Source organism: Cajanus cajan, chromosome 4 (assembly GCF_000230855.2).
Source record: "Cajanus cajan strain Asha chromosome 4, NIPB_CcT2T_4, whole genome shotgun sequence".
In the NCBI taxonomy this organism is placed as follows: Eukaryota; Viridiplantae; Streptophyta; class Magnoliopsida; order Fabales; family Fabaceae; genus Cajanus; species Cajanus cajan.
The window spans coordinates 10,344,256-10,416,344 of NC_138520.1; the positions used below are offsets into that span (position 1 = coordinate 10,344,256).

Below are 72,089 nucleotides of genomic sequence, written 5' to 3' on the forward strand. Positions count from 1 at the left end.
TTTATCTGTTGTATCATTTCATGTAATGCTCTTTATCTTGTGAAAAAATGCATAGAATTAACTTATTTTATATAAAAATAGGTGGTTTTGTAATTTATTAATTAACTTAACTTTTATATCAAGGGTGTTTAATTCAGTTGTTTGAGAATATATATATATATATATATAGGAGAGTTCAAACGATATCAGTGTAACTTTAACTAAGTGTTACACCGCTCAATAACTTTATATTAATTGTAAATTTTGTAAATTCAATTGTTAGATTGAAAGTTGATATCATTTTATATGTGTATATCAAATTTTGTTAAAATAGAACAACAACTTGAAGGTAATCAAAGTATTCATATTTTAGTATATTTTGATATGAATATATTACGTCAATTTTGTTTTATAAAAATGAAGTATCAAATTATCTTGGATTAATATAAAATTTTATATATATAATCTAAGAGTAAAGAACTTTCAATCTAACAATTAGATTTACAAAATTCACAATTAATATAAAATTATTGAGCGGTTGGATTAATATATAATTTCTCTCAATGCATCACATGATATTTTCCACTTGAAGCGTATCACTTCTTCTTTCTTTCTGTTTTTTTTTTCATTTAGCAATTTTAAAACTTAGTAAATCTTAATATTTTTTATTAGTATTAAAAACAATATTAATTTATAAGTTTGATATATGACATATCAAATTAATAACTATTATATAATTTATTTTTAAAATTAAATTTATTATTCTATAGTTTATTCTTATATAATTAAATGAAAATTTTAACTTACTATTTAACTTTGAATCACTAGAATGCAGCTGGATTAAAATTAGATAGGATAAAACTTTGTGTTCCTCAATGGTTCTGCCCACTAAACCAAAAAAATTGGGCGGATCAAATCCAAATTTATAATAAAAATTTTTTAATTAGGAATAAAAATTGACACACCCATAAAATTATAAGATAAAAAATGAAAAATAAACGAAATTATCATTTTTTAATAGAAAAAAAATAATACTCCCCCTCTAAAATCATCTTTCTATCATTATTTATTAAGAATGACATTTCTTAAAATAAATTCTCTAAATAGTTATATATATTTATTTATTTTAGGCTTAAATATGTTTTGAGTTTATGTAAAATGAACAAGTTTTGATTTTGGTATATGTAATTTTTTTTCTTTGTTTTCATCAATTTAAAATTTGTAAATATTATTTTTAATCTTGATAAAATGAGGAAAAATTGGTTGGTCCTTCTATTATATTTTTCTTTAATATTTACTTCTTTAAAATCTAAAATCACTATTTTGGTCTCTATTAATCATTTTAAGGTATATAAATAATATTATTTTAAAAAATTTCAAATACAAATTAAACGACTTACATGCTGACAAATTATCACAAATAGTTGTAAATATCATTTAGAATGGTTACTACTAAATAATACTAATAAACAAATAAGTAGTTAAAAAGATCACATAATATTTTAAATGAAAAACATAGTTTAAAATTTTAGAAAAATAAAAAATAAAAAATTAGAAAAAAAGAACAAAATCAAGACTTGATTATTTTAAATTATAAACATATGTAAGTCTTTGTTTTATGTTGGATCTTTCCTTAACTTTCTGGTCCCCCTCTGGCTTCCAAGTGATTGTAACTGTTTTGTTCACTCCTTGGCCAACATTGGCTTATGTTTCTGGTCTGCCCTAATCCTCATTCTTGACTCGAGCTCTTATGTGGCAATTCAGCCCAAAACTTTTCTACTATTGCTTTTCTTTTGTTTATTTCATTTCTCCAAAGCTATAAAAAAAAACGTGCGTTTTGTAAACACGTACGTGTAATAAAAGTCATGGAAGTTACATAAGGTTGACATGTCATGATAATCTTTCCATGTATTCAATTTAAACAAGGTTCCCATGTACAAAATTGTATATCATGATAATCTTTCCATGTGTCTTCAGATTACTTCTCTGACTATCTTATTTATGTGCAGTATAATGGTTTCTATCTGAATTCAACTTCAATTAAAAGGTCAAAATTCGTTGAGGAACTAATTATAGGATTCAAAAATGTTGTAATGTTAAGGTCAAACTTGAGAAATTTTACCATTTACAAAATTAGAGCTATAAAAGTGGGCTAGTTCAAGGTGACAAGTTTTAATCAAAACTGTTGAAAGACTCAACACGGTTGGCCCATCTATTTTGTACATGCCTGAAGGCACAGTAATACTGTCGTCGAAGTAATATATATAATGCTCAATAAAAACACTATAATATTTTATATTTTAAATCATTAATTGCGAAATATTTATTAGTTTTTATTGATTGTTAATATTTGTCAACAATTTAACTGATCATTTTTAATAATATTTTTTTCTTTTGACTATATTTTTTTCATCCACAAAATTTAATTTAAGATCTTACTTCAGAATCTTGACTCAAATTTTACTCAAACTAATATAAAGTCGATAATAAATTGAATATTTCATAAATATATTTCAGATTAATGTTTTACTGGTCAACTAACTCTCAAATTATATGATTGCAATGAAGAGTATAGTTAGGTGTTATGAAATGGTGTTGGGATTGAAAGTTAATTATTTTAAGAACAGTTTTGATGCAATTGGTGTGGACAAAAATTTGATGGAAGGTTACACATCTTTATTGAATTGTAGATTAATTCAACTACCTTTCACATATTTGGGCATCCCAATTGGAGCTGTGAGACTCTCTTCCGCCTCTTTTCTTCATTCCCTCTCAACCTTCCCTTCACTCTCTTCTTCTTTCCCATTCTCTACTCACCTTGCTTGGGTCTTTCTTCTCTCTTTTGGTGATCTCAGGTGCTGACTAGAGCTAGCTAGGTGTACCGAGCGGATTCCTTTCTTCTCAGTTGAGCTCTTTCTTTTCTTCTCCTACACTTCCTGGAAGCTTGGAACTTCTCCTCCGAGGTAAGGGAAGCTAGATTGTTGCTGGTTGTTTGGAATTGAGTTTAGAAACTCACGTGCTGGTTGCTTTTAGAAGATTGATGGTTTGATTGATGAAAAATGTGTTTTCGGGTATTCGGGGTTTTGATGAAAAAATTGGGATTTTGATGTTTTCATGGTTGCATGTTGTTAAAGCTGTGATTTTTGAGCTGTTTGATAAAAATGTGGAGTTTTGGACAGATTGCATGTGGCTTAGCTGGTTGTTTTTGCAGGTTTTGGTGAAAATTTTTGAAGTTGGAGAGTTGTTGCTTGGAAGGGCGCTGGGCGCAGTTCTTGACGCCGAGCGTGTGACCATCAGAGGGCTCTATTGGGCAAGCCCGCCGGGCATGACTATGTTGTGTCGGGCGTGGAGACTCCTTGGGAGTCTCTGCCAAGGGGGCGCCAGGCGCAATTGGTATTGCGCCAGGCGTTAGACCTTGGGGAGGTCTCTGCTTTCCTTGTGCCGAGCACAGGTTTGGTACGCCAGGCGCGTGAGACTCCTGAGAGTCTCTGCCTTCGTTTGTGCTGGGCGCAATTGGTATTGCACCGGACACGTTTGAGCCTTGGAGCTCTCTAGTTGATCCACGCCGGGCACGAGTACTCTTGCACCGAGCGCGGATGTGTTCTTTCTTTAATATGCTGATATATGCTGATATATGTTGATATATGATGATTTAAGTTGTTAATGATGAATGTTGTTGAGTTGAGTGACGATTGTGTTGTACTGTGGGATGTTCATGCTGAATTATGATGTTTAAGCTGCATTGTTGTAAAAGTTAAGTTGTATCGTATGCTGTATGCTATTAATGCTGCTATGTTGTGCTATGCTAAATGTTGAATATAAACTATTGTAGGCCGTAAGACTGAGCTGTTGTAGGCCGTAAGGCTGAGCTGTTGTAGGAGATCTCCGAGCTGATATACGTGACGACGCATTGTTTGTTTAATGCTATTTTTGCTTAATGATGTGAGCTGTATATGTGAGGTGTTGTATGCTGATCTTGCTGAACTTAATGATGTGTTGATAAGCTGTAGTTGTTTATAATTTATGTAATTATATATATATGCTGATTCTTTTCACTAGCTTACCCTTGTTATTTCCATGTGGTTTGGACTGCAATGATCATACTGTGTATGGGAGCAGAACAGGGATAGGTTGGTGTATTGAGGCAGGTCTGCAGCTGGCAGATGAAGAGGATGTGTTTTGTCGTTTTGACTATCTAGTGTAGTTAGGCTGATGGTTTTTGTATATTGATTTTGAGCCCCAAGCTAGACTTATGTGTATATATTTTATTTTTATATATGCATACTCTATTCTGCGTGGTGTTGTTTGTTCTGGAACGGCTAGGCAAGTCGTTACAGGAGCAGACCCTAGAATTAAAAAAGACTTGAAGCCTATCATTAACAAATTCAAGAAAAATCTGTTTATAGAAGCACAAAACTTAATTCATGACAGGGAGAGTTTACCTGATTAACTCTATCCTAACTTCGATGTCTCTATTCTTTCTATCTTTTTTTAAAATGTCAAGTTGTGTGGAAGTCTTATTGTGTCAATACAGAGGTGGTTCCTATGGGGCAAGTCAAAGGAATAAAATAAGATATTTTCAATAAGTCAAAATCAAAGAGAGGAGTTGGGATAAAAAATATTGTAATGTTTAATGCAGCTCTACTTGCAAAATGGAGATGAAATATTTTTCACCAAACACATCATAGGTGTGGGAAAAAGTGATAAAATCAAGATATGGTGGTTGACATAATTTATGCTCTAGTTCTATATAAAATAAAGTGATATTTCTAATTGTGAGTAATTACTTTTTGTTTGTTTGATAAGGAGGTATAGATCCTTCTCCCCAAATTAACCTCTCTAGTTATGAGTAATCAGTTTTTTGTTTATCTGATAAGGAGGTATAACTCTTTTTTACCATATTGACTCTTGTAAGGATAAAGTAGTGTCTTTAGTTGTGAATTCATGTTGAAATTGAAAGTCGCACTTGAGCCCTTGATTAAGGAGTATAAATATTAAACTACTTAAGCTAATGACTATTTATATAGTAATTATATTTTGTTAAAACAACATGCCATCAATTTAAATAAGTAAGTATAAATATAAGTAATTTAGATTTTTATTAGTAGAAAATATAATAACGCAAACAAGACATGAACATAGAATAATGTGCAAATTACTTCAACTCCTGCCACTAACAGGAGTTCAAATATAACTAATTTAGATAAAAATAAATAATAAATTAAGGGAGTAATAAATAATAGAGTTTTGAGAAGAAAATAATTAATAAAAAATTATAAAAGATAATTAATTTAAAATATGATATTTACATAAATATAAAGAAATTTAATGTAATTGGAATTAAAAATAATTTATGATTTGAGAATTTTTGAAAAATGTATAAAAATAATTTTAAATAATAGTAAAGTTACATTTATTTTTTTATGCAAGTGAGGGGGCAAACAGCTTCTACAAAACTAAATGAATCCATGGAGGAAAATAGTTGACATTTCATTAGCCAAAATGGCATTTGAAATTAAAGAAAATACTGAAATAAAAAATAATAATAAATAAAAATGTCTTTATATTGAAAACATAAAGACTTAAATTTATAATTTATTTTTTATTTGCCACTACTAACATTTGAATATTAGATTCTAAAAAAAATATAAAAAAAATTATTTGTTGGTCTAACTTAGTATTGCTATTGGTCCTCAAGTCTCAAAGTCTTGAGTTTGAATCTTGCAGTTAAGGATCCGAGGAAAACTAGTTTCTGGCCAATAGCATAGTGCAGACAAACATTTGGATATTATATTTTTTTTAACAAAAGGTTTAGAAAAGATCACAAAACTTCAAAGAAAATTTATAGTAGAATTTACATATTACTTATCAATAGAAAAAAGCTAAAACTTAAACTAAGGTCACATTTATTGTGTAACGTTATGTGTTTTTGGTGTTTTTAATTTATATATATGATTTAAAGGTTGTTGTATTTATATGGATGTAGTTACAAAACTCTAAGGGTTTAAGGGTCCTGAGGGTTAAGTTGTCTCTAAAATAGTCTCAGATAGGATTAAGTTGGTTCAACCTAAAAAAGGGTAGATAAAGTTTTCTTAAGACATGAAAATCATAAGTTCATGTTTTAGGAAAATCTAGGGAGAAGATAAAGAGAAGCTTTGTGGAACCTGAGTCTTTCTCTTTACTCTTTTCCACTAAAAACCCTTTTTCACTCTTTCCTATAGCTAAATCAAGGTGGCAAAGTTGGTGATTTGAAGCTTGTAAAGCCAAGAATCTCAAGTCAAAGTCGGGTAGTTTTATTCCTTCTTCTTCTTCTTTTATTCTCAATTGATTGACTAGAGGTAAGGAAAGTTTGTAATTGTTGATTTTGGTGTTGTAGTTGATGTTTTCTATTGAATTCTTCTCTTGATGGCTGTTTTAGATAGAAATTTGAAAGGAGATGATTATTTTGTTGAGTTGTGGTTTTGGTTGTGTTTTGAATGGAATTTGATGATCATTGGTTTATAATGGTTGCATATTGTGCATGAAGTAATTTTCAATTTGTTCATAGTGCCTAGATGTTGTATTATATATTGCATGATAATGGGTTGTTGGATTTTAGGTGGATTTGGGCAACTCAGGTTTTTCCCAAGTGCAAAAACTATCATCACGTTGGGTGACTTCATGTTGTCGGACATGGCTCGAAGTCAAGGGTTCTTAGTCTCTTGATGCCAAGCACAAGATTTCTGACAATGGACGTGAGGAGAGAGAGTTGTCTTTGACTTGGTCACGTCGAATGTTAAGCTGAATGGTGTCGGACCTTAGAAAAAAGAATTCTCTCTACCTAAATTGATGTCAACCATGAGTTAAGCAAAGATCCTTTGTCTAATTGGGTCGAATGTGGGTTTTGTCACATCAAGCATGAGAGAGTGGGAGATTGTTTACCTAATCCACATTGGGCGTGGGAAAGACAAGAAGCCCCTATCTCAATAGCCTTGGGTGCCTAGGGGATGACACCTAGTGTGAGTTGTGTGATTTCTATGTGATATTCTAAGTTGTCTAATAATTAAAGAATGATGATTAAGTTGTATGATAAAGATTATATGATGCAAATTATATGATGATAATTCAATATGTTTTAAATTGATGTACTATATAATGATGTTTATATTGCTAAGTTGTAAGTTGATAGTTTATAAAGTTGTAAACTTGAATGATGTTATAATTGATCAAGTTGTTAAGCTATTAGGCATATGGTGTAGATACATATCTTTGTTGAGATGCATAAAATCTAGAGGAGAGTAAAAGTTATTTTACAAATTAAAATATCTCATTGTGTGGATATAAGCTATGGTGCTCTGAGAGCCCGTGTTTAGAACCCTTTAGTATATAAGTTGGCTTCTAAATGGGTAGTTGTTTTAAGTTGTCACTTCTAGGTTTTATATAGAATTCATATGTAGGTAAGGTCGAGACATACGTGTATAAAATGATCAGCTAAGTAAGGTATAAGGTTGGGGACTTAGTCCCTAATTGAGTACTAGAAGGGTGTAATATTTGGAGGGTAATTGATGGACTAATCCAATATGAGGCTTAGTGTTGCAAGCTAATGTTGTGATAAACTCAAACCTAAGTTATTCTACTATGAAAGGAATAATAGACTTCATAGTTAAATGATGAAACTTGAGAGATCAATTTAAGTTGTATACTTGTCACTTTATGAGGTCCAACGTTGTTTATACATGACTTGGTTGTGATAGGTCAAACGTTATGGGTCGGTAGGGTATAGCCAATTAAACTACTCACCTTTGTTGTGGGAGATCTCCGTTGTTGATTTATTGCATGACAATGCATTAGTTGTTTAAAGTAGTTATGATGATATATGTTTTGGTGTTTTAAGTTTGTTGAGATGTTGGTATGATGATGTTGTTTATAAGTTAAAAGATGATATGTAGAGTTGCATGAAATGTTGATTAAGTTGTATCATTGTAAACTGATGTTGTAAATGTATGTTGGTTTCTTTTCACAAGCTTACATTTTTATCTTTCTTGTGATTATAACTGCAATGATCATACTTTGTATGAGTATGAGACAAGGTTAACATGATGGCTTGGCTAGTCGATGGAGGGTCATGTTGGTGATGGTTTGATTTTGATAATATTACTCTAATATGGTATTTTGTTGTATAGACGTTTGATCGATGATTAGTGTCATTTTGTGTACAGTTGTGTAAGTGATGTAGATTATATATATGTTTCATAATAAAGGGACTTATGATTTCAATTATTTTATTTACTACCTTATAAATGTATGGATTGCATAAATGACCAAATAGTTGTGGCATGATAACCTTAGGTTAGTTGATTGTTGTTTATTAATTCCGTTGCATATTATATGAACTATATTAATTGTGTTTTTGGTGTTTTTAATTTAAATATATGATTTAAATGTTGTTGTGTTGATATGGGTGTTATTCTAGAGCTTTGAGGTTTTAAAGGCCCTGAAGGTTGAGTTGTCTTTAAGATAGGGTCAAACAAAGTTAAGTTGGTTTAACTTAAGAAAGGTACATAAGATTTTCTTAAGACATAAATCTCATAAGTTCATATTTTAAGAAAATCTAGAGAAAATTTAGAGAAAAACTCTTTGGAACTTGAGATTCTTTTCTTTCCTATTTTCTAATAAAACTTTTTTTTTTGTTTTTCCCTACAGTTGAATCAAGGTGACATAGTTGGTGATTCGAAGCTTGTGGAGCCAAGAGTCTCAAGTTCGAGTCAGGCAATTTTCTTCCTTCTTTTTATTCTCTTTTCGATTGATTGATTAGAGGTAAGAAAAGTTTGTGATTTTTGATTTTGGTTTTGTAGTTGATGTTCTCTATTGAATTTTTCTCTTGATGGTTGTTTTAGATTGAAATTTGAAAGGAGACGATGATTTTGTTGAGTTGTGGTTTCGGTTGTGTTTTGAATGAAATTTGATGATCATTGGTTTATAATGGTTGCATATCGTGTATTAAGTAGTTTTTGAGGTTTTCATGGTGCCTAGATGTTGTATTATACATTGCATGTTGATGGATTGTTGGATTTCAGGTGGATTTGGGCAACTCATGTTTCTGCCAAGTGCAAAAACTATCGTCGTGTGCGTCTTTATGATGTTGGGTGTGACTTGAAATCAGGGATTCTTAGTTTCTTGACGTTGGACATAAGATTAATGGTGTTAAGCGTGAGGAGAAAGAATCATCTTTGAGTTTGTCATGCCAGGAGTTAAGTTGAATGGCATGGGCGTGAGGAGAGAAAATGTGACACTCTCTACCCCACATATATATATATATATATATATATATATATTTATATAATAATAAAAAGAAATATCTTATTGGATAAAAAAAAATATTTAAAATTGAAGCGACAATTCCAATAATCATGTGAGTAGAGAATTCACATTCATGTACTTAATCCAAATAACAAATAGAATTACAAAGAATAAAAATTGAATTTTTCAAAATATATACTATAATAAAACATAAACAACATCATATTCTAATTCTATCTATGTCCCGATGTCACATGTCCTATCAGAGCAAAATCCCACATAGAAGCCTAAGCTCCATCGCCCACATCCTCAGCCTCATGCTGATAATAACATGTATGGCAGTTAGAGAAAACAACACAAGAGAAAAGGGAGTGAGAAACATCTCACTCTAGCTCACAATGTAGAAATACACACCGGATAGCCAAACACAAACAAGACAGATATAACATAGATATATTAACAACAACATTACATCTCACTCATCCCAGACATAAAGGTATCAATTTATCATATAACATTAAAAATGCACATGTATGGACACAGACTACATATTATCATGCATGTGGCGCCAGTAAAACATCACATGGCATATTGCCGCTAGCAATACACGAAGAGTAGTCTAGGAGTACATGCCGGGTCACACCCTCTGCGCACTCTCACTAGAAGGATATACTACCAGAGTCTCGTCGGGATAGCTAAGCCGCGCAAGATACATCCCATGCACACAATGGGCGAGACTGGGACTTCCAAACCGAGCTATCCCCAAGGACTAATCCCCAAAGCTTTTACACTAGGGGGCCTTCTCTGGCGGTGTATTCCATATCGTACCCTTAAAACATTTATGCAAATGATGCATGTCAATCAAGACTCTATGCATTCTCATATCACATTATCATTTTCCATGGTCATTTCACATCATCACATTTCGTCATCACATTTCATCATCATATTTCATTATCACATTTCATATCTCATATCTCAATCACATTTCACATTATCTCATCATATTCACAAAGCCTCCACAGAGCACTTTAATTTATATCAAAACTCGTTTATTTATAAAATTAAATACATATTTTTACATCTCATCAAACAAGGAATATAACAGAACAATCAGAAATCAAAACAGAAAATATTCATATTTTTCCTATTTCTCGTAGGATTTCCCGCATGAACCCATAGAGCACTCTAAATCATATCAAAACATATTTATTCTCAAAATTAATCACATACTTACACATTACATTCAACAAGGAATACAATAGAGCAATCAGAAATCAAAACAGAAAATATTCATATTTTGCCTATTTTTCATAGGGTTTCCCATAGGAACCCACAGAGCACTCTAAATCATACCATTAGTTGCATATACGAAAAATAATAAGCAAAACAGATACAATTGGGAGAAATTCCTCATACATGAGCATACAAAAAATATAGCAAACACAGAATTGGGAGTCAATCCCACTACCCAACATATATTCCCACACCCAGAGCAAGATTTCTCACTCCCCCCTTACCTCGATAAGTAGGAGCCGAATCTTATTGGTCGCCCCCTCTAGGTTCCCCTTCGTCTTTAGAGAGAAAGGAGGAAAAAGATTAGAAAATGAAAAGATGAGTTTTAGAAAGTGCAAAACGCTCTATTTATAGGCATCAGGCCGCGGCCAGAACGGCCTGTTCCGAATCCGGAACGGCCCGTTCTAAGCCCGTAGAACACGTACAAAAGTCTCTCCAAGAACGGTTCGTTCCAAAACCAGAACGGCCAGTTCTGGGGTTTTCGGAACAGCCCGTTTCAAGGTGGAACGGCCTGTTCTGAGTCAATATTTTGTTTTATAAAACCACATCCAGAACGGCCTGTTCCCAAAGTGGAACAGCCCGTTCTAGGTTGAAATTTTACCCAGGCATGCACGAGTTGGAACGACTCGTTCCCAAAGTGGAACGGCCCGTTCCAAGGCTATGAAAATCCTGAATTATTAATAAATAAATAAATAAATAATATATATATATATATATATATATATATATATATATATATATATATATATATATATATATCAAATGAAAATAAAATATCAATACAATTTAAATATGATTTTCTTCAAATAGTAATTATAACAAAATATCATAATTAATAATATTTTCATAAATGATTATTATTAAAAACCTTTAAAAATTCAATCAAACCCATTTAATTAATCAAAATAATTATAAGGAAATAATCTTCATAAATACAAAAGTAAATAATAATTATTCGTAGTATTAGTAGAAAAATTCAGGGTGTTACAGAAAATCTTATCTACTTGAATGGACGTTGGGTGCCAATGTAGTCACACTGAGCGTGAATCAAGTAGAGGCCCTTTGCTTGATTGGGTTCAAGCATGGCAAATTCTTATTAATCGATACATCTTAAGATAAAATCATTATAAAATTGTCTAATCATATGTTAACACATGAACCATAGTCATTAAGAGATCAACATCACTAAGCATTTAAATCAATAACTTAACTAGTTTTGCAGCCCTATCAATATCACACATTAAGTCCTTAAACATCATTATCACTAAAACACCTCAAGTAGTTAACAATTAACTCACATCATAAATTATTAACAATTATTTTCTTTCATGATTTATATTTCTAAACCTTAATATAGTTACCTTAAACCATTTGTAAGATCAAACACTTCAAGGCTATTCACAAATTACATTTCCACAACTTATTTTCTAACACCTTGTGTAGTCCAAACACCATATCTAAAGCTATACATATCAAATTGATATAATTTTCTTAGAAAGCTAAGATAATAATCCATAACTTCTATGCTGACCTCAAGCGCTAATTGTGTCACCTATTATTTTTACAAATTATAAAATTATAACATTTTAGTCTAAATCTGACAACCTAACCTCTTTTCACTAATTTGATCATATATCTTGAGTACCATCCCCATCGGAGTCTCTTTTGGCATCGAAGTCTCTTTTGCAGGTACCACTCCCATCTTGGAGCACCAGCGTACCCGCGAAGGAGGCTCACCAATCTTGCTCGGAAGACCGTCTCTACGACAAATTTCCGGTAAGAACACTTATTATAATAAAATAGTATAAAAATATAAATTTCTCTAATGAATATTATACCAAACATATTTTGTAAATATTTATTATTAATTAAAATTACTCATAATTATTAAAAATCTCTAAAATACTTTATAAAACTCTCTTTAATTAATCAAAATATTATTTTAATAATTTTAGAAAATTTGGAATATTACATATTTCACCAACTTAGAATCCTCATCTCCAAGGTTCTAATTGGTTATAAGGGAGGAAGAAAAAGGGTTCCTCGCCCAAAGAAAAAGAAGGAGAAGACTTACTCTCCCACAACACTTCTCACTAATTCTTCTTTTTAAACCTTTTAAAACTTGAATTATGAATCCAAAATTTTAGAGGACTTATCCTATACCTTCTTTTAGTTGATCCAACCAAACATATAATACGACTCTTATAAAATAAATACATCAAAACATGAGTGTTTTAGTAATATATCTTAGAGTTGTATATGAATATATAATAAAAATATTTATATTAAAGTTAATATTTAAAATTTTTAATAAAACTAAATTATCTACTAACTTTCTTTATAATCTAATAAAAATTATGCAATTATATCTTTTATGAAATTTGTTGAAGACGTTAGTAATCCATCACAATCAAGGTGTCAATGACATCTTGTTTGGATCCCAAAGCTTGTATGCTTTCCTTATCCCGAATAAATTAGCTTTTTTTGTGCTTTACATAAATAAAGTAGCTTCTAATTTGGCCGAATGCTCAAAAGAGTTTTAATAAACAAAATAATTGCGACATTGTTATATGTTTAGAATACACCGAAAACGACATTGTATTTCTAACCGTTGCAAGATCATTTTCAAAGAGTTATTTAAAAGAAATTAGTTAACCATTAGGGTTAGATTAGTAATTGGAGTAGTTAGAAATATGAGGATCTAGGTTTAATTTTTATTGTGACTATCTTTATAATCTTTTTTATTTAAAAAAAATTAAATATTAATGCAAGATCATTTTCTAAACTCATCTTTAGTCTTTATTATATAAAAAAAAAATCGAATTTCAAAGAGTTTGACTTGATTTTCGAAGGATAAACACGCCTACGTCTATATATATACCTTCAAGATAAAAAATTATTATTATTATTTATTTTATTTTATTTTCTTGAGATTACATGTATTTTTTAAGAAATATAACTATATACACGACTCGCATAGAATTATTATGAGTGATATTTTTTTCTCTAAATATTTAAAATAGTTTATATTGAGACTTAAATTCAAGGTTACTAATTAAAATAAAGACTTAAATATATTTTTCTTTTTAAAATGTTAAGTAAATTTAATTTTAGTCTCTTAAATTAAAAGTTAATATTTTTTACTCATGTAATTTGAAAATTATTATCTTAGTCTCTTTTTTAAATGTCTTCAATGAATTTGTCGAATGAAACTTGGCTATTATTAAACGAGTCACGTAAAACTTATTTATTAGTTGTTATTGTTAATGAAAAATCACTTCAAAATCAACTAATATTGTATAATTGACTCAATTTTTATTGTATGTGATTTAATGCTACTAATAGTTTTGAGTGACTAAAATAAGTTATTTTTTTGAAATTACAAAAATTAAAAAGACCAATTTTAAATTTGAGAGACTAAAAGTGTAACGATATGACATATCACTATATTTAATACAATACAACTAAAGTGCAATGAAGAGATTTAAACAACATACAACTAACCTAGGATTACCATGTAATTGAATATTTATGCATCATATATTAGTAAAGGTACAAAGTTTAAAACCAAAAATAGTCTCTTAAGGGATTACATACATATCTTGTACATATAAACCATATACATAAACTACATCTCTATACATAAAATAACCCTAATCGTCAGTCAAACGTGTATACATTAAGTCATCAACCATGCTACATTAGAGTAGCATTGACAAAAAAGTCATCACTAACATGACTCACCTCCCACCATCCAAGCAAATATGTTAATATTATCCTGCTCCCATATTAAGTATGACCATTGTAGTTTCAATTACAAGGAAAAGAAAAGGTAAGCTTGTGAAGCAAAAACAACACACATATACAACATCAGAACCTACTCAACATCTTATGCAACTCTACTTTTCAACTTTCAACTTATAAAAAACATCTCAACAACTTACAACACCACAACACATCTTAACAACTTTAGCATAACAACATAATCAACATAGACAACAATAAGCAACTAATGCGTTATCACGCATATCAACTACAAAAATCTCCTACAAAAAAACTGAGTCGTTTAAGTGGCTAAACTTTACTAAATCATAACATATGACTTATCACGATTAAGTCAAGTATAAATAGTATTAAGCCTTAAAGAGTGCTAAATATAGAGTTACAATTTTGATTTCTTAGATTTTGTTACTTAAACTAGGAAGTCTAGTATTCTTGTAAGGGTAGAATAGTTTGGATATAAGTCTACCACGACATTAGTTTGTAACACTAAGTTTCCTATAAAATTAACCCACCAACTACCCTCCAAATACTACGTCTTTCTAGTACTCAGATAGGGGCTAAGTCTTCGACCTTGTACCTTACTTAGTTGGTCACTTTATATACATATACCTTAACCTTGCCCATATACGGGTCCACATAAAACCAAAAGGAGAAGACTTAAAAATAACCACCCATTCAGAAGTCAACTTACTTATTAAAGGATCCTCAACTAGGCTCGTAGAGCACCACTACTTATATCCACACAATGAGATATTTTAATTTCTAAATATCATTTAGTCTCTTCTAGTTTTTATGTATCTTATCTAACACATGTATCTATACCACATGCCTAACAATTTAAAAACTCAATCAACTATAGTATCATACCACTTTACAACTTTATCATCTATCAACATTTAACTTAAAACACCATATATCGTACAATTTCATCGATTCTCATCGTAGACAACTTTAAGCATCATCATTCATATCAACAATTCATCATACTTCAACATTAAACAACTTAAAACATCATACTTCATTAAACAACCCACATTTGTCGTCATTCTAAGCGTGCCTGGCGCTATTGAGATAGAAAGGCTTTTGTCCTACCTACACCCAATGTCAATCTTCCTACACCTGACGTAGGTGAGGTAGAGAACCTCTAAGTCTCCCACACTTAGCATGAAAAAACCCACGTCCAACCTCAATTGGGTATGGAGTTTCTACCTACACACGTTCAACACTACTTAACCTATGTGTGATGTCATTTAGGCAGAGATTCATTGACTTGATCATGTTTGGCACCATACCTCTAGGGCTTAGCATCACCAAGTCAAAGAATTCGTAAGTTCTCATGTCCGATGCCACTCATTCCACCCCCGACATCACACATTCCACGTTCGACATGACTAAATTAAAGAACTCCTCACTAATTCACGCTCAACGCTACCAATCCCATGTCTAGAGTAATTAGGTAGAGAGCCCCTAACCTAAGTCATGCTTAACACAATGAAGGCATGATACTCATTTTGAAAATAGAAAAATCACCAAATGGCTCAAAACTTGCAATCCAACCAACCAAAATAACATGCAATACAACATATATACATGCTAAATGACACATCCAAGCATAAAATATCATAATCACTCAAGTTACTCAAGAACACCATTTCAAGAGTACTTCTAACAACACCTCTAAATTGCAACCTACACTAATTCAATCACAAGTGACAAATTTAGACAACAATAGTAAACATTCGACATAGCAAATCAAATTACAAAGCTTTTACTACCTCTAATCGATCAACTGAGAAGAGGAGGAAAAAAAATTTCACACGACTTCAACTTGAAATTTCCAACTTTGGGAACTCAAATCCCCAAAAAGGCAAGTGGATCAACTATAGGAAGGAAGAAGGAAAGGTTTTAGTTAAAGAATCTTATTTATGACATTCTTATTTTAAAAAATTCTCTTTAATTTTTCTTAAAATTTTATGACATTCTTATTTTAAAAAAAATCTTATTTATCATTCTTATAATTAAATCAACTCTCTTTAAAATAATTTAGTTCTTTAGGATCTTCAATTCCTAAAATTCTAAAACAACCAAATAACATTTAATCATACATCATATATAATTAAATTACAATATATAGGATTACAAAAATCTTATTTAACCTTTAGAATAAAATAACCACACACTAGTATTTTATTTTATTTTATTTTTTATATATAAACCGCACACCGGTTGATCAACACATCAGATTATATTGTTGATATTATTTTTATACTACTATTATTTTTAGGTAACAACTAACAATTATAAGTAATTAATAATGTTTTTGAATGTTATTTCTATCCATTATTTATCATAAAATGTTCATAAATATAAATATTTTAAAAAATATCATATATAAATGGGGTCTGATGATGGTGATGACGCGGATTTGGGTCTAGCATCCAATTATGGATAAGAGTGGGGACATTCTTCTCCCTTGTAACCTGCTATATATCCTTTTCTTAATTTATTCGATATATACTAAATTCAAATTGTATCCTTATTCCATCATAGTTCTGCTCCATACATTATGTATTTTTTTTGCAACTTTTTGCCACGGGCAACCAATTATCAATTTAAAAAAAAAATTCGCTTAATAACTTTTTTAATGGGCATTAAATTTCATGAACTCAAATATATATTACTTAAGTTTCATTTATAGATAAGTTAGTGAAATTTCATTTAATTTATAAATTTTCTTTTGGTTCTACAGTAAATATCCTTCAATCCAATGGGTTAGAAACTAATTATGCTTATTGTTTTTATATATCCAAAGGATTTTCATTCACAGCGGAAATCCACCATGAAATTACTTACTAAATATATTATTTTTACAACATGTTGATACATTAAACAAATAACATATATTTTTAAATGTTAGTAAAAAAATAATAACATTAAATTTGATATGCATAATTATTCAAAAGAAAAATAATATAATGATTAAATTTATTTAGAAAGATATATATATATATATATATATATATATATATATATATATATATAACTTATCTCCCTCCTCTCTCTAGCTGACCACTTAATTTTTTTTTATTTTCTTGAGTGTGAGAAATTTATATTAATCATTACTGATGAAGATTAAAATATAAGGTTATGTGAGCTTTTAAAAAGTTACAATTTTTAAGTCATCACATAAAATTAAATTTTAATAATTATATTATAATTACTTAAACATGAGAGTGAGAAGAGACGTAACCATGTATTGATAATCAAGATTAGAAGGGAACTGATTTTTTCTTTTTGCAAAAAAAAAAAAAAAATCTTCATATCCAAAAATTCATGATTCTTTTGAATTATAAATCTCATTAATCATAGATCTTAGAAATAATTAAAATGTATTTGGTTGATCATAAATATTTTTAAAAATATTTTTTATATATTTTTTTATTAATCAAATATTTCATAAACTTTAATAATCTACTACGATAAATAAGTTAAAAAAGATAGCATGATATTTATATTGTAGGTTTATTTTTTAAAATTTGAAAAGGAAAATAAGTTCTCACATTTTCATAAATTTTATTTTTTATAGAAAACATAAGATAAGAAAAATTCTAGTAAACAATGGTTTTTTTTTATTTTTTATTTTTACGAATGCTACTTTTTAAATAATAAACTAAATATAAAAAATTAATATTCTCAAATTCGTATTCCTGGAAGTTAAAATTTTTTGTGCCCAGACACCTTCTCAGATTATTGATAGCTATGTATTTAATGAAAGGTTAAGTTAACATCGTTTTTAATTGTCTAGCACACTACATCATCGATCTATGACTATTACTTGAAATATGAAATTATATAAACTTTTAAAACTTATTTGTAGGAAGCTCTAACACGGTAGAACAGAGATGTCGTATGAAATCTTACCCAAAAGAGATACTATTCTTTACATGTCTAAATTTATCCTTAAACACCTCAATATTATATTAATGAATTGACGACGTAAGTTCTCTTCCATAACAAGTTTTATCCGACTACGTCACAGGAAAGTCTTCTCCTTTTTTAAACCATTAAATTTTGTAATTATATTATTAGTATAAATATTTATCAATTTTTGTTGAATTAACATGTGCTAAAAATCATAATTGAATATTTTTAGTGAGATCTTTCCTTTTTCATACACAAAACTCTAACATAAAATCTTACTTAAAAGAATTAGATCAAGATTTACGTGAAAACCACTTCTACACTATTAAATAGTAATACAATAAAATATTGTTTAATATTTTATTAATCTTTCGTAAAATATAGTTTACCTGTAAAACCCACAACAACAGTAACACATGAACTTCCCTATAAATATAGAAAGGACTTCTTGTGTTATATTATAAGTGTTTGCTGACACTAGCGTGTTTTTATAACAAAGTTGTTGCTTCCAGGTAACACATGCTGGCATTCACCCTCTTTTTCTGCCTTTTTTTTTTAACAGATTCCTATGAGGAATATTTGTTGAAGGATTTGTTAATCTATACACTAGTAGTAATGATCTTCCTATGCTTTCACAATAAATGTCACCATTTTCAGTGACGGGTGTTGCTTCATTTTATGCAGTGACATCCGAGGCAAGCTTCCCTTTCCACATAAATTCAAGGTATGAATATGATGCACCTTAAATAAGTGTCATAATGTTTCTCTGTTATCTTAGGGTATTTTAAATTATTTGATTGCTTGTTCTGTAAGCCTCTGATTGAGTCTCAAAGTAATCCATTGCTGGTTCTGGTAGCATTGATGGACAGTGTGTCCCACGTAGATTCTCTGCTAGAGATTCTGTGTTCTGAATTATTTGCAAAATGGACCTACTATATATGAACAATGACTTATACATATTCTGTTGAATTTGTTTCAGTAGTTACAAGGGTCTGCAGGAAATGGCTAAAATCTCCATCTTGTTTGTGGGGCTGTGGCTACTAGTTAACTGGGCAGGGTTGTTGGATGCAGAACACATGAACATGAAGTACAAGGACCCTAAACAGTCAATTGATACCAGGGTTGAGGATCTTGTTAGCCGGATGACCCTTGAGGAGAAAATTGGCCAAATGTTGCAGATTGAACGCAAGTATGCATCTGCTGATTTGGTTAAGAAGTACTTTATTGGTAATCACTAATCATAAGACCTTACTGGACCTTTTTGTTTTCACTTTTCTCTATTGTATATTCATTCAATTGGACAATAATGGAAATTATTTCCCTTTTGAGTAGGGAGTGTAATGAGTGAGGGAGGGAGTATTCCAGTTCCACAGGCTTCTGCTGAAACCTGGATTAACATGGTGAATGAATTTCAGAAGGTTGCTTTATCAAGCCGGCTTGGAATTCCGGTGTTTTATGGGATTGATGCCGTTCATGGCCACAACACTGTTTACAAAGCTACTATTTTTCCTCACAATATTGGTCTTGGAGCTACCAGGTATATTGATATCAATCATGTTTGTCACCTACCCGTTTAAGGAATGTGGGTGAAAGGAAGGAATAGAAGAAAATAGCAACAGAGAAAAGGTGAGAGATGTGAGTGAGTGTAAAAAAAATAAACGCCATTTGAGTCATGATGATGAAACAATTTAGACATTAGTTACCAGTACCACAGATTCTAAAGCAACTCAAACATGTATAGGTTTGCGTCAGACATGCACAACCTAGTCTAGAAAATGAGTATGGTTGTTTTATCTGGTTTGTACCCAAGAAAAGCTTTCCTCTGGTATGCTATTTGTCATAAAATTTGCAATAGATGGGCAGTGTGGGTATGCAAATCATTTAGGAATTTACCTTAGCACAAATTATTCTACTGTTATTCTAATTAATACATTTCTTGTTACAAAAGATAATAAAGGATATTTTTCTTTTGTGGGTTAGGGACCCTGAACTAGTTAAGAGAATTGGAGCTGCAACTGCTCTTGAAGTTAGAGCAACAGGAATCCAATATGTTTATGCACCTTGCATAGCAGTAAGTAATTGCAATTTACAACCCACTTTTTATGTTCTCAACTTATGGAGATCTTTAATCACAGGGTTATACTCTTTGTAGGTCTGTAGAGATCCAAGATGGGGTCGGTGTTATGAAAGCTACAGTGAAGATCCTAAACTAGTTCAAGCTATGACTGAAATCATACCAGGATTGCAAGGGGACATACCCGATAATTTACCAAAGAGTGTCCCTTTTATCAGTGGGAAGTAAGACTTTTAAAAACAAAATAATTTAATTTTAAGATGATTTTTTTCCAGTATCAGTTAGTTAAACCCTGGAAGTTGATAGTTTTGCTCTTTATTCTACTGAATTTTTAAAAGGTCCAAAGAAACTGTTATAGTGTTATTCCTTTAGTCAATGGTTTTGTTCTTAATTCACAAGTTTTTTCCACATCCTAATCCTGTACCTGTTCTAACATGGAACTTCAACCTTTAGAAGCAAGTTGCTATGCTTCAGAACAGGAATATGTAAATTTGGTTGTGTTTTCCAACCCTTTTATTTATATTTGTATCATTCCTTATTTTTACACAAGCCACTAGGATGAAATAGATCAAATGGTTAAAAGGGAATAGATAATTTGTTCCCTAAAGCATAGATGAGAGACTCTGTACCTAGAGCAATATGCTGCTTAGGTTAGACTATTCCATGCTAAAGAATTTCTATGTTAAATTATGCTTTTGATTTTGGTTCAGTTAGTATTTGGTTTCTGAAGTACTCATGTATTGTTGGACAGAGAAAAAGTTCTAGCTTGTGCTAAGCATTACGTGGGTGATGGTGGAACAATCAATGGGATTGATGAGAACAACACTGTTATAGATAGAGATGGATTGATGAGAATTCACATGCCAGGTTACTTCAGTTCAATCAGCAAGGGTGTGGCCACCATTATGGTCTCTTATTCCAGTTGGAATGGAGTAAAAATGCATGCTAACCATGACCTTATTACTGGCTTCCTCAAGAATACTCTCCATTTCAAGGTAAAATAATTTGTTTGTTGAATATGTTGGAAAATCTTAAATTTCTAGAGATTCCGAGATATCCGAGATATCTGAGATATCCGAGATATCCGATTTAAGTTATCTGGAATTATTTGATTTATCTTTTGAGTTATTTTGTTTCAGATTAGATAAGATAGTTTTTTGATAAGTTTTGATTTGATAAGATATTTTATTATCTTCTTGTTAGTTCAATACGTTGTAAAATGACTATTTAAAGGCCATCTCTTATTCAATAAAAAAAATACAGTGAGTTGCTACGTTCACCCACAACATTAGTATTACCTCGTCTCTCTTATTTTTTCTACAAATTGGTATCAGAGCTTTATGCTCTGAGTGCCGAGTGTGAGAGGAAAATAGTGTGCGCCTGTGAAGGGGAGGAAAGAAGAAAGAGAGAGTAATGGCGAAGGTTGTTAATGGAATGACCGTACCACAACTGTCAAAGAAAACCAATTATGATAATTGGTGTTTACAGATGAAGACCCTGTTGGGTTCCCAAAGTCTATGGGATATAGTGGAGAAGGGGTTTCAAGAACCCGAGGAGGACGAAGACCAATTTGTGGCTCAGATTGCCGCATTGGAAAAGACACGAGTAAAGGACAAATCGGCTTTGTATTTTTTGTACAATGAGTCAGGCTTCGAGAAGATTGCAAACACTGCATCTTCAAAGGAAGCATGGAAGATCTTGGAGGTTGCGCACAGAGGTAACCACCGTGTCAGACAGATCCGACTTCAAACTCTCAGAGGAGAGTTTGAGTGTTTGAAGATGGAGGATAAGGAACAAGTATCCGAGTACATAACTCGGGTGGAGAAGGTGGCTAACCAACTCGGAAGGAATGGGGAGTCAATGCCAGCAAGTAGAATTGTGGAGAAAATCTTGAGATCATTAACAGATGATTTCGAGAGTATCGCATGCGTAATTGAGGAATCAAAGGACTTGTCAGTCCTCTCAGTGGAAGAGCTCGTTGGGTCGCTCGAAGCCCACGAACAAAGGAGGAGGAAGATGAAGAATACACTTGATCAAGCATTACAGGCGCAACTTAATTTGAATGAAACTCGGAACACCCAGGGCCGAACATTAGGAGGCAAAGGACGAGGTGATCATGGAGGACGAGGCAAAGGACGAGGTGATCATGGAGGTGATCAAGGACGAGGTAGAGGACGAGGTGATCATGGAGGTGGACAAGGACGAGGTGATCGTAGCCAAGGAAGTCAGCCGAGGTCCGAGGTGGAATGTTATAAGTGTGGAAAACTTGGCCACTACGCAAAGGAATGCAGATCGGCAAATTGCTACAACTGTGGCAAATACGGTCACATAGCAAAGTATTGCCGAGCTAAAAGCCGAAGTGAAGAGAAAGAGAAGAATCTTCTCACAGAAGAAGAGGACGAGGAAGCAGGAATTTTGATGATGACGCAGAGCTCGGAGACCAAGCTACGTCCGAGTTGTGCCTCCGAGGATGAGCTAAACTTGAGTTGCGTGGAGAGATCAGTAGTTGAGCTTCCAAGCTCAGATGAGAAGTCAGAAGCCGAGCTTGATTCGAGTTGCTTAAACAACTCGGTCTGGTATTTGGACACTGGGGCGAGCAATCATATGTGTAGAGAAGAGAGTTTCTTCAACGAACTCATCAAGGTGAAGGCTGGATTCGTGTCATTTGGAGATGATTCCAAGGTTGCGGTAAAAGGGCATGGAACCATCAAGTTTATGCAGAAGGATGGACGAGTTGGAGAAATAAGAAATGTCTACTACGTTCCCGAACTTAAGAGCAACATCTTAAGCATGGGGCTGATGATGGAGAAAGGCAACTCGGTTCTGATGAAGGATCGAGTGCTTTATTTGAAAGACAAGCATGATCGTTTAATAGCCCAAGTAGAGATGAAAAAGAATCGGATGTATAAACTGGAACTGAACATCCTTCAAAATAAGTGCTTGAAGCTGGACGTGAAGGATGAAGCCATGATGTGGCATTTTCGTTTTGGGCATTTGAACTTTGGAGGTTTGGCCGAACTATCAAGGAAGGAGTTGGTGCATGGACTACGTGGTGTTGAGTTTGACAAGAAGTTTTGTGAAGCATGTGTACTTGGAAAGCATACAAGAACAAGTTTTCCGAACTCGTCCGAGTACAAAGTAAAGGAGCAACTTGGCCTGATACACACTGACTTGTGTGGACCAATCTCTCCTGCATCCTTCAGTGGTAAGAAATATTTCATCTCTTTCATAGATGATTTCTCTCGAAAGACCTGGGTATATTTCTTGCAAGAAAAATCAAAGGCATTTGAAGCTTTTAAAAAGTTTAAAGTCATGGTGGAGAAAGATACTAACAAGCAAATTAAAGCTTTGAGGTCGGACAGAGGTGGAGAATTCACATCGGCAGAGTTTATGGAATACTGTGAAGAGCAAGGTATAAAACGTTTTCTCACAGCTCCATATTCACCACAACAAAATGGAGTAGCTGAAAGAAAGAATCGGACTATTCTTGATATGGTCCGAGCTATGCTTAAAGGGAAGGATATGCCAGAGAAGTTTTGGGCAGAGGCAGTGCAGTGTGCTATATATATACAGAACAGGTGCCCACATTCAAAATTGGATGATGTGACACCTCAAGAAGCATGGAGTGGACAAAAATCGAGTATACATCACTTCAAGATCTTCGGAAGCCTTGCTTATGGTCATGTTCCAGCTCAGCTCAGAACGAAGCTTGATGATAGGAGCAAAAAATATATCTTGATCGGGTATGATGAAAAGGTAAAAGCCTACAAATTGTACAACCCTGTTACAGGAAAAATTCTGGTAAGCCAAGATGTCCAGGTAGATGAGGAAAGCGAGTGGAGCTGGAGTAACTCCGAAGAGACTTCGGGGAGCTCGAACTCTGAGAGGGAGAGCTCGGAGATAATAGGGAGAAGCTCGGATAGGACCAATGAGCATTCCGAGGAAGATGAGGAACCTGAGCAGCTTAGAACTCGGAGCTTGCAAGACATCTACAACTCCACTGACGAGTTACATGTAGTATGTCTATTGACAGGAACAGAAGACATAAAATTTGAAGAGGCGGTACTTAATGAGAGATGGAAGAAAGAAATGGATGAGGAGATCAGATCAATTGAGAAGAGTGAGATGGGAAGCAAAGCTAAGCTAGTTGAGGAGTTTAAAGAAGTGATGAAGAGGGAGTTTGAGATGACCGATTTGGGCATCATGAAGTACTTTCTGGGTTTAGAGGTGGACCAAAGAACAACAGGTATTTTTGTGTCCTAAAAGAGGCATCGGCCACCGCGGCGCCGGGGGTGCTGGACGTTGTAGAAAAACTAAGAGAGACGAGTAACACTAAAATTGTGGGTGATCGTAGCAACTCACTGTGATTTTTATTGAATAAGAGATGACCTTTAAATAGCCATTGTACAACGTACTGAATTAACAAGAAGATAATAAAATATCTTATCAAATCAAAACTTACCAAAAAACTATCTTATCTAATCTGAAACAAAATAACTCAAAATCAAATAATTCCAGATAACTAAATCGGATATCCCGGATATCTTGGATATCTCGAATATCTCGGATATCTCGGATATCTCGGATATCTCTAGAAATTTAAGATTATCCAACAAAACTCCCCCATAATCTTAAATTTCTCCTTCTTCTTTCATTTCGATGCTTCTTCCACCAGAGCGCGATACTCCTCTGTGTACCATGGCCCCGCGAGCCATGCAACGTCCAGCACCCCCTGCGTCGAGGTGGTCGATGCCTCTTTTGGGACACAAAAATACCCGTTGCTCTTTGGTCCACCTTTAAACCCAGAAAGTACTTCATGATGTCCAAATCGGTCATCACAAACTCCCTCTTCACTTCTTTAAACTCCTCAACTAGCTCAGCTTTACTTCCCATCTCACTCTTCTCAATTGATCCGATCTCCTCATCCGTTGCTTTCTTCCATCTTTCATCAAGTACCACCTCTTCAGATTTTATGTCTTCTGTTCTTGTCAATAGACATACTACATGTAACTCGTCAGTGGAGTTGTAGATGTCTTGCAAGCTCCGAGTTCTAAGTTGCTCAGGTTCATCATCTTCCTCGGAATGCTCATTGGTCCTATCCGAGCTTCTCCCTATTATCTCCGAGTTCTCCCTTTCAGAGTTCGAGCTCCCCGAGGTCGTTTCCGAGTTACTCCAACTCCACTCACTTTCCTCATCTACTTGGACATCTCGGCTTACCAGAATTTTACCTGTAACAGGGTTATACAATTTGTAGGCTTTTGCCTTTTCATCATACCCGATCAAAATGTACTTCTTGCTCCTATCATCAAGCTTCGTTCTGAGCTGAGCTGGAACATGACCGTAAGCAAGGCTTCCAAAGATCTTGAAGTGACGTATACTCGGTTTTTGTCCACTCCATGCTTCTTGAGGTGTCACATCATCCAATTTTGAATGTGGGCACCTGTTCTGTATATATATAGCACACTGTACTGCCTCTGCCCAAAACTTCTCAGGCATATTCTTCCCTTTAAGCATGGTTCGGACCATTTCAAGAATAGTACGATTCTTTCTTTCATTTAATGCATTACTAAATTGAGGTTGTGGGGGTCATATTTCACCAAACGTAACACTAATGTATCCTTAATCTCTTGTTGAATTCATTGCTTAGTCAACCCAAGAGTTTACTCAAACCTAATCCCTTAGAGAAAGAGCCTAGATGCAGATATTGAATATCAATCCCTTGAGTACCCAATATCTACACCCGCATTACGGGCCAGGGTTTAAGACTACTAATGGGTCAAGCTCTATCCCTAGATACAATCACCACTAGGCATATGTTTCAGAACTAGTTTCAAAGGTTATTTTCCAATACCCATGGAACCTTAAATCATGCAAAGGGTGATCAATCCAAAGCAAGCATTAAGAATAGAAACAAACACAACAAAGAATAAAACAACATGTATATATATCATTAAAACCGTAAAGATTACAATAGAGTACGTTGGTTACATCTAACCCCACAAAATGGGTGAAACCACTCAACAAAGAGGGCAAATACAAAATAGAGATGGAAGAGGAAGTGAAGAACCGAAGGAAAGATCCGCACACGGACGATCCCAAGCCCTGGGAATCCCTTCCGCAGCTCTTGGAGGCGCCCAATGTGAGAATGGGGGTTTCTCCCCCGAAAATGGCTTCAAATACGAGCTTGGGGAGTCAGATTAGGGTTTCGCGCCCGGCGCATAAGTCTTCGCGCCCGGCTCGGGGCCTTCCAGATACTCTCTGCCTTAGGACAAGCCCGGCGCAATTCACATTACGCCCGGCGCAATGGCTCCCAGAGGTGAGATACTCTGTTTTGCTCGCCTGGCGCGGATCACCTTGCGCCCGGCGCAGAACCTCTTCTCTGCTCCTTAGCTTCTTAGATTTCCAATCCTAAGAGTCTTCAACTTTCCACTCTTCCTCAATACCTGCACAAAAAATGAGGTGGATTAAGGTATTGTTAGATGAATTTGGGTTAGTTATATCTGCACACAAAATGAACCAAAAAGAGAACAATTATATTGCAATGGTTCAAAGGATGAGTGGAATTTGTTCAATAAGTCTCATCCAAAAAGAGGTAAAATTGAGACTTAACACATCCCTAGTGCCTCCTTAATACATTTCTTTTAGCTAATAAAAAAAGTAATTTGTTTTATTAAATAAAAGTATAACTTGGTGAAATACATTTAATGCATTACTAGATGCATTAAATGGGTCACTAAACCCTAAACCCTAAACCCTAAACACTTATCACAAGGTCTTTATTAGGGCAATCTGGGTCAAGTAGGGTCAAGCGGTAGCAGTTTTATGGTTTTTCAAGGATTGAAGGTGCTATAGCTTAAGAGAGCAAATAAGATTTTACAATGATGTCCCTCTCCATACCCCATTACAACAATTTGGCACATGCCCCTAACCGGATCCAAGCCATTAGCCTTATTGTTTTTGTTTTGCTTTTTGTTTTTGTTTTTTTTTTTTTTTTGTTTTTTTTTTTGTTTTTTTTTTTTGTTTTTTTTTTTTTTGTAATGGCTGACCACATACTTTCTTCTTCCCAAATTTCCTCATTCTTCAACTCTCCCAAACTTATTTGATGTCATCATTTTGCTCTCTTAACCAAGGCAAAGGTTATGGTTAATTTTCCATGGTTTGGGACAAGTGGAAGGTGTGGTGTTTAGGCTTAGGAAGGTATGGGTCAAGTGAAGAGTGAAGATGGCTTTTTGGCTTAGATGGTTACAAAATATGGAAATATAAATGCCTTGATCATATAAGTGCACAACATAAGCAAACCACCAGGGAAACTCAAGCAAAGTCTATCATGCAACCTAAGCGTAGTTCACTCATAGGTATTTAGGCTCAAACCTTACCCGGCTATGCATCCACAAACTATCAAACTCAGCTCAGTTCTATGATCAACATTGAAACCCGTATGCAACTAGTCATGAACTAAAGATCTAATGTGACTTGAAAATGTCTAAGGTACACACACCATAAACATCAAGCAAACTATAATCCAGAATCGACCACAAGCAAAACAAGTATCAACAAGATTAAAAATCATGCTAAGGCAGACTATTCACAAAAAGAACCAACAGAGTAATCACCAAAAGAGATAGATATAAAAATAGTTAAAATACTGAAAATAAAAGACAGAAAAATAAATTGCAAGAAACAAAGGCAAACTAAGGTGAACTCCATCTGCTTCCATCTATGGGGTCTGGTCATCATCATCTTTAGGGGCTGCTCCACCATCAACGGCTCCGTCTGCATCAGCAGCTCCACTCCCCCAAACTTAGGAGCCTGGTCCCCAGGCCAACCAGTATATGCCTGAAAGTCCTAGAAACCAAGAGTGGTCGCGGAGTATAAGCATGAAAAAGAATGGTGAGCACAAAAATGTATACATAGTGATGACCAAGCGACTATAACACAATGGAGAATATCCTTAGACCAAAATTAAGCACAAAATGCATGTACATAGAAATGGACTAAGACAATGCAACACAAACAGAATACAAAGAAACATGAATGAAAAATAGTTAAATACAAGGTATCAGGAATGCTTTTGCGCCGGGTGCAAAACAGATGCGCCGGGCTTCATATCAGTAAAACTCAACGAGGTCCAAAATCTGATATCGCGCCGGGCATGCATTAAACGCGCCCGGCGTGGTGGTTCCAGAGACCAAAAATTGAGTACTAGGCCGGGCGCAAAAGAGTCACGCCCGGCGCGTAGTCACTTTAAAAGGTCAATTTGCCCAGGTTTTAAATTAGGATCAGGCCTTATTTCCACCTAGACACAGAATTGCCTCATTCCTCACATTCCAAACAAAATGTACCCTATATTTACCCATTCAAACATGATTCTAACAACTAACACATAACACAAACAACATATACCACAAAACATATAACACAAAACACAACACAAAACAATCATGCATAACAAACATTAACACTAAAATCTACAACAGAATGAAAGGACAAACACATAAACAAAGTCAGATCTCTGGGTTGCCTCCCAGGAAGCGCTTGTTTACTGTCCCGAGCCTGACGGTGACCAACTTGAAGTGCTCTGATTCTCCTTCTCCTCTTGTTGCTCTTGTTCCTTTTTGCCCTGTGTGCAATCTCATGATTGCTCAACAATGACTCAGAAGGATTGGTGAATCCAATTTGAGCAGTACCTTGCATACAAGAGAAAGCTGAAGACTAGAGTACACAGGTTAGCTCCAACAATTCATTGCTAACAAAGAATAACAAAAACAGTAAAGGATTAAATCACAAATAGCTATAAATACTAAATTGCCATTCTAATCCCCGGCAACGGCGCCAAAAACTTGTTGATATTTCCGTTGAAGTGCTTTTGTTAATATTTGTAAATTCGTTTAATTCTATCAACGGTCTCAAACACGGCAAGTATACCGGCCGTTCAAGTAGTAAAAATATCGTATCCACAGGGATTAGAAGGTAATATAAGCATTTATTAACTATTCGTGACTAAAGAATAATTCCAATTTCATAGTTTGTGCAGTGAATTCAAAGTTGTGACTATTGGAATGAAAGCTGTAAATAAATATTGTTTTGTGAGTGGAAAAGGTAAGGAATGGTATTGTGGTATTGTGAGGTTGTGGGGGTCAGATTTCACCAAACGTAACACTAATGTATCCTTAATCTCTTGTTGAATTCATTGCTTAGTCAACCCAAGAGTTTACTCAAACCTAATCCCTTAGAGAAAGAGCCTAGATGCAGATATTGAATATCAATCCCTTGAGTACCCAATATCTACACCCGCATTACGGGCCAGGGTTTAAGACTACTAATGGGTCAAGCTCTATCCCTAGATACAATCACCACTAGGCATATGTTTCAGAACTAGTTTCAAAGGTTATTTTCCAATACCCATGGAACCTTAAATCATGCAAAGGGTGATCAATCCAAAGCAAGCATTAAGAATAGAAACAAACACAACAAAGAATAAAACAACATGTATATATATCATTAAAACCGTAAAGATTACAATAGAGTACGTTGGTTACATCTAACCCCACAAAATGGGTGAAACCACTCAACAAAGAGGGCAAATACAAAATAGAGATGGAAGAGGAAGTGAAGAACCGAAGGAAAGATCCGCACACGGACGATCCCAAGCCCTGGGAATCCCTTCCGCAGCTCCTGGAGGCGCCCAATGTGAGAATGGGGGTTTCTCCCCCGAAAATGGCTTCAAATACGAGCTTGGGGAGTCAGATTAGGGTTTCGCGCCCGGCGCATAAGTCTTCGCGCCCGGCGCGGGGCCTTCCAGATACTCTCTGCCTTAGGACAAGCCCGGCGCAATTCACATTACGCCCGGCGCAATGGCTCCCAGAGGTGAGATACTCTGTTTTGCTCGCCTGGCGCGGATCACCTTGCGCCCGGCGCAGAACCTCTTCTCTGCTCCTTAGCTTCTTAGATTTCCAATCCTAAGAGTCTTCAACTCTCCACTCTTCCTCAATACCTGCACAAAAATTGAGGTGGATTAAGGTATTGTTAGATGAATTTGGGTTAGTTATATCTGCACACAAAATGAACCAAAAAGAGAACAATTATATTGCAATGGTTCAAAGGATGAGTGGAATTTGTTCAATAAGTCTCATCCAAAAAGAGGTAAAATTGAGACTTAACACTACTCCATTTTGTTGTGGTGAATATGGAGCTGTGAGAAGACGCTTTATACCTTGCTCTTCACAGTATTCCATAAACTCTGCCGATGTGAATTCTCCACCTCTGTCCGACCTCAAAGCTTTAATTTGCTTGTTAGTCTCTTTCTCCACCATGACTTTAAACTTCTTAAAAGCTTCAAATGCCTTTGATTTTTCTTGCAAAAAATATACCCAGGTCTTTCGAGAGAAATCATCTATGAAAGAGATGAAATATTTCTTACCACTGAAAGATGCTGGAGAGATTGGTCCACACAAGTCAGTGTGTATCAGCCCAAGTTGCTCCTTCGCTTTGTGCTCGGACGAGCTCGGAAAACTTGTCCTTGTATGCTTTCCAAGTACACACGCTTCACAAAACTTCTTGTCAAACTCAACACCACGTAGTCCGAGTACCAACTCCTTCCTTGATAGCTCGGCCAAGCCTCCAATGTTTAAATGCCCAAAACGAGAATGCCTCATCATTGCTTCATCCTTCACGTCTAGCTTTAAGCACTTATTTTGAATGATGTTCATCTCCAGTTTATACATCCGATTCTTTTTCATCTCCACTCGGGCTATTAAACGATCATGCTTGTCCTTCAAATAAAGCACTCGATCCTTCATCAGAACCGAGTTTCCTTTCTCCATCATCTGCCCCATGCTTAAGATGTTGCTCTTAAGTTCGGGAACGTAGTAGGCATTCCTTATTTCTCCAACTCGTCCATCCTTCTGTATAAACTTGATGGTTCCACGCCCTTTTACCGCCACCTTGGAATCATCCCCAAATGACACGAATCCAGCCTTTACCTTGATGAGTTCATTGAAGAAACTTTCTTCTCCACACATATGATTGCTCGCTCCAGTGTCCAAATACCAGATCGAGTTGTTTAGGCAACTCGAATCAAGCTCGGCTTCTGACTTCTCATTTGAGCTTGGAGGCTCAATTGTTGATCTCTCGACGCAACTCAAGTTTAGCTGGACCTCGGAGGCACAACTCGGACGTAGCTTGGTCTCCGAGCTCTGCGTCATCATCAAAATTCCTGCTTCCTCGTCCTCTTCTTCTGTGAGAAGATTCTTCCCTTTTTCTTCACTTCGGCTTTTAGCTCGACAATACTTTGCTATGTGACCGTATTTGCCACAGTTGTAGCAATTTGCCGATCTGCATTCCTTTGCATAGTGGCCGAGTTTGCCACACTTATAACATTCCACCTCGGACCTTGGCTGACTTCCTTGGCTACGATCACCTCGTCCTTGTCCACCTCCATGGTCACCTCGTCCTCGACCTCGTCCTTGATCACCTCCATGATCACCTCGTCCTTTGCCTCGTCCTCCATGATCACCTCGTCCTTGTCCTCCTGATCTTCGGCCCTGAGTGTTCCGAGTTTCATTCAAATCAAGTTGCGCCTGTAATGCTTGATCAAGAGTATTCTTCATCTTCCTCCTTTGTTCGTGGGCTTCGAGTGACCCAGCGAGCTCTTCCACTGAGAGAACTGACAAGTCCTTTGACTCCTCAATTACGCATGCAATACTCTCGAAATCATCTGTTAATGATCTCAAGATTTTCTCCACAATTCTACTTGCTGGCATTGGCTCCCCATTCCTTCCTAGTTGGTTAGCCACCTTCTCCACCCGAGTTATGTACTCGGATACTTGTTCCTTATCCTCCATCTTCAAACTCTCAAACTCTCCTCGGAGAGTTTGAAGTCGAATCTGTCTGACACGGTGGTTACCTCTGTGCGCAACCTCTAAGATCTTCCATGCTTCCTTTGAAGATGCAGCGTTTGCAATCTTCTCGAAACCTGACTCATCCACGGCATTGTACAAAAAATACAAAGCCGATTTGTCCTTCACTCGTGTCTTTTCCAATGCGGCAATCTGAGCCACAGATTGGTCTTCGTCCTCCTCGGGTTCTTGGAACCCCTTCTCCACTATGTCCCATAGACTTTGGGAACCCAACAGGGTCTTCATTTGTAAACACCAATTATCATAATTGGTTTTCTTTGACAGTTGTGGTACGGTCATTCCATTCACAACCTTTGCCATTACTCTCTCTTTCTTCTTTCTTCCCCCTTCACAGGCGCACACTGTTTTCCTCTCACACTCGGCACTCAGAGCATATAGCTCTGATACCAATTTGTAGAAAAACTAAGAGAGACGAGTAACACTAAAATTGTGGGTGATCGTAGCAACTCACTGTGATTTTTATTGAATAAGAGATGACCTTTAAATAGCCATTGTACAACGTACTGAATTAACAAGAAGATAATAAAATATCTTATCAAATCAAAACTTACCAAAAAACTATCTTATCTAATCTGAAACAAAATAACTCAAAATCAAATAATTCCAGATAACTAAATCGGATATCCCGGATATCTTGGATATCTCGAATATCTCGGATATCTCGGATATCTCGGATATCTCTAGAAATTTAAGATTATCCAACAGACGTCGCGTGGCTCGCGGGGCCATGGTACGCGGAGGAGTATCGCGCTCTGGTGGAAGAGGCATCGAAAAAAAAAATTTAAGATTATGGGGGAGTTTTGTTGGAAAATCTTAAATTTCTAGAGATTCCGAGATATCCGAGATATCCGATTTAAGTTATCTGGAATTATTTGATTTATCTTTTGAGTTATTTTGTTTCAGATTAGATAAGATAGTTTTTTGATAAGTTTTGATTTGATAAAATATTTTATTATCTTCTTGTTAGTTCAATACGTTGTAAAATGGCTATTTAAAGGCCATCTCTTATTCAATAAAAAAAATACAGTGAGTTGCTACGTTCACCCACAACATTAGTATTACCTCGTCTCTCTTATTTTTTCTACAGAACATAGATTGAAGCCTGTTTATCATCCTATGAACATAATTTTAAATAACTCCTTACCTTTTCTTGGATGACGCCAGGGCTTTGTTATTTCAGATTTTGAGGGTATTGATAGGATCACCTCCCCACCTCATGCAAACATCACTTATTCAATTGAAGCCGGAGTTTCTGCTGGCATTGACATGGTAATTTAGTCCAAAAGTAGCTGAATCGATGTAATATAATTCCACTAAGGGCACATTTAATATTGTTACACACTTTGCTTGGTTTTGCAGTTCATGGTTCCAAAGCTTTACGTAGAATTCATAGATGATCTAACCATGTTGGTGAAAAAGAAGTACATTCCCATGAGTCGAATTGATGACGCAGTGAGAAGAATTTTGTGGGTTAAATTCATGATGGGTATTTTTGAGAACCCTTTTGCTGATTACAGTTTGGTCAGATATTTGGGAATCCAGGTTAGCTATTTTGTTTTCCTCAAGTATTTCCTTTAAATTCCCTAAGTTCACAAATAGATATAGGAATCACCTTGTAACTCTTCAATGTTTACCAAAATTCTTAACAGGAGCACAGAAATTTGGCTAGGGAAGCAGTAAGAAAATCAATGGTCCTTCTAAAAAATGGTGAATCTGCTGACAAGCCTTTATTGCCTCTTCCAAAAAAGGTTCCAAAAATACTTGTGGCTGGAAGCCATGCAGATAATCTAGGATATCAGTGTGGTGGCTGGACCATAGAATGGCAAGGAGTCAGTGGGAACAATCTTCTCAAAGGTAAAGATATATAAAATTATATATTATTCTTTTTAATCATATCTCTATAATTATCAATTGTATATTGCAACTCTTGTTTCTGATTGTTCTTGTGAACCTTTGTATGACCAGGGACTACAATTCTCAGTGCTGTGAAAAACACTGTTGATCCTGAAACCACAGTTGTCTACAAGGAGAACCCTGATGTAGAATTTGTTAAATCAAATGGATTTTCCTATGCCATAGTTGTAGTAGGAGAGCATCCTTATGCTGAAATGCATGGTGACAACATGAACTTGACAATCCCAGACCATGGTCCTGAGACCATAAAAAATGTGTGTGGAGCAATAGAATGTGTGGTCATCATTGTTTCTGGTCGTCCTGTAGTTATTGAACCATATGTTGGTTTAATAGATGCACTTGTTGCTGCTTGGCTCCCAGGTAGTGAAGGCCAAGGTGTAGCTGATGTTTTATATGGTGATTTTGGTTTCACAGGAAAGCTTCCAAGGACATGGTTCAAAACTGTTGATCAACTTCCAATGAATTTTGGAGATCCTCACTATGATCCCCTGTTTCCATATGGGTTTGGCCTTTCTACCAAACCTACAACTAAGGGCTTTTACTCCTCATAGTTATCAGCTTCATCTGTGTATACTATAATTTAATAAAAAAAAATATTATTTGTAATAAGTTGTTTATTTTTATAATAAAAAAGTGAAAAGTTATATTCATAGTGATATTTATTAGTTGACACTGTAAAATTATTTTAATTGTTAGTATGTTATCATTAAATTTATAATTTAATATTTTTGATATTAGAGGTTAAATTTCTTTCATGAATTTTTATTATTGATAAATAAAATTTTAAATCAAATTATATATTATTTAATTTTAATTAATTATTAAGTGAATAATAATATTTGAGTATCATTACATCATTAATTCTTTATCTAATAATTATGAAAGTATCATTTCTCATATAGCATTTTATGTATAGAGAATTTATTATGTTTGTGGTTGACTGGTAAGTAAGTTAAACTAAAATGTAAAGTGAAATACTTTTGGGATCATGAAAAGTAAAAAAATCAATTGTATTGCTTTCTGTCAAAAGTCAGAACCGAACGTGGCATCTGTCAACACATTCTCACTCTCTATATAAAAAATAACTACTTCTATTAATTTATAAATTACTTAATATGAAAGTCTCAAATTTCAATATTTTTTTCTCTGCTACAATTATCTTCTCACTCAGCCCTTCAATATCAAATATATTATGACACAAAATACTTTTTTTTCCAACTAGAATAATTTAGATCTAAAGATGTAAAAAAAAGTGTATATGAAAATATATATTTGTAAAATCTACCAATATTAATTATTTTTAGATTTAATTAATTTAATTAAAATGTGATTTTTTTAATTTGATAAAATATAATAATTATTAATTTTTTAAAAAAATATACACTCTTGATAAGAAAAAATGAGTATTAATTAAAAGAGATAAATAATATAAAACATGTATTATAATCAATTAAAAGATATATAAATATTAATAAGAAAAAATAAATATTATTAGAATAATTATATATATATATAACAAATTTATTATAATAAACTAAATTAACTATTTTTTAATTTAAATAAATTAAGTAATTTGATGTTATACATGAATATGGAGGAAGTAGTATTGTATTATCTCTCTTTTTATTGTTTTTAAATACACTAAGTCACACAGTAATAATTTTTTTTAAATACTAATATATAAATAAACTAATATTTTCCACTGACGTGTACATCCCTAGAGTGTGCGTACACATACTTTGGCTTGTGCCAGGTAAGACAGTAAGAACATCGATAACGTAGGTTGTTTATAAGTAACTCACTATCACACATAAACTATTTTCCTCTCTTTTTCTTAAATAATGAAACTTTTACAAATAATTTTATTAAAATTTAAGTAACTCATTTTAACATGTAAATAATGAAAAGAATTAATGTGACAAGTAAATTACTTATAAGCAACCCGTGCTCTAATCCCAAGCGTGTAGTTCAGCGGTAGGGGTTGATCCACGCTTAAGCAAGGTCAGGGGTTCGAATCCTGCCTTGTGTATGCAGCCGCGTTAACCTCCAACGTAGCGAGGAGATTTCGGCCCTGGATACTCCAGGGACGAACCAAAAAAAAAAAGCAACCCGTGCTCTAAATACTCTAAGAGACTCTTGGATTTTAATGGATAAGATTAAGAGTCAATAAAATCATTAAATCTACCATGGGCTTTCAATACATCCATTTATAATATCAATTTCTATTTACAGCAAACTTTATCTACAAATATTTACAAATAGGAATTCTTTTACATCCCTAACCACCCTACTCCACACTCTTCTTTTCAATTTTAATCCCAAAATGCTGCCAACTCAAATTTCTTTTTTAATTTATAGAATTGATTTATTTCTTTTATATGGGTTTGTGTTCTTTTGTTTGCTCTGATTTCTCTCTCAGAAATTATAAACTATAGTTTCACTTTATTCGGATTTCTTTTATTATATAGTTTCAATTTATTCTGCTTTCTTTTCTTACCGTTCTTCTTGTAAGTAAATTGGGTTCAATTTAAAGGAAAAATTATACTAATACTAAGATTTTGCATAAATGTTTTCTTTTAATGATAAGTGATCGGAAAAATTACACTTTTCTAGTTTTAAACTTTAAAGTGAGCTATGAGTGGTATATTTCGCTTTTCTTTTCTATATCCATTTTTTTTAATCTCTTTGGGCAAAGGATCGAAGACATTGTGTTATATAGATAAAGGAATTTTCCATTCCCAGGATTTGAATTTTGAAGCTGTAAATTTGTTCCTACAAAAGGATAATTATGTACCAGAAAAACAAAAGTAACAACATCAGGGTTAATGAAATCTCCGTGCCCGTGCGAGTTTGTATGCATATATGGCATGCAGTCAACATTGTATAATTAAATATGATCAATTAGAGGGTGAATGGTACCGGAAAAAATTCAAGTCTCGTATTGACTAAAGATTAAATAATTAAATAATATATAAGTAGAAAATAATCTTCACTTTATAATCTAATTTTGTAAGATTAAGTTAGACTTAAATCCATTATCTTAGTATTAAAGTTATCTTAAATTCTTAAAAATGAGTTGATATATGTATCATGAATATGAGAGGGTATATATTAAAAAAAAAACTCAAGTCCAGTCATATCCACGTACCAAGTCCAATAATGTTAAACCATGAACATGGGTTAATTTTTATCGATTAATAATATAAAAGATTTCACACTTATAATGGATAAATAAAAAACAAATAATTATATATTGAAGACTCTTTTCTCTTTCTCTCTCACACACATATATATTAAATTATGTTAGAAATGAAAAATAAAAATAAGATTTTGTTACTTTTAATTTTATACAAAAATTTTAGATTAAGAATAAAATAATTTATAATGAATTAAAAATAATTACTTAATGAATTTCTGGCTGTGATTATTGGGAGTATTGGTTAGGGCTAGGAGGTGGTAGAGAACATTTAGAAATGGGTGATACGAAGAGAGTTTAATCCAACAAAATTACCAATTATGAAAATTACGTAATGAATTTCTGTATCTCTGTGCTGCCATCTTTGGACGCTGAAACATCCTCAACAGACCAAGCACTCCTCATTTGACATTCTCAGATGTTGAAACATCCTTGTTTGTATATCTAGGTGCTCATCATTTGCCATACTTCATGTCCAACCATCCTTGTTCATCCCATTCAGCATCCCAGGATGCCGAAACATCCTGGTCTTTATGTTCAGGTATGCCTGTTTGGTACCTTGTCTATGTTGCTGAACGAAGTGAATGACTTTCCATTTTGTATAAAGATAATTAAAATGATTAAACTCTAATCATAGTATAAAACAAATTAATTGTCAATGTATTAACTAATCGGTAATCTTAGATTAGGTTTATTGAAATTTGGTACATTACAATTGATATAAATAATATCATATATTAAAATAAAGTTGTTAGTTCCAATATATTTACATTTATTATTTCAAATAAAATATTTACTTGAACGTGAGAATGTTTTTTTTTAAAGTATATTCTCTCGATATAGCTAGACAATTGGTTTAGAGAATAAAGAGCAGAGTCAATATTAAAAATAAAAAATAGAAAGTATCTTAATATAAAGTACAAGAAAAAACTAGATAAAAATATATAGACCAAAATAGAAAAGTAAAAATTTATAAAGACTAGAATTTGAGAGGATCAAAATAAAAAGAACTAAAATTAATAATGTTAAAACAAAAATAACTAAAATTAAGATGATTATAGAAAAAAAAAATATCTTTATTATATAGGAAAAAAACGTTTATTTATACCAAATTTATAAATTTTAACTATTTAAACATAGTATATACACAGTATGAAGTAATTAAAAATAAATAAACCGATAATAAATGTATTAATCAATAATTTTTTTACGAAATTAGACGCACAACTTCATAAAAGTTATGACGTAGTCACCCTCACAATATAAAAAAAGTAAATATAATAAATGAATGGAAAACTAAATATAAGATAAAGTAGATAAAATAAAACAAACTATAACATATGAACATGTAATAATAAAGGAGTCAGAGAAAGAACACATACCATTACACTAACACTCTTACTATAATATTTTTTTAATAATCAAAATCACACTATTACAATAATAGAGATAAAAAAGCTATTAAGCCAAAAGTTATTTAAAACTATATTTAATCTAAAAATAACTGAGTTGTTTCAATGATTCACGTCTAAGCCTACTTGATAGGGATCGAAACACACCTTATATCATTAATCCATGACTAATAATTGAAAAGTAGAAATTAGAAGATCTTGGAGTATCCAAAGTCAACAGTAACAGTTCTCTATAAATATAGTTTTTGTTGGCCGGCCTTTTGTGTTATTATTATTGTAAGTGTTTATTGAAAGGAGTGTCAGTTGTGTGTTTGAATATACAGGTGACAGATCCTGGCATTCATGCATCAGCACCCTTTTCTTTTCGTTTTTACTTTTATATTTTTTATATCTTTTTTTTATTATTTATGTTCCCATGCCATGTGGAGTATCTGTTCAACAATTTCTTCATCTATGAAACGATCTTTTTATATTCCATTCTTACTCAGTGCTTGTGATGCTTATGCAGTGATATCTGAGGCAAGTTCCACATATATAAACCCAAGGTATGATACAGCTTAAATATGTTTTATGATGTTTCTGCTAGCTTTGGCTGTTTTAAATGTATTTGATTGCTTGTTAAGTAAATCTCTGATTGTGTGTCTCAAAGTTATGCACTGCTAGCATTGTACCACGTAGTTGAGATTGTGTGTTCTTCATTACAAAAGGGTTAATTTGATGCATCTGAGTTATCTACAATATGGACCTAGATTTTAGACATTGAGATTTGATTATCCTATTGAATTTGTTTCAGCACTCACGATGTATCTGGAGGCAATGGCTAAAATTTCTATCTTCTTGTTGGGGATGTGGCTACTAGTTTACTGGGCAGGGTTGTTGGATGCAGAACGCATGAACATGAAGTACAAAGACCCTAAACGGTCAATTGATAGTAGGGTTGAGGATCTTATTAGCCGAATGACTCTTGAGGAGAAAATTGGCCAAATGTTGCAGATTGAGCGCAAGTATGCATCTGCTGATTTGGTTAAGAAATATTTTATTGGTAATTAACCACCTTACCTTTTCTTGGTTTTTTCTTTCCCCTTTTCTCTATGGTATATTCACTCAATTTGTCAATAATGGAAATTGTTTCTCTATTGAGTAGGGAGTGTAATGAGTGAGGGAGGAAGTATACCAGCTCCACAAGCTTCTGCTGAAGCCTGGATTGACATGGTGAATGAGTTTCAGAAGGGTGCTTTGTCAACTCGGCTTGGAATTCCAATATTTTATGGGATTGATGCCGTTCATGGCCACAGCCCTGTTTACAACGCAACTATTTTTCCTCACAACATTGGTCTTGGAGCTACCAGGTATATTGATGTCAATACATATGCTTGTCTCATAAGGTGTGTGAGATGGATGAAAAGGAGGAGAGAGAAGGAAGGTAAGAAAAATGCATGGAGAAAAGTGAGAAATCTGATTAAAAAGAAAAGGAGAAGGGATGCAAAATGAATATAAAAGAAAGCGAGTGTGGAAAAATAAAACTCCATTGATATTAATATTAGCAGCATTTCAGATGTCTTAGCGTTTTTATTTTTGAATTATATTCTGTAGACATATACCTGATTCTATTATTTGAAGTTTGAACCATGATCGTGAAACAATTCAAACATTAGTTATCACAAATTCTAAAGCAACTCAGACATGCATAGGTGTGCATCAGACATGCACAGCCTAATCTGGAAAATGAATATGGTTATTTTATCTGGTTTGTACCCAAGAAAAGCTTTACTCTGGTATTTTATTGTCATAAACTTTGCTATAGATGGACAGTGTGGGTATACAACTGCAATTCATTTAGGAATTTCCCTTAAATTATTCTATTCTTATTCTAATAAAAACATTTATTGTTATAAAAGATAATAATGGCAATTTTTATTTTGCTGGTTAGGGACCCTGAACTAGTCAAGAGAATTGGAGCTGCAACTGCCCTTGAAGTTAGAGCAACAGGAATCCAATATGTTTATGCACCTTGCATAGCAGTAAGTAATTACAACCCACTTTTTATGCTCTCAACTTATGAAATTTAATAACACAGGCTTATACTCTTTGTAGGTCTGTAGGGATCCAAGATGGGGTCGGTGTTATGAAAGCTACAGTGAAGATCCTAATCTTGTTCAAGCTATGACTGAAATCATACCAGGATTGCAAGGGGACATCCCTGATAATTTACCAAAGGGTGTCCCTTTTCTCACCGGGAAGTAAGAATTTTAAATACAAAATAACTTAATTTTGAGATGATTGTTCCAGTATCAATTAGATTTGAACGTTGGTAGTTGATTTGTTTGCTCTTAATTCTACTGAATTGTTAAACAGTCCAAAGAAACAGGTATTATTTTAGTCATTGGTTTTGCTTGAAGTGACTTGCACCTAAATGGTCTTGGATAGATGCGTATAATAAATAAGCTTCACAATTCTTCTCCATGTCCTAATGCTATACTTTTACACCAGTCATGAACGAAATAGGATAAGGTAGGTGAATGACTTGTACTAGGTAGGATAATTCCATCCCTGGTGCTAATGTTCTGTTTTACTTTTACTTATCAAAAAAAAAAAAAAAACTAGGATGAAATGGGCTGCCTAGTTGGTTAAAAATAAACAGATAATTTGCTCCCTATAGCATGTGAAGACAGACTAATATCTTGCTTAGGTTACATTGTGCCATACCATATAATTCCAATGTTAAAATTTAAAAAGAAAATAATTTACAAACATAATCTATACAATAAGAACTTTTAATTCAAAGGTTAGATCATTAAAATTTAATATAAAACATAAGTTATTAAATAGAATAATTCTAAGTAAACTTACTCTTGGAGTAAATGAATCCCTTCTCTAAATGTAATTATGATATTGATTTTGGTGTTAGTATTTAGTTTCTGAAATACTCGTGTATTGCTGGCAGAGAAAAGGTAATAGGTTGTGCTAAGCACTACGTGGGTGATGGTGGAACAATCAATGGGATTGATGAGCACAACACTGTTATAGATAGAGATGAATTGATGAGAATTCACATGCCAGGCTACATCAGCTCAATCAGCAAGGGTGTGGCAACCATTATGGTCTCTTACTCCAGTTGGAATGGAGTAAAAATGCATGCTCACCACGATCTTATTACTGGCTTCCTCAAGAATACTCTCAATTTCAAGGTAAAGTAATTTGTTTGTTGAATTAGCATTGAAGCCTGTTTATCAGCATATGTTCACATTTGTAAATAACCCCTTGCCTTTTCTTGGATTACATCAGGGCTTAGTAATTTCTGATTTTGAGGGTCTTGATAGGATCACCTTTCCTCCTCATGCAAACATCACTTATTCAATTGAAGCAGGAGTTTCTGCTGGCATTGACATGGTATAGTTTAGGCCAAAAGTACATGATATAGCCTAAATTGATATATATGTAATGAGGAAACGTTTAAAATTGTCACACTCGGACACTTTTCTTGGTTTTGCAGTTCATGGTTCCAAAGCTTTACACAGAATTCATAGATGATCTAACCATGTTGGTGAAAAATGAGTACATTCCCATGAGTCGAATTGATGATGCGGTGAGAAGAATTTTGTGGGTTAAGTTCATGATGGGTATTTTTGAGAACCCTTTTGCTGATAACAGTTTGGCCAAATATGTGGGAATCCAGGTTACCTATTTTGTTTACCTCAAGTATTTCCTTTGACTTTCCCAAGTTCACTATCTTGTAACTCCTCAATGTACACCAAATTCTTAACAGGAGCACAGAATTTTGGCTAGGGAAGCAGTAAGGAAATCAATGGTCCTTCTAAAAAATGGTGAATCTGTTGATAAGCCTTTGTTGCCTCTTCCTAAAAAGGTGCCAAAAATACTTGTGACTGGAAGCCATGCAGATAATCTAGGATATCAGTGTGGTGGCTGGACCATAGAATGGCAAGGAGTCAGTGGGAACAATCTTCTCAAAGGTAAAGATATATAAAATTATATATTATTTTTTTTAATCATATCTCTATAATTATCAATTGTATATTGCAACTCTTGTTTCTGATTGTTCTTGTGAACCTTTGTATGACCAGGGACTACAATTCTCAGTGCTGTGAAAAACACTGTTGATCCTGAAACCACAGTTGTCTACAAGGAGAACCCTGATGTAGAATTTGTTAAATCAAATGGATTTACCTATGCCTTAGTTGTAGTAGGAGAGCATCCTTATGCTGAAATGCATGGTGACAGCACGAACTTGACAATCCCAGACCCTGGTCCTGAGACCATAACAAATGTGTGTGGAGCAATAGAATGTGTGGTCGTCATTATTTCTGGTCGTCCTGTAGTTATTGAACCATATGTTGGTTTAATAGATGCACTTGTTGCTGCTTGGCTCCCAGGTAGTGAAGGCCAAGGTGTGGCTGATGTTTTATATGGTGACTATGGTTTCACCGGAAAGCTTCCAAGGACATGGTTCAAAACTGTTGATCAACTTCCAATGAATGTTGGAGATCCTCACTATGATCCCCTCTTCCCATTTGGGTTTGGCCTTTCTACCAAACCTACAACTAAGGGCTTTTACTCTTCGTAGTTATCATCTTCATCTGTGTAAATATATTTCTTTTTTATGTAAAAGTAGAAACAATAAAAGACTGTGAGAGGTTATTTTACACATCTTTTTAAGTTTGAGATTTTTCTCCTTCCTTCATGTAAAATTGATTTTCAGTTGTTGTTTTTAAGGAATGAAGGCAGCACCAAAAACTGAGAGAATAAAATACTGAAAGAGGAAGAGTATATAAGTTGGAATGAAAGAATAAGATCGTAGGAATTCTTAATTATTTGACTGCCAATTGCAATACATTTATAATACTTGCAGTAACAAAAAAAATTGACTAAGATAAAACTGAAATGCTTTTTCCTAAAGTTTAGGAACAGTAAAGACTTATTCAATCAACAGAAACAGTAAAGGTAAACCAAATAAAGATGTCACGTGCAGTAAATAAAGAGGTCACGTGCAGTTCAAAAACAAATATCTAACACTCCTCCTTGATTTTGGAACTGAAAACTCTAATCTTCTGTCTTAAGAACTCGAACTTGTTGACTGGAGGTGGTTTGACAAGAACAATAGCTCCATCTTTCTGTACCTCTCTTAAGAAGAACAACTTAATGTTGAAATGCTTGGTTTTCCCATGAAAGACAGGATTATGGGAAATAGCTATTGCAGCTTGGTTGTCAACAAAAACTTCTATGCTTTCCTTCTGCCCCGTGTTAAGATCAATTAAAATTTTTCTCAACCACAAGGCTTGGTTAACAGCAGCTGTAGCAGCAACAAACTCAACTTCTGCTGTAGACCGTGCAACAATTTCTTGTTTCTTCGAGCTCCATGAGAAAACACTTGATCCAAAGCTAAAACAGTACCCCGAGGTACTCTTCATATCATCAATTGAACCACCCCAATCACTATCTGAGAAACCTGTTAACTTAAATTCTTCAGTCCATTTGAACTTGATGCCAAAATTGCAAGTGCCTTTAACATATCTAATCACCCTTTTTGCAGCCTTGAAATGCATTTCACTTGGGCAATGCATAAACCGGGATAAAATGCTTACAGCATTTAAGATGTCAGGCCGAGTTTCTGTAAGATACATCAAACACCCAACCATGCTTCTGAAATATGCTTGATCTATCTTCTCGGTTCCATCTTTCTTGCATAGCTTTTCCTTTTGATTCATTGGGTTGTTCATTTCTTTGCATTCTTTAAGTTTAAACTTCTTCAAAATCTCCTTGGCATATTTCTTTTGACAAATGAAGACTTCATGTTCTCCTTGTTTGATCTCCATGCCAAGAAAGAAGGTCATTAAACCAAGGTCTGTCATCTCAAACTCCTCCATCATTTCTTTCTTAAGCTTCTCTACAAGCCTTGTGTTGCTTCCTGTTACAAAGAGGTCATCAACATAGAGTGAGATGATAAGAATGTCAGCTCTATCATGCTTAACATACAGTGTTGATTCAGCTAAGCTTTTGACAAATCCCAAGTTCAGCAAATGATCATCAATTCTATTGTACCAGGATCTTGGGGCTTGTTTCAACCCATAAAGAGCCTTTTTGAGTAAATAAACCTTATCTTCTTCTCCTTCCTTCACAAAGCCTTGGGGTTGTTCAACATATATTTCTTCTTGCAAAAAGCCATTTAAAAAAGCTGATTTAACATCAAGTTGATAAACCTTCAAATTCCTTTGAGCAGCTATAGCAAGTAACAACCTAATGGTGTCTAATCGAGCAACTGGTGCAAACGTATCTAAGTAGTCTACACCAAAAATTTGTGCATAACCTTTCACTACGAGTCTTGCCTTGCGTTTGTTGATAGAACCGTCAACATTTAATTTAGTTTTATACACCCACTTGACCCCAATTACTTTTCTACCTTGAGGTTTTTCCACAAGAATCCAGGTTTGGTTTTTCTCGATCATTGACAACTCCTCCTTCATTGAAACCCTCCAATTTGGACTTTTCTTTGCTTCTTCATAATCTGCAGGTTCACACACAGAAATATTGCATCTTTCATAAATTTCGGATAACAATCTGGTACCTCTTACTGGATCATCATCTAGTAATTCATTTTGCCAGCTTTCATCTTCATTTTGTCTTGTGTTTGAGGCTGAAGACTTGAACTTCACATCTGTAGAAACCAGATTTGTCTTCCTTTTATCATCCAATTCCATTCTTCATCTTCCAGAAAGTGAACATCCCTGCTAATAATTATTTTTTCGGTTTGCGGCTGAAAGATTTTATAGGCTTTGCTGACTATACTGTAGCCTATAAAGATACTCGGTGATGCTCTTTTATCCAGCTTATCTCGCTTGCTCTGTTGAACATGAGTAAAGCACAAACAACCAAATATTTTAAGAAATTTCATAGATGGTTTGTAACCATGCCAAACCTCAAATGGTGTTTGATCGTTCAATGGTTTGGTGGGAAGTCTATTCTAAAGAAAAATTGTTGTACTTGCTACCTCTGCCCAAAATTATTTTGGTAAATTCTTCTCATACAACATTCATCTTGTCATCTCCAAGATGTATATGTTTCTCCTCTCACTAACCCCATTTTGTTGTGGGGTATAAGGAGCGGTTAGTTGATGTTCAATGCCGGAATCCTCACAAAATTGATTGAAATTTTTAGATGTGCACTCGGTGCCATTGTCTGACCTCAAAATCTAAATTTTGAAACCAGTTTCGTTTTCAACCTTGGCTTTGAACTTCCAAAAGATTCCAACCACCTCTGATTTGTTCTTGAAGAAAAAAATCCAACACATTCTAGTAAAGTCATCAATGAAAAGAACATAATAAAGATTACCTTTCAATGAAGGTGTTCTTTGAGGCCCTGCAACATCTGTGTGAATTAATTGCAGCTTCCTTGATGCTCTCCATGTTGTTTTTGAAAAAGGTTTTTTGGTTTGCTTGCCAAATTGACAAGCTTTGCAGTTTGAAGTTTGATCCTCAAGCACCGGAATATCAAGTGCTAGCCCTTTTTCACTCATTTGCAGTAGTCCTTGATGATGATAGTGCCTGAGTCTCTTGTGCCAGATTTCTGTGACATTTTCCTTCAAAGAAAAAGCAACTTGTTCCTCCTCCAATGGATTTAAAGTAAAGCTTTTTCCTTTCATTTTTACCTTAAACATATCTTGACCAGCTGCATCTTTAATCAAGCAATATTTATCTTCAAAAAACAACTTTAAATCCTTTTTCAATCCGTTGACCAACACTTAATAAGTTCTGGTCAATTTCAGGAACGAGAAAAACATCATGAATGAACTTTGTGCCTGTACAGCTTGTGATTGCAATTGTCCCCTTTCCTTTGACTAAGATATGATCACCATTACCTATTCTGACTTTAGTGACATTAGTTGGCCTCAAATCTCTGAAAAGAGCCTTGTTAAAGGTCATGTGGTTGGTACAACCGCTATCTATCAGCTAGCTTTCACTCGATTCACTGCTCAAGAAACAAGTAGCTACAAATAGTTGGTCCTCCTCCTCCTGATCAGCAGCCTTAGCTTCTTCCTCTTGCTGTTGGTTTTTGCCCTTGCATATGATTACTTCATGTCCTATTTGATTGCACTTGTTGCATTTAGCATCAGGTCTTTGCCAGCATCTGAATGGAGGGTGACCCATTTTGCCACAATGCTGATAAGGTGGGTAACTTTTCTTTCCACCTTTTCCTTTATCGTAATTATTTGTATTGCTCTGACTGCTGGCTGGATGATTCTTCTTGTAGTTTTTGGCTTGTTGGCTTTTGACTAGAAGAGCACCTTCAACAACATGATCTTCCCTCATCAAACTTCGTTGCTCTTGGGCTTGGAAGGCATGTATCACTTCTGCAAATGTGATTTTAGACAAATCCCTTGTGTTCTCCAACGAAGTAATAGATGCTTCATACTTTTCTGGCACTATTACCAGAATTTTCTCAACAATTCTGGAATCAGGAAAATTGTTGCCCAACAACCTTATCTTGTTGGCAATACCCAACAATTTGTCTAAGTATTCTTTGATTTTCTCAGACACGTCCTTTGCAACTCAAATTCCCTCATTAAATTAAGCACATGCATGCTTCTTATTCTTTCATCTCCAGCGTACTCTTCCTTTAGATAATCCCAAATTTCTTTTGCTGATTTAAGAGTCATAATTCTTGTGAAGATGGTTTGAGAAACACCAGCAAATAGACATGTTTTTGCCTTTGCTTTTCTAGTTTTTCTCTCCTTGTGCATTTTGATCTAGGCCATGGTAGGATTATTCGGCAACGGAAGAACTTCATACTCTGCTTCTACAGCTTCCCAAAGATCTAGAGCCTCCAGGTAAGCCTCCATTTTGACAGCCCAAAGATCGTAGTTTTCTCCATCAAAGACTGGAGGTACAACTTGTCAGAAATTTGATTCGGCATCCATTTTCACAGGTCTGTAAGAAAAGGGCTCACGATACCAATTGTTGTTTTTAAGGAATGAAGGCAGCAGCAAAAACAGAGAGAATAAAATACTGAAAGAGGAAGAGTATATAAGTTGGAATGAAAGAATAAGATCGTAGGAATTCTTAATTATTTGACTGTTAATTGCAATACATTTATAATACGTGCAGTAACAAAAAAACTGACTATGATAAAACTGAAATGTTTTCTGTTAAAGTTTAGGAACAATAAAGACTTATTCAATCAACAGAAACAGTAAAGATAAACCAAATAAAAATGTCACTTGCAACAAATAAAGAGGTCACATACAGTTCAAAAACAAATATCTAACATCAGTTCTATTCTTTTTTCTTATTATCCTGTCTTGATAAATCTTGTTAATGTAATAAGACTATAATTTATAGATTTTCTAGAGTTTAACAATGAAGAAAACTAAACTAAAGCATTAGGGATCTTAGATATCATAATTCTATTGATCCTTATTATCTATCAAGAGTATTTCTAGAACATATCCGGACCCGTGATAGACACTTTGATCTCTTAGTGTTTCTTTATTTGACATTAATTTCCATCAGGTCTACCAACCATTGCATTTGGGCATCATTTGTTCAAAGCAGATTATAAGTACTAAGAGCTACTTATAGATTATTAAAATAATTTAACAATCTCTCTTTGGCACATGACATGAAAATTCAACATTAATTCATAATAATTGCACATCATTTGTTGAATTAAAATGATTAGATCATAATGTAACACCCCAGTTTTCCAAAATGGTTACTATTATTATTATGATATTTGGTAGTTATTTTTTATTCCAAATGTAGCTAATTCATACTCCATTTATGCTTAATTATAGGCTTTAGAAATATATGTATATTGTTGGGCTTAATTAGATAGTTGTAAACTTTCTTTTCAATAAAATCGTTTTCGCTGGGCTGACTGGCAAACCTCGGTGTTTAGGGCATAACTTGGGCTGTGATGGTCCAAATGATGCAAAATTGGTGTCAATGGAAATCTAAGAGAAAAACGCACAACTTTTACAGAAATAGCCATTTGCAAAATCGGTCGTTTAGGAAGTCAAAATTGGAATTTGATTGATACAATTGTTTCTCGCTGGACTGATTGGCAAGCCTCGGTTTGTGGGGTATAACTTGGTCGGTGGTTGTTCAAATGATACAAACTTGGTGGCTATGGAAAGATAAGAGAAAATCCTACAACTTTCATGAAGGAAATATTTTCAGATTCGGCTGTCTATAAGGTCCAAATCAGTAGCTAAAGTCGGTGAGGAAAAGAACATGGCACCAACTCCATTAATTCATCCCACCAACTTTAATAATTCATCTCACTAATTCATTCCACTTAGTTTTGTCTAAGATTTTTTCATTATTTTCCATTTTTTTAATGTGTCTTGAAGGCTATAAATAGCCCTTCACTTCTCCATTGCAAACCATCCCTCAATTCTCATTCTCTCTTCTCTTATACTCTCTTCTTCTCCTCTTCTTCTCTTTGAAGACCTAGAGGAATCCATAGGAGGTGGTTCTATCCTAGTAGAAGGAGCCTAGAGGAGGAAGCTCTTCTTTAGTTTCAGCGCTTGTCATCCAGGTAAGGGGGGAGTGAGAAACCTCGCTCTGGGTGTGGGATTGTATGCTGGGTAGTGGGATTGGCCCCCAATCCTGTGTTTGTTATATGTCATATTGTTTGTATGTTCTAATTGCTTGGTTAATATACGTGTATGAATAGAAACTATGTTGAGACTATGATTGTTAAGTTGTGAATATGATGTGATAATGTGAATGTGATGATATGATATGATGATAATATGATATGATGTGATGATGAAATATGATGATGTGAAATGACCAGGAGATAATATGAACTATGGTTGAGACATGAGATATGAAATGTGATAATATGTTAATGAGATATGAAATGACCATGGAAAGTGATAAAGTAATATGAGAATGCATAGAGTCTTGTTTGACATGCATCATATGCATACAATACTCCAGGTGTGCCGCTGAGGCCGCATACCCACGACTAACTAGGTGTACCTTTGGGTCACCCACGATATGATAACCAGGTGTACCTTTGGGTCACCCACGATATGATAACTAGGTGTACCTTTGGGTCACCCACGATATGATAACCAGGTGTACCTTAGGGTCACCCACGATGATATGAGAATCTTCCGTATGGCGCCACATGCATGCATTTGTGAGTCTAGTCAAGAAAACCAATGCATGATATATGTGCAAATATGAGATATTGTTATTTTACGTATGTATTGTTTGTGTTTGGCTGTCTAGTATATATTCCTACACTGTGAGCCGAGTGAGATGTTTTCTCACTCCCTTTTTCTTTGTGTTGTTTTTTTCTTTAACCGTTATACAGGTGATTATCAGCATGAGGCTGAGGATGTTGGTGGTGAAGCTTAGGCTTCTTTATGGGCTATGCTCTGATAGGACATGTGACATCGGGGTATAGATAAGATTAAATTAGGTTATTAAGGTTATTTTAAATTACTTTGAAAACTTTGAGATTTATTTCTTTGTAATTTCCGCTGATTATGTTTGTTAAAAATGTGATACTCTGTAATCATGTTTGATTACTAAAGTTATATTATTTAAATTTATTGTAGTAGGATATGCGGGGTAGAGGGTGTCACATTTAGTGGTATCAGAGCAGGTCGATTCTATCGGCCGTAAGTTATGTTTTTAACATGTTTATTTGATAAATGAATTGATTGTGAGATCTATTATGTTGGTATGATGCTTGCCTATGTCTATTAATTGTATTATTTCTTTAGAATATGGCTGGTAGAAATGATCGTGCGATTGCTGATGCTCTCCAAGCATTAGCCCAAGCTATGAACAACAATAATATGAATGGAGTTGCTCCTAACTGGTTGGAGCAATTTCAGAGGAATAATCCACCCACTTTCAAAGGAGGTTATGACCCAGATGCCGCCATGAATTGGTTATCAGAGATCGAGAAAATCTTTAATGTTATGGATTGTCCCCTTACAGAGAGAGTGAAGCTAGCCACCTTCATGCTGACAGCTGATGCTTACTTTTGGTGGGAAGGAGCACTTCGGAGGATAATTGATGGAGGCGTGCACTTGAATTGGGAGAACTTTAAAAGAGTATTTCTTGAGAAATATTTTCCCGATGATGTGAGAAGTAGGAAGGAAATGGAATTCCTTGAACTCAAACAAGGAAATGATACTGTGGAAGCTTATGCTGCCAAATTTGATGCTTTGGTCCGCTACTGTACACACTACCATGGTGAGAATGGTGAAAGGGCCAAATGCATAAAGTTTGTAAATGGTCTGCGTCCTGAAGTGAAAACAGCAATTAACTATCAGGAGATATATCATTTTCCCATTCTGGTCAATAAGTGCAGCATTTATGATCGTGACAACCGTGCTCGTGCTGCTTTCTATAAAGGAGCTGGAGGTCCTACTCGTACAGTGAATCCTAGTACTTCTGGTAGGAGTAAGCCTTATTCCACTTCTACAAGATTTCAAGGGAGTATGTCTACTACTAATAGAAGTAAACCCTTTACTAAAGAACCCACTGTGAATACTATTGGAAGTGTTGGAGGATCTACTTTTTCAGGGAGGTGTGGGAAGTGTGGACGTGTTGGTCATAACAAGTCAGAATGTCGTGACAAGGAGATTACCTGTTTCAACTGTAGTGGTAAAGGACATATTAGCACTCAATGTCCTGAACCACCAAGAACACGTGTCGTTGGATCAGGATCGCAAACCGAACGACCAAAGACTGTAGGAAGAGTATTTGCTCTTAGTGGTGTTGAAGTTGCTCAGTCAGAAAATTTGATACAAGGTACTTGTTTCATAGCTGAGACTCCTTTTGTTGTACTATTTGATTCTGGTGCAACTCATTCCTTTATTTCCATCTCTTGTGTCCAAAAACTGAAATTGCCTGTGTCTTTGTTAAATTTTGATTTAGTTGTTGAAACCCCTACTAATGGTTCAGTAGCTACATCCCTAGTGTGTTTAAAATGCCCTTTGACAATTTCTGATAAACAGTTTCTAGTTGACTTAATCTGTCTGCCTCTTAGTCAATTAGATGTAATCCTTGGTATGGATTGGCTATCTTCTCACCATGTTCTTTTAAATTGCTTTGATAAATCCATTTCATTTGGTGAATGTAAGAGTACGGAATTTCTTAGTGCTTCTAACATTAAAACTTGTTTAAAGGAAAATGAAAGGGTATACATGATCTTATCTTCATTAACAGTTGAGACTGAGAGTAAGCTAGATGAGATTCCCTTAGTGAGAGAATTTCCAGAAGTATTTCCTAAGGATGTGTCTAGTTTACCACCTGAGAGAGAGATTGAGTTCAGTATAGACTTAGTGCCAGGTACCGCACCCATATCTATAGCACCATATAGGATGTCTCCTAAAGAGTTAGTTGAGCTTAAGAAACAGATAGAGGAACTACAAGAGAAACAATTCATTAGGCCTAGTGTTTCACCTTGGGGAGCGCCTGTTCTATTGGTCAAGAAGAAAGATGGGAGCATGAGATTGTGCATAGATTATAGACAATTGAATAAGGTAACCATTAAGAATAAGTATCCATTGCCTAGAATAGATGACCTTATGGACCAGCTAGTTGGGGCTTGTGTGTTTAGTAAGATAGATTTGAGATCAGGTTATCACCAAATCCGAGTGAAATCCGAGGATATCCCAAAGACTGCTTTTAGGACCCGCTATGGGCACTATGAGTATTTAGTGATGCCTTTTGGTGTGACTAATGCACCTAGTGTTTTCATGGACTACATGAATAGGATCTTTCACCCTTACTTGGATAGATTTGTAGTGGTCTTCATAGATGATATTCTAGTATATTCTAAGAATAGGGAGGAGCATGCTGAGCACCTTAGGATCGTTCTTCAAATCCTTAAGGAGAAACAGTTGTATGCTAAATTGGCAAAATGTGAATTTTGGTTGGAGAGTGTAAATTTTTTAGGACATGTGATATCCAAGGATGGGATAGCTGTAGATCCTTCTAAGGTAGAGGCGGTTCTTGAATGGAAAACACCTAAGTCAGTTTTTGAGATTAGGAGTTTTCTAGGACTAGCTGGGTATTATAGGAGATTTATAGAGGATTTTTCTAAATTAGCTTTACCTTTGACCAAATTGACTAGGAAAAACCAACCTTTTGTGTGGGACTCTAAGTGTGAAGAGAGTTTTCAAGAACTTAAGAAAAGACTAACTAGTGCCCCTGTGTTAGTATTACCTGACCCTAGCAAGACTTTTGAGGTATTTTGTGATGCTTCCAAATCAGGTTTAGGTGGAGTACTTATGCAGGAAAGAAGGGTAGTAGCCTATGCATCTAGACAACTTAAAACCCATGAACAGAACTATCCTACTCATGACCTTGAGTTAGCTGCTATAGTTTTTGTACTTAAGTTGTGGAGGCACTACTTGTTTGGCTCTAGATTTGAGGTGTTTAGTGATCATAAAAGCCTTAAGTACTTGTTTGACCAAAAAGAATTAAATATGAGACAGAGAAGATGGTTAGAGTTTCTTAAGGACTATGACTTTCAGTTGAACTATCACCCCGGCAAAGCTAATGTGGTAGCTGACGCTTTGAGTAGGAAATCCTTGAGAATTTCTTCTTTAATGATGAGGGAATTGCACATGATTGAGGAATTTAGGGATATGAGTTTAGGGTGTGAGCTAACTCCTAAGAGTATTAGGTTGGGAACCTTGAAGGTGACTAATAACTTGATAGATGAAATTAGAAAAGGTCAGAAGGTAGATCCTTTCTTATTGAGTCAAGCTGAGAAGTTGAATCAAGGTGTGGAAAGTGAATTTAGAATTGGAATAGATGGAGTATTGAGATTTAGGGATAGGTTGTGTATTCCTGGTGTGCCTGAACTTAAGAGAACAATTCTTGAAGAAGGACATAGGAGTAGCCTTAGTATTCATCCTGGAGCCACTAAGATGTACCAAGACCTTAAGAAGATGTTTTGGTGGCCTAAGATGAAGAAGGAAGTGGAGGAATTTGTGTATGCCTGCCTAGTATGTCAAAAAGCTAAGGTAGAACACCAAAAACCTTCAGGTTTGATGCAACCTTTGGATGTGCCTGTATGGAAATGGGATAGCATCTCTATGGATTTCATAGTTGGATTACCTAAAACTACGAAAAACCTAGATGCTATATGGGTCATTGTAGATAGATTGACTAAGTCTGCCCATTTTATTCCCATTAACATTAGATACTCTTTGGAGAGACTAACCAAGTTGTACATAAGTGAGATTGTGAGATTGCATGGGGTTCCTACTAGTATAGTTTCTGACAGAGATCCTAGGTTTACTTCTAGATTTTGGGACAGTTTACATGAGGCTCTAGGCACTAAGCTTAGATTGAGTTCAGCCTACCATCCCCAAACAGATGGCCAAACCGAAAGAACTATTCAATCTTTGGAAGACTTGTTGAGAGCTTGTATCTTAGAACATGGGGGTAGTTGGGATAGTTTCCTACCTTTGATAGAATTTACCTACAACAATAGCTACCATTCCAGTATTGGGATGGCACCCTATGAAGCTCTATATGGTAGGAGATGTAGAACACCCTTGTGTTGGGTAGAACCTGGAGAGAATGTTATCTTAGGACCTGAGATAGTTCAACAAACTACTGAACAAGTTAAGATGATCCAGGAGAGAATGAGAGCAGCTCAGAGTAGGCAGAAGAGTTACAGTGATAAGAGGAGAAAGGACCTTGAGTTTAATGAAGGTGATCATGTATTCCTTAAAGTTACTCCTTGGACAGGAGTAGGCAGAGCACTAAAATCTCGTAAGCTTACTCCACGTTTCATTGGTCCTTATCAAATCCTTAAAAGGATTGGTGAAGTAGCCTATCAAATTGCCTTACCCCCATCTCTTTCAAATCTTCATAATGTCTTTCATGTTTCCCAACTCAGAAAATATGTCCATGATCCTTCCCATATCATTGAGTCTGACAACGTTCAATTGAAAGATAATCTCACCTATGAAATAGTTCCTTTAAGAATTGATGATACGAGGGTGAAACAACTAAGAGGAAAGGAAATTCCTTTGGTTAAGGTCGTTTGGGGAGGAAATTTTGAAGAAAATGCTACCTGGGAATTAGAAAGCAAGATGCGTGAAGTTTATCCATTCCTATTTTCAGGTAAATTTCGAGGACGAAATTTCTTAAAGGAGGGGAGAATTGTAACACCCCAGTTTTCCAAAATGGTTACTATTATTATTATGATATTTGGTAGTTATCTTTTATTCCAAATGTAGCTAATTCATACTCCATTTATGCTTAATTATAGGCTTTAGAAATATATGTATATTGTTGGGCTTAATTAGATAGTTGTAAACTTTCTTTTCAATAAAATCGTTTTCGCTGGGCTGACTGGCAAACCTCGGTGTTTAGGGCATAACTTGGGCTGTGATGGTCCAAATGATGCAAAATTGGTGTCAATGGAAATCTAAGAGAAAAACGCACAACTTTTACAGAAATAGCCATTTGCAAAATCGGTCGTTTAGGAAGTCAAAATTGGAATTTGATTGATACAATTGTTTCTCGCTGGACTGATTGGCAAGCCTCGGTTTGTGGGGTATAACTTGGTCGGTGGTTGTTCAAATGATACAAACTTGGTGGCTATGGAAAGATAAGAGAAAATCCTACAACTTTCATGAAGGAAATATTTTCAGATTCGGCTGTCTATAAGGTCCAAATCAGTAGCTAAAGTCGGTGAGGAAAAGAACATGGCACCAACTCCATTAATTCATCCCACCAACTTTAATAATTCATCTCACTAATTCATTCCACTTAGTTTTGTCTAAGATTTTTTCATTATTTTCCATTTTTTTAATGTGTCTTGAAGGCTATAAATAGCCCTTCACTTCTCCATTGCAAACCATCCCTCAATTCTCATTCTCTCTTCTACTCTCTTCTTCTCCTCTTCTTCTCTTTGAAGACCTAGAGGAATCCATAGGAGGTGGTTCTATCCTAGTAGAAGGAGCCTAGAGGAGGAAGCTCTTCTTTAGTTTCAGCGCTTGTCATCCAGGTAAGGGGGGAGTGAGAAACCTCGCTCTGGGTGTGGGATTGTATGCTGGGTAGTGGGATTGGCCCCCAATCCTGTGTTTGTTATATGTCATATTGTTTGTATGTTCTAATTGCTTGGTTAATATACGTGTATGAATAGAAACTATGTTGAGACTATGATTGTTAAGTTGTGAATATGATGTGATAATGTGAATGTGATGATATGATATGATGATAATATGATATGATGTGATGATGAAATATGATGATGTGAAATGACCAGGAGATAATATGAACTATGGTTGAGACATGAGATATGAAATGTGATAATATGTTAATGAGATATGAAATGACCATGGAAAGTGATAAAGTAATATGAGAATGCATAGAGTCTTGTTTGACATGCATCATATGCATACAATACTCCAGGTGTGCCGCTGAGGCCGCATACCCACGACTAACTAGGTGTACCTTTGGGTCACCCACGATATGATAACCAGGTGTACCTTTGGGTCACCCACGATATGATAACTAGGTGTACCTTTGGGTCACCCACGATATGATAACCAGGTGTACCTTAGGGTCACCCACGATGATATGAGAATCTTCCGTATGGCGCCACATGCATGCATTTGTGAGTCTAGTCAAGAAAACCAATGCATGATATATGTGCAAATATGAGATATTGTTATTTTACGTATGTATTGTTTGTGTTTGGCTGTCTAGTATATATTCCTACACTGTGAGCCGAGTGAGATGTTTTCTCACTCCCTTTTTCTTTGTGTTGTTTTTTTCTTTAACCGTTATACAGGTGATTATCAGCATGAGGCTGAGGATGTTGGTGGTGAAGCTTAGGCTTCTTTATGGGCTATGCTCTGATAGGACATGTGACATCGGGGTATAGATAAGATTAAATTAGGTTGTTAAGGTTATTTTAAATTACTTTGAAAACTTTGAGATTTATTTCTTTGTAATTTCCGCTGATTATGTTTGTTAAAAATGTGATACTCTGTAATCATGTTTGATTACTAAAGTTATATTATTTAAATTTATTGTAGTAGGATATGCGGGGTAGAGGGTGTCACATTTAGTGGTATCAGAGCAGGTCGATTCTATCGGCCGTAAGTTATGTTTTTAACATGTTTATTTGATAAATGAATTGATTGTGAGATCTATTATGTTGGTATGATGCTTGCCTATGTCTATTAATTGTATTATTTCTTTAGAATATGGCTGGTAGAAATGATCGTGCGATTGCTGATGCTCTCCAAGCATTAGCCCAAGCTATGAACAACAATAATATGAATGGAGTTGCTCCTAACTGGTTGGAGCAATTTCAGAGGAATAATCCACCCACTTTCAAAGGAGGTTATGACCCAGATGCCGCCATGAATTGGTTATCAGAGATCGAGAAAATCTTTAATGTTATGGATTGTCCCCTTACAGAGAGAGTGAAGCTAGCCACCTTCATGCTGACAGCTGATGCTTACTTTTGGTGGGAAGGAGCACTTCGGAGGATAATTGATGGAGGCGTGCACTTGAATTGGGAGAACTTTAAAAGAGTATTTCTTGAGAAATATTTTCCCGATGATGTGAGAAGTAGGAAGGAAATGGAATTCCTTGAACTCAAACAAGGAAATGATACTGTGGAAGCTTATGCTGCCAAATTTGATGCTTTGGTCCGCTACTGTACACACTACCATGGTGAGAATGGTGAAAGGGCCAAATGCATAAAGTTTGTAAATGGTCTGCGTCCTGAAGTGAAAACAGCAATTAACTATCAGGAGATATATCATTTTCCCATTCTGGTCAATAAGTGCAGCATTTATGATCGTGACAACCGTGCTCGTGCTGCTTTCTATAAAGGAGCTGGAGGTCCTACTCGTACAGTGAATCCTAGTACTTCTGGTAGGAGTAAGCCTTATTCCACTTCTACAAGATTTCAAGGGAGTATGTCTACTACTAATAGAAGTAAACCCTTTACTAAAGAACCCACTGTGAATACTATTGGAAGTGTTGGAGGATCTACTTTTTCAGGGAGGTGTGGGAAGTGTGGACGTGTTGGTCATAACAAGTCAGAATGTCGTGACAAGGAGATTACCTGTTTCAACTGTAGTGGTAAAGGACATATTAGCACTCAATGTCCTGAACCACCAAGAACACGTGTCGTTGGATCAGGATCGCAAACCGAACGACCAAAGACTGTAGGAAGAGTATTTGCTCTTAGTGGTGTTGAAGCTGCTCAGTCAGAAAATTTGATACAAGGTACTTGTTTCATAGCTGAGACTCCTTTTGTTGTACTATTTGATTCTGGTGCAACTCATTCCTTTATTTCCATCTCTTGTGTCCAAAAACTGAAATTGCCTGTGTCTTTGTTAAATTTTGATTTAGTTGTTGAAACCCCTACTAATGGTTCAGTAACTACATCCCTAGTGTGTTTAAAATGCCCTTTGACAATTTCTGATAAACAGTTTCTAGTTGACTTAATCTGTCTGCCTCTTAGTCAATTAGATGTAATCCTTGGTATGGATTGGCTATCTTCTCACCATGTTCTTTTAAATTGCTTTGATAAATCCATTTCATTTGGTGAATGTAAGAGTACGGAATTTCTTAGTGCTTCTAACATTAAAACTTGTTTAAAGGAAAATGAAAGGGTATACATGATCTTATCTTCATTAACAGTTGAGACTGAGAGTAAGCTAGATGAGATTCCCTTAGTGAGAGAATTTCCAGAAGTATTTCCTAAGGATGTGTCTAGTTTACCACCTGAGAGAGAGATTGAGTTCAGTATAGACTTAGTGCCAGGTACCGCACCCATATCTATAGCACCATATAGGATGTCTCCTAAAGAGTTAGTTGAGCTTAAGAAACAGATAGAGGAACTACAAGAGAAACAATTCATTAGGCCTAGTGTTTCACCTTGGGGAGCGCCTGTTCTATTGGTCAAGAAGAAAGATGGGAGCATGAGATTGTGCATAGATTATAGACAATTGAATAAGGTAACCATTAAGAATAAGTATCCATTGCCTAGAATAGATGACCTTATGGACCAGCTAGTTGGGGCTTGTGTGTTTAGTAAGATAGATTTGAGATCAGGTTATCACCAAATCCGAGTGAAATCCGAGGATATCCCAAAGACTGCTTTTAGGACCCGCTATGGGCACTATGAGTATTTAGTGATGCCTTTTGGTGTGACTAATGCACCTAGTGTTTTCATGGACTACATGAATAGGATCTTTCACCCTTACTTGGATAGATTTGTAGTGGTCTTCATAGATGATATTCTAGTATATTCTAAGAATAGGGAGGAGCATGCTGAGCACCTTAGGATCGTTCTTCAAATCCTTAAGGAGAAACAGTTGTATGCTAAATTGGCAAAATGTGAATTTTGGTTGGAGAGTGTAAATTTTTTAGGACATGTGATATCCAAGGATGGGATAGTTGTAGATCCTTCTAAGGTAGAGGCGGTTCTTGAATGGAAAACACCTAAGTCAGTTTTTGAGATTAGGAGTTTTCTAGGACTAGCTGGGTATTATAGGAGATTTATAGAGGATTTTTCTAAATTAGCTTTACCTTTGACCAAATTGACTAGGAAAAACCAACCTTTTGTGTGGGACTCTAAGTGTGAAGAGAGTTTTCAAGAACTTAAGAAAAGACTAACTAGTGCCCCTGTGTTAGTATTACCTGACCCTAGCAAGACTTTTGAGGTATTTTGTGATGCTTCCAAATCAGGTTTAGGTGGAGTACTTATGCAGGAAAGAAGGGTAGTAGCCTATGCATCTAGACAACTTAAAACCCATGAACAGAACTATCCTACTCATGACCTTGAGTTAGCTGCTATAGTTTTTGTACTTAAGTTGTGGAGGCACTACTTGTTTGGCTCTAGATTTGAGGTGTTTAGTGATCATAAAAGCCTTAAGTACTTGTTTGACCAAAAAGAATTAAATATGAGACAGAGAAGATGGTTAGAGTTTCTTAAGGACTATGACTTTCAGTTGAACTATCACCCCGGCAAAGCTAATGTGGTAGCTGACGCTTTGAGTAGGAAATCCTTGAGAATTTCTTCTTTAATGATGAGGGAATTGCACATGATTGAGGAATTTAGGGATATGAGTTTAGGGTGTGAGCTAACTCCTAAGAGTATTAGGTTGGGAACCTTGAAGGTGACTAATAACTTGATAGATGAAATTAGAAAAGGTCAGAAGGTAGATCCTTTCTTATTGAGTCAAGCTGAGAAGTTGAATCAAGGTGTGGAAAGTGAATTTAGAATTGGAATAGATGGAGTATTGAGATTTAGGGATAGGTTGTGTATTCCTGGTGTGCCTGAACTTAAGAGAACAATTCTTGAAGAAGGACATAGGAGTAGCCTTAGTATTCATCCTGGAGCCACTAAGATGTACCAAGACCTTAAGAAGATGTTTTGGTGGCCTAAGATGAAGAAGGAAGTGGAGGAATTTGTGTATGCCTGCCTAGTATGTCAAAAAGCTAAGGTAGAACACCAAAAACCTTCAGGTTTGATGCAACCTTTGGATGTGCCTGTATGGAAATGGGATAGCATCTCTATGGATTTCATAGTTGGATTACCTAAAACTACGAAAAACCTAGATGCTATATGGGTCATTGTAGATAGATTGACTAAGTCTGCCCATTTTATTCCCATTAACATTAGATACTCTTTGGAGAGACTAACCAAGTTGTACATAAGTGAGATTGTGAGATTGCATGGGGTTCCTACTAGTATAGTTTCTGACAGAGATCCTAGGTTTACTTCTAGATTTTGGGACAGTTTACATGAGGCTCTAGGCACTAAGCTTAGATTGAGTTCAGCCTACCATCCCCAAACAGATGGCCAAACCGAAAGAACTATTCAATCTTTGGAAGACTTGTTGAGAGCTTGTATCTTAGAACATGGGGGTAGTTGGGATAGTTTCCTACCTTTGATAGAATTTACCTACAACAATAGCTACCATTCCAGTATTGGGATGGCACCCTATGAAGCTCTATATGGTAGGAGATGTAGAACACCCTTGTGTTGGGTAGAACCTGGAGAGAATGTTATCTTAGGACCTGAGATAGTTCAACAAACTACTGAACAAGTTAAGATGATCCAGGAGAGAATGAGAGCAGCTCAGAGTAGGCAGAAGAGTTACAGTGATAAGAGGAGAAAGGACCTTGAGTTTAATGAAGGTGATCATGTATTCCTTAAAGTTACTCCTTGGACAGGAGTAGGCAGAGCACTAAAATCTCGTAAGCTTACTCCACGTTTCATTGGTCCTTATCAAATCCTTAAAAGGATTGGTGAAGTAGCCTATCAAATTGCCTTACCCCCATCTCTTTCAAATCTTCATAATGTCTTTCATGTTTCCCAACTCAGAAAATATGTCCATGATCCTTCCCATATCATTGAGTCTGACAACGTTCAATTGAAAGATAATCTCACCTATGAAATAGTTCCTTTAAGAATTGATGATACGAGGGTGAAACAACTAAGAGGAAAGGAAATTCCTTTGGTTAAGGTCGTTTGGGGAGGAAATTTTGAAGAAAATGCTACCTGGGAATTAGAAAGCAAGATGCGTGAAGTTTATCCATTCCTATTTTCAGGTAAATTTCGAGGACGAAATTTCTTAAAGGAGGGGAGAATTGTAACACCCCAGTTTTCCAAAATGGTTACTATTATTATTATGATATTTGGTAGTTATCTTTTATTCCAAATGTAGCTAATTCATACTCCATTTATGCTTAATTATAGGCTTTAGAAATATATGTATATTGTTGGGCTTAATTAGATAGTTGTAAACTTTCTTTTCAATAAAATCGTTTTCGCTGGGCTGACTGGCAAACCTCGGTGTTTAGGGCATAACTTGGGCTGTGATGGTCCAAATGATGCAAAATTGGTGTCAATGGAAATCTAAGAGAAAAACGCACAACTTTTACAGAAATAGCCATTTGCAAAATCGGTCGTTTAGGAAGTCAAAATTGGAATTTGATTGATACAATTGTTTCTCGCTGGACTGATTGGCAAGCCTCGGTTTGTGGGGTATAACTTGGTCGGTGGTTGTTCAAATGATACAAACTTGGTGGCTATGGAAAGATAAGAGAAAATCCTACAACTTTCATGAAGGAAATATTTTCAGATTCGGCTGTCTATAAGGTCCAAATCAGTAGCTAAAGTCGGTGAGGAAAAGAACATGGCACCAACTCCATTAATTCATCCCACCAACTTTAATAATTCATCTCACTAATTCATTCCACTTAGTTTTGTCTAAGATTTTTTCATTATTTTCCATTTTTTTAATGTGTCTTGAAGGCTATAAATAGCCCTTCACTTCTCCATTGCAAACCATCCCTCAATTCTCATTCTCTCTTCTACTCTCTTCTTCTCTTCTTCTTCTCTTTGAAGACCTAGAGGAATCCATAGGAGGTGGTTCTATCCTAGTAGAAGGAGCCTAGAGGAGGAAGCTCTTCTTTAGTTTCAGCGCTTGTCATCCAGGTAAGGGGGGAGTGAGAAACCTCGCTCTGGGTGTGGGATTGTATGCTGGGTAGTGGGATTGGCCCCCAATCCTGTGTTTGTTATATGTCATATTGTTTGTATGTTCTAATTGCTTGGTTAATATACGTGTATGAATAGAAACTATGTTGAGACTATGATTGTTAAGTTGTGAATATGATGTGATAATGTGAATGTGATGATATGATATGATGATAATATGATATGATGTGATGATGAAATATGATGATGTGAAATGACCAGGAGATAATATGAACTATGGTTGAGACATGAGATATGAAATGTGATAATATGTTAATGAGATATGAAATGACCATGGAAAGTGATAAAGTAATATGAGAATGCATAGAGTCTTGTTTGACATGCATCATATGCATACAATACTCCAGGTGTGCCGCTGAGGCCGCATACCCACGACTAACTAGGTGTACCTTTGGGTCACCCACGATATGATAACCAGGTGTACCTTTGGGTCACCCACGATATGATAACTAGGTGTACCTTTGGGTCACCCACGATATGATAACCAGGTGTACCTTAGGGTCACCCACGATGATATGAGAATCTTCCGTATGGCGCCACATGCATGCATTTGTGAGTCTAGTCAAGAAAACCAATGCATGATATATGTGCAAATATGAGATATTGTTATTTTACGTATGTATTGTTTGTGTTTGGCTGTCTAGTATATATTCCTACACTGTGAGCCGAGTGAGATGTTTTCTCACTCCCTTTTTCTTTGTGTTGTTTTTTTCTTTAACCGTTATACAGGTGATTATCAGCATGAGGCTGAGGATGTTGGTGGTGAAGCTTAGGCTTCTTTATGGGCTATGCTCTGATAGGACATGTGACATCGGGGTATAGATAAGATTAAATTAGGTTGTTAAGGTTATTTTAAATTACTTTGAAAACTTTGAGATTTATTTCTTTGTAATTTCCGCTGATTATGTTTGTTAAAAATGTGATACTCTGTAATCATGTTTGATTACTAAAGTTATATTATTTAAATTTATTGTAGTAGGATATGCGGGGTAGAGGGTGTCACATTTAGTGGTATCAGAGCAGGTCGATTCTATCGGCCGTAAGTTATGTTTTTAACATGTTTATTTGATAAATGAATTGATTGTGAGATCTATTATGTTGGTATGATGCTTGCCTATGTCTATTAATTGTATTATTTCTTTAGAATATGGCTGGTAGAAATGATCGTGCGATTGCTGATGCTCTCCAAGCATTAGCCCAAGCTATGAACAACAATAATATGAATGGAGTTGCTCCTAACTGGTTGGAGCAATTTCAGAGGAATAATCCACCCACTTTCAAAGGAGGTTATGACCCAGATGCCGCCATGAATTGGTTATCAGAGATCGAGAAAATCTTTAATGTTATGGATTGTCCCCTTACAGAGAGAGTGAAGCTAGCCACCTTCATGCTGACAGCTGATGCTTACTTTTGGTGGGAAGGAGCACTTCGGAGGATAATTGATGGAGGCGTGCACTTGAATTGGGAGAACTTTAAAAGAGTATTTCTTGAGAAATATTTTCCCGATGATGTGAGAAGTAGGAAGGAAATGGAATTCCTTGAACTCAAACAAGGAAATGATACTGTGGAAGCTTATGCTGCCAAATTTGATGCTTTGGTCCGCTACTGTACACACTACCATGGTGAGAATGGTGAAAGGGCCAAATGCATAAAGTTTGTAAATGGTCTGCGTCCTGAAGTGAAAACAGCAATTAACTATCAGGAGATATATCATTTTCCCATTCTGGTCAATAAGTGCAGCATTTATGATCGTGACAACCGTGCTCGTGCTGCTTTCTATAAAGGAGCTGGAGGTCCTACTCGTACAGTGAATCCTAGTACTTCTGGTAGGAGTAAGCCTTATTCCACTTCTACAAGATTTCAAGGGAGTATGTCTACTACTAATAGAAGTAAACCCTTTACTAAAGAACCCACTGTGAATACTATTGGAAGTGTTGGAGGATCTACTTTTTCAGGGAGGTGTGGGAAGTGTGGACGTGTTGGTCATAACAAGTCAGAATGTCGTGACAAGGAGATTACCTGTTTCAACTGTAGTGGTAAAGGACATATTAGCACTCAATGTCCTGAACCACCAAGAACACGTGTCGTTGGATCAGGATCGCAAACCGAACGACCAAAGACTGTAGGAAGAGTATTTGCTCTTAGTGGTGTTGAAGCTGCTCAGTCAGAAAATTTGATACAAGGTACTTGTTTCATAGCTGAGACTCCTTTTGTTGTACTATTTGATTCTGGTGCAACTCATTCCTTTATTTCCATCTCTTGTGTCCAAAAACTGAAATTGCCTGTGTCTTTGTTAAATTTTGATTTAGTTGTTGAAACCCCTACTAATGGTTCAGTAACTACATCCCTAGTGTGTTTAAAATGCCCTTTGACAATTTCTGATAAACAGTTTCTAGTTGACTTAATCTGTCTGCCTCTTAGTCAATTAGATGTAATCCTTGGTATGGATTGGCTATCTTCTCATCATGTTCTTTTAAATTGCTTTGATAAATCCATTTCATTTGGTGAATGTAAGAGTACGGAATTTCTTAGTGCTTCTAACATTAAAACTTGTTTAAAGGAAAATGAAAGGGTATACATGATCTTATCTTCATTAACAGTTGAGACTGAGAGTAAGCTAGATGAGATTCCCTTAGTGAGAGAATTTCCAGAAGTATTTCCTAAGGATGTGTCTAGTTTACCACCTGAGAGAGAGATTGAGTTCAGTATAGACTTAGTGCCAGGTACCGCACCCATATCTATAGCACCATATAGGATGTCTCCTAAAGAGTTAGTTGAGCTTAAGAAACAGATAGAGGAACTACAAGAGAAACAATTCATTAGGCCTAGTGTTTCACCTTGGGGAGCGCCTGTTCTATTGGTCAAGAAGAAAGATGGGAGCATGAGATTGTGCATAGATTATAGACAATTGAATAAGGTAACCATTAAGAATAAGTATCCATTGCCTAGAATAGATGACCTTATGGACCAGCTAGTTGGGGCTTGTGTGTTTAGTAAGATAGATTTGAGATCAGGTTATCACCAAATCCGAGTGAAATCCGAGGATATCCCAAAGACTGCTTTTAGGACCCGCTATGGGCACTATGAGTATTTAGTGATGCCTTTTGGTGTGACTAATGCACCTAGTGTTTTCATGGACTACATGAATAGGATCTTTCACCCTTACTTGGATAGATTTGTAGTGGTCTTCATAGATGATATTCTAGTATATTCTAAGAATAGGGAGGAGCATGCTGAGCACCTTAGGATCGTTCTTCAAATCCTTAAGGAGAAACAGTTGTATGCTAAATTGGCAAAATGTGAATTTTGGTTGGAGAGTGTAAATTTTTTAGGACATGTGATATCCAAGGATGGGATAGCTGTAGATCCTTCTAAGGTAGAGGCGGTTCTTGAATGGAAAACACCTAAGTCAGTTTTTGAGATTAGGAGTTTTCTAGGACTAGCTGGGTATTATAGGAGATTTATAGAGGATTTTTCTAAATTAGCTTTACCTTTGACCAAATTGACTAGGAAAAACCAACCTTTTGTGTGGGACTCTAAGTGTGAAGAGAGTTTTCAAGAACTTAAGAAAAGACTAACTAGTGCCCCTGTGTTAGTATTACCTGACCCTAGCAAGACTTTTGAGGTATTTTGTGATGCTTCCAAATCAGGTTTAGGTGGAGTACTTATGCAGGAAAGAAGGGTAGTAGCCTATGCATCTAGACAACTTAAAACCCATGAACAGAACTATCCTACTCATGACCTTGAGTTAGCTGCTATAGTTTTTGTACTTAAGTTGTGGAGGCACTACTTGTTTGGCTCTAGATTTGAGGTGTTTAGTGATCATAAAAGCCTTAAGTACTTGTTTGACCAAAAAGAATTAAATATGAGACAGAGAAGATGGTTAGAGTTTCTTAAGGACTATGACTTTCAGTTGAACTATCACCCCGGCAAAGCTAATGTGGTAGCTGACGCTTTGAGTAGGAAATCCTTGAGAATTTCTTCTTTAATGATGAAGGAATTGCACATGATTGAGGAATTTAGGGATATGAGTTTAGGGTGTGAGCTAACTCCTAAGAGTATTAGGTTGGGAACCTTGAAGGTGACTAATAACTTGATAGATGAAATTAGAAAAGGTCAGAAGGTAGATCCTTTCTTATTGAGTCAAGCTGAGAAGTTGAATCAAGGTGTGGAAAGTGAATTTAGAATTGGAATAGATGGAGTATTGAGATTTAGGGATAGGTTGTGTATTCCTGGTGTGCCTGAACTTAAGAGAACAATTCTTGAAGAAGGACATAGGAGTAGCCTTAGTATTCATCCTGGAGCCACTAAGATGTACCAAGACCTTAAGAAGATGTTTTGGTGGCCTAAGATGAAGAAGGAAGTGGAGGAATTTGTGTATGCCTGCCTAGTATGTCAAAAAGCTAAGGTAGAACACCAAAAACCTTCAGGTTTGATGCAACCTTTGGATGTGCCTGTATGGAAATGGGATAGCATCTCTATGGATTTCATAGTTGGATTACCTAAAACTACGAAAAACCTAGATGCTATATGGGTCATTGTAGATAGATTGACTAAGTCTGCCCATTTTATTCCCATTAACATTAGATACTCTTTGGAGAGACTAACCAAGTTGTACATAAGTGAGATTGTGAGATTGCATGGGGTTCCTACTAGTATAGTTTCTGACAGAGATCCTAGGTTTACTTCTAGATTTTGGGACAGTTTACATGAGGCTCTAGGCACTAAGCTTAGATTGAGTTCAGCCTATCATCCCCAAACAGATGGCCAAACCGAAAGAACTATTCAATCTTTGGAAGACTTGTTGAGAGCTTGTATCTTAGAACATGGGGGTAGTTGGGATAGTTTCCTACCTTTGATAGAATTTACCTACAACAATAGCTACCATTCCAGTATTGGGATGGCACCCTATGAAGCTCTATATGGTAGGAGATGTAGAACACCCTTGTGTTGGGTAGAACCTGGAGAGAATGTTATCTTAGGACCTGAGATAGTTCAACAAACTACTGAACAAGTTAAGATGATCCAGGAGAGAATGAGAGCAGCTCAGAGTAGGCAGAAGAGTTACAGTGATAAGAGGAGAAAGGACCTTGAGTTTAATGAAGGTGATCATGTATTCCTTAAAGTTACTCCTTGGACAGGAGTAGGCAGAGCACTAAAATCTCGTAAGCTTACTCCACGTTTCATTGGTCCTTATCAAATCCTTAAAAGGATTGGTGAAGTAGCCTATCAAATTGCCTTACCCCCATCTCTTTCAAATCTTCATAATGTCTTTCATGTTTCCCAACTCAGAAAATATGTCCATGATCCTTCCCATATCATTGAGTCTGACAACGTTCAATTGAAAGATAATCTCACCTATGAAATAGTTCCTTTAAGAATTGATGATACGAGGGTGAAACAACTAAGAGGAAAGGAAATTCCTTTGGTTAAGGTCGTTTGGGGAGGAAATTTTGAAGAAAATGCTACCTGGGAATTAGAAAGCAAGATGCGTGAAGTTTATCCATTCCTATTTTCAGGTAAATTTCGAGGACGAAATTTCTTAAAGGAGGGGAGAATTGTAACACCCCAGTTTTCCAAAATGGTTACTATTATTATTATGATATTTGGTAGTTATCTTTTATTCCAAATGTAGCTAATTCATACTCCATTTATGCTTAATTATAGGCTTTAGAAATATATGTATATTGTTGGGCTTAATTAGATAGTTGTAAACTTTCTTTTCAATAAAATCGTTTTCGCTGGGCTGACTGGCAAACCTCGGTGTTTAGGGCATAACTTGGGCTGTGATGGTCCAAATGATGCAAAATTGGTGTCAATGGAAATCTAAGAGAAAAACGCACAACTTTTACAGAAATAGCCATTTGCAAAATCGGTCGTTTAGGAAGTCAAAATTGGAATTTGATTGATACAATTGTTTCTCGCTGGACTGATTGGCAAGCCTCGGTTTGTGGGGTATAACTTGGTCGGTGGTTGTTCAAATGATACAAACTTGGTGGCTATGGAAAGATAAGAGAAAATCCTACAACTTTCATGAAGGAAATATTTTCAGATTCGGCTGTCTATAAGGTCCAAATCAGTAGCTAAAGTCGGTGAGGAAAAGAACATGGCACCAACTCCATTAATTCATCCCACCAACTTTAATAATTCATCTCACTAATTCATTCCACTTAGTTTTGTCTAAGATTTTTTCATTATTTTCCATTTTTTTAATGTGTCTTGAAGGCTATAAATAGCCCTTCACTTCTCCATTGCAAACCATCCCTCAATTCTCATTCTCTCTTCTACTCTCTTCTTCTCCTCTTCTTCTCTTTGAAGACCTAGAGGAATCCATAGGAGGTGGTTCTATCCTAGTAGAAGGAGCCTAGAGGAGGAAGCTCTTCTTTAGTTTCAGCGCTTGTCATCCAGGTAAGGGGGGAGTGAGAAACCTCGCTCTGGGTGTGGGATTGTATGCTGGGTAGTGGGATTGGCCCCCAATCCTGTGTTTGTTATATGTCATATTGTTTGTATGTTCTAATTGCTTGGTTAATATACGTGTATGAATAGAAACTATGTTGAGACTATGATTGTTAAGTTGTGAATATGATGTGATAATGTGAATGTGATGATATGATATGATGATAATATGATATGATGTGATGATGAAATATGATGATGTGAAATGACCAGGAGATAATATGAACTATGGTTGAGACATGAGATATGAAATGTGATAATATGTTAATGAGATATGAAATGACCATGGAAAGTGATAAAGTAATATGAGAATGCATAGAGTCTTGTTTGACATGCATCATATGCATACAATACTCCAGGTGTGCCGCTGAGGCCGCATACCCACGACTAACTAGGTGTACCTTTGGGTCACCCACGATATGATAACCAGGTGTACCTTTGGGTCACCCACGATATGATAACTAGGTGTACCTTTGGGTCACCCACGATATGATAACCAGGTGTACCTTAGGGTCACCCACGATGATATGAGAATCTTCCGTATGGCGCCACATGCATGCATTTGTGAGTCTAGTCAAGAAAACCAATGCATGATATATGTGCAAATATGAGATATTGTTATTTTACGTATGTATTGTTTGTGTTTGGCTGTCTAGTATATATTCCTACACTGTGAGCCGAGTGAGATGTTTTCTCACTCCCTTTTTCTTTGTGTTGTTTTTTTCTTTAACCGTTATACAGGTGATTATCAGCATGAGGCTGAGGATGTTGGTGGTGAAGCTTAGGCTTCTTTATGGGCTATGCTCTGATAGGACATGTGACATCGGGGTATAGATAAGATTAAATTAGGTTGTTAAGGTTATTTTAAATTACTTTGAAAACTTTGAGATTTATTTCTTTGTAATTTCCGCTGATTAGTTTGTTAAAAATGTGATACTCTGTAATCATGTTTGATTACTAAAGTTATATTATTTAAATTTATTGTAGTAGGATATGCGGGGTAGAGGGTGTCACACATAACATTGACAAATCATCCAACAACTTAATTCTTTCCATGTATTACGAGAGTTGATAGGATGTTAAGAGTCTCTTGAAAAGATTATCTATCCCAAACAACTTCAATCAATGTTGTGATTTGAGTTTTTAATGTCCTTAAAAACACATTTTGTCACTACACCAAAACTAATATTGTACATAATATAATTTAACAATCTCCTATTTGTGAATGTGTTAAAAAAAACATGAATAACAAGAGTGTATGAGTAGGAAAAAATATAATAGGTGGAGATTATAATCTGCAACATCACAAACTAAAAAGGAAACAAAAATTAATATGATATATTTGAATTGTAAATTTAATTTTATACACACGAAAGTATTTACAAGTATTTAAATATTAAAATTAACTAACTTCTAATTGAATAAAACAAATAACATATTATGATTAAATTAACAGACAAACATTATTTGTTTATGTGACTTACTTTTTTTTTTTTTTTACACAAATAACTTTTAACCAAATTTATTAACAAAACAAAAACTATAAAAATTCTAAAATATTTAATTATGATTATAAAAAAATCTCAAATGGCAACAAAATGTTGCAAGTGTTAGTTTCAAATTATCATTTTCTTTCATTAAAACTAGGCAAGTTTCACATTCTGTTTTCATTGGTGAGGATGGTGTTGCCAAAAGACAATTTTCATATATCAAGATGTTGCCACGGCAAAAGCATTTATAGAGGTTTTTCCTGAATCTTATCATCGTTTATGCACCTGGCATCTATTCCAAAATGCACTTAAGAATGTTTAGTCACGTCTTTAAGAGATCAGATTCCTTTGCTAGAGTTACGAATTGCATTTATGACTTTGAGTATGAGGATGAATTTCTTAATGCTTGGGGATCATTACTTGACAAGCATGCCCTTCATCAAAATAAATGGATGCAAGATTTCTTTAAGAAAGAAATTTGGGTTTTGGTATATAGGAGACACACATTTTCAGCTGATGCTACAACACAATTAAGTGAAAGTTTCAATAGTCGCTAAAGGCTTTACATGAATTCTACCTTGATGTGTTAGAAATTTTCAGGAACTTTGAGGGCATGCGATAATTCTAACATGAAGCAGTATAAAAAGTGGTACATTGATGAAGCACTACTTTTAACCATTAGATTTAATAATAAAATAATCAACGGTTCATATTTGTTACCTGTAATTTATAAATAGAAATTTTTAAATTTTGCAGATTAGTTCCATGGTAATTATTTTTTTTATTTTGGAGATTAGTCCCTTTCTTAAAAAAATATAATTTGATTAGTAGGGGTTATTATTGTCACATGAAGAAATTGATTTTCTTTTACTTAGAGTGGGACCGGGGTGGCGGCGGCAGCAAACGGGGAGGGTAGAGGTCAGTGGTGGTGGTGGAGGGGCGGAATCATGAAGGGAAAGGGGATGACGTGAGGTTGGAGGTGGTGGAGTGTGACGGAGGTGGCGGTGGCAACGGAGAGAGAGGGTGGAGGTTAGTGGTGGTGAAGGGGTGGAAGCATGAAGGGAAAGGAGAAGACGTGAAGTTGGAGGTAGTGGAGTGAGATAGGAGTGGTGCGAAAGGAAGAGCAACAACCCCAAATAAAAAAAATTCATATGAATAAATTTGGTATTACAAAATTAATGATAATTTTTAATTTTTAAAAATTATTTTATCACAAGGACTATATTGCAATTAACAATAAGTTGTAAAACCTACTATTGCAAGTCATTTTAATGACTCATAGATGAGGCATTCTTTCGGTGCTTCATGTTAGAAGCGTTCGAGGGCATGCGATACAAGGAGATAGAGTCTAACTATGAGATGAACCAAAAGATGCCACCATTGAGTATGAATATCATGTTGCTAAAAAATGCTAGAGATGTGTACACTCCTACCATTTTTTCTTTAGTTCATGGCGAATATGAAAAATCTTGCAATCTTCTTTTGAGTAGCTGCACTCAGAACTTGCAATTATGCGAATATGAAGTATGTTTGTTTGGGGACATAAGGCGACATAAAGTTATTTTCAACTCTGAAGATCAAAGTGTTGAGTGTAGCTGTCAACTTTTTCAATTTATCGGTATGCTTTGTTCCTTTTTTTTATCTTTTACTAATAATCCAAATTTGATAATTCAAAATATTATAATTATAATAATAATAATAATAATATAATATATTAAATTAGTCAAATTTATCTAATTTCTAAAAATCAAAATTAATATTCAAATTAAATAAATTGAATTTTTAATTTTTAATAAAAATCCGATAATCCGAATTAAACCGCTT

At 35.2% G+C, this 72,089-nt stretch overlaps 2 protein-coding genes and 1 pseudogene across 9 annotated transcripts; all 3 read left to right on the forward strand.

Annotated features, from left to right (window-relative positions):
- The first annotated feature begins 18,661 nt into the window (after window positions 1-18,661).
- On the forward strand, window positions 18,662-34,836 carry LOC109813830 (uncharacterized). 5 transcript variants are annotated; one of them, XM_083072209.1, is made up of 11 exons: window positions 18,662-18,770; window positions 18,943-18,982; window positions 19,238-19,485; window positions 19,591-19,795; window positions 20,239-20,329; window positions 20,411-20,556; window positions 21,084-21,327; window positions 33,415-33,519; window positions 33,610-33,792; window positions 33,900-34,104; window positions 34,216-34,836. In XM_083072209.1, exons 3-11 carry the CDS (start codon window positions 19,260-19,262, stop codon window positions 34,713-34,715), a joined length of 1,905 nt encoding a protein of 634 aa, XP_082928335.1. In that variant the 5' UTR covers window positions 18,662-18,770; window positions 18,943-18,982; window positions 19,238-19,259; the 3' UTR covers window positions 34,716-34,836. The 5 variants fall into 5 exon arrangements, with proteins under 5 accessions (XP_082928335.1, XP_082928339.1, XP_082928337.1 ...); XM_083072211.1 differs by having other exon boundaries at window positions 18,722-18,770; window positions 19,241-19,485; XM_083072210.1 differs by having other exon boundaries at window positions 18,738-18,770; window positions 18,916-18,982.
- A 4,093-nt stretch (window positions 34,837-38,929) lies between these two features.
- Window positions 38,930-43,471, forward strand: LOC109793978 (uncharacterized). Of its 4 annotated transcripts, none has more exons than XM_020353453.3 (11): window positions 38,930-39,048; window positions 39,281-39,317; window positions 39,566-39,814; window positions 39,917-40,121; window positions 40,703-40,793; window positions 40,867-41,012; window positions 41,717-41,960; window positions 42,058-42,162; window positions 42,266-42,448; window positions 42,539-42,743; window positions 42,855-43,471. In XM_020353453.3, the coding sequence occupies exons 3-11, from the start codon at window positions 39,574-39,576 to the stop codon at window positions 43,352-43,354; spliced, it is 1,920 nt and encodes a 639-aa protein (XP_020209042.1). In that variant the 5' UTR covers window positions 38,930-39,048; window positions 39,281-39,317; window positions 39,566-39,573; the 3' UTR covers window positions 43,355-43,471. The 4 variants fall into 4 exon arrangements, with proteins under 4 accessions (XP_020209042.1, XP_020209041.1, XP_029126293.1 ...); XM_020353452.3 differs by having other exon boundaries at window positions 38,981-39,095; XM_029270460.2 differs by lacking the exons at window positions 38,930-39,048; window positions 39,281-39,317 and adding an exon at window positions 39,345-39,458.
- Window positions 43,472-72,087: 28,616 nt separating this feature from the next.
- Window positions 72,088-72,089, forward strand: part of LOC109797768 (hydroxycinnamoyl-CoA:piscidic acid hydroxycinnamoyltransferase-like) — a 1,952-nt pseudogene continuing 1,950 nt past the window's right edge.

Excerpts from the sequence above, each read along its gene's own strand:
- LOC109813830 (XM_083072209.1), top strand. The coding sequence starts at position 19,260 with ATGGCTAAAATCTCCATCTTGTTTGTGGGGCTGTGGCTACTAGTTAAC. Across the intron at positions 33,793-33,899 it reads TCAGATATTTGGGAATCCAG|GAGCACAGAAATTTGGCTAG; the intron begins GTTAGCTATTTT and ends AATTCTTAACAG. Across the intron at positions 34,105-34,215 it reads TGGGAACAATCTTCTCAAAG|GGACTACAATTCTCAGTGCT; the intron begins GTAAAGATATAT and ends TTGTATGACCAG.
- LOC109793978 (XM_020353453.3), top strand. The coding sequence starts at position 39,574 with ATGTATCTGGAGGCAATGGCTAAAATTTCTATCTTCTTGTTGGGGATG. Across the intron at positions 40,794-40,866 it reads TTTATGCACCTTGCATAGCA|GTCTGTAGGGATCCAAGATG; the intron begins GTAAGTAATTAC and ends TACTCTTTGTAG. Across the intron at positions 41,961-42,057 it reads AGAATACTCTCAATTTCAAG|GGCTTAGTAATTTCTGATTT; the intron begins GTAAAGTAATTT and ends GGATTACATCAG.